At 42.0% G+C, this 55,218-nt stretch overlaps 1 protein-coding gene across 1 annotated transcript; it reads right to left on the minus strand.

Annotated features, from left to right (window-relative positions):
• Positions 1–13,498: 13,498 nt before the first annotated feature.
• On the minus strand, positions 13,499–48,858 carry ABTB1 (ankyrin repeat and BTB domain containing 1). The gene is made up of 12 exons (XM_054977680.1): positions 48,227–48,858; positions 46,477–46,539; positions 44,310–44,365; positions 41,467–41,611; positions 40,160–40,319; positions 39,219–39,264; positions 37,515–37,631; positions 30,270–30,385; positions 24,353–24,451; positions 23,492–23,659; positions 19,552–19,752; positions 13,499–17,153 (listed from the first exon to the last, which is right to left on the minus strand). Exons 1-12 carry the CDS (start codon positions 48,280–48,282, stop codon positions 16,947–16,949), a joined length of 1,434 nt encoding a protein of 477 aa, XP_054833655.1. The 5' UTR covers positions 48,283–48,858; the 3' UTR covers positions 13,499–16,946.
• Between the last annotated feature and the right edge of the window lie 6,360 nt (positions 48,859–55,218).

Raw genomic sequence — 55,218 nt, forward strand, 5'->3', positions numbered from 1 at the left:
TTGCTGTCAAATGGCCATCCAGGCTCTGCTTAAAAACCTCCAAAGAAGGAGAGCCCACCACCTCCCGAGGAAGCCTGTTCCACTGAAGGACTGCTCTAACAGTTAGGAAGTTCTTCCTAATGTTTAGCCAAAAACTCTTTTAATTTCAAGCCGTTGGTTCTGGTCCAACCTTCTGTGGCAGTGGAAAACAACTCTGCCCCATATTCTATATGACAGCCCTTCAAGTACTTGAAGATGGTTACTATATCACCTTCCTGTTGTCTCCTCTCCAGGCTAAACAGTCCGAGCTCCTCCAACCTTTCCTCATAGGGCTTGGTCTCCAGACCCCTCACCATCTTCGTTGCCCTCCTCTGGACATGTTCCAGCTTGTCTATATCCTTCTGAAATTGCAGTGTCCAAAACTGAACACAATACACTAGGTGAGGTCTAACCAGAGCAGAGCAATACCATCACTTCTCGTGATCTGGACACTATGCTACTGTTGATACAGCCCAAAATCACAGTTGCCTTTTTAGCTACTACATCACACTGCTGATTCATGTTCAGGGTACGGTCTACTAAGACCCCTAGATCCTTTTCACACATGCTACTGCCAAGCCAAGTCTCCCCCAGCCTATAATTATGCCTTTGATTTTTCTTACCTAAACACAGAACTTTGCATTTATCTCTCGTGAAATTCACTTCATTTGTTTTAGCCCAGTTTTCCAGCCTGTCAAGATCATCCTGTACCCTGACTCTGTCTTCTACCATATTTGCTACCCCTCCTAATTTAGTATCATCTGCAAATTTAATAAACATTCCCTCTATTCCTTCATCCACATAATTTGCAAAAATTTTGAACAGAACAGGTCCCAGGACCGATCCCCTGAGGTATTCCACTTGTTACTCTTCTCCAAGAGGATGAGAAACCATTAACTAGCACTCTTTGGGTGCAATCTGTCAAACAATTACAGATCCACCTAACAGTAATAGGATCCAAACCAACTTGTCAACAAGGATATTATGTGGAACCTTAGCAAAAGCCTTACTGAAGTCAAGAGCACTCTACAGCATTCCCCCGATCCAGCAAGCCTGAATTCTCCCTGGAAGCTAAAATGACTGAGGCTATTGTACTTTGGTCACATCATGAGAAGATAAGATTCTCTGGAAAAGTCAATAATGCTAGGAAAAGTGGAAGGTGGTAGGAAAAGAGGAAGACCTAAAACAAGATGGCTTGACTCAATAAAAGAAGCCACATCCTCCAGTTTGCAGGATCTGAGCAAGTCTGTTAATGATAGGACATTCTGAAGGTCTTTCATTCATAGGGTCGCCATAGGTCAGAGGTGACTTGATGGCACATAACACACATACTATCCAGTTTTGCAACTTTAAAAAAATGCAAGATCAGCAGTTGAAAAGCATGGAACCCAAAATTTACATTAGCCTCTGGCAGATGCAAACTGAAATGGGTAAAGAAGCATTTTTTTTATTGCACTCAACTAGAACTCTGAGTGTAGTGGCTTACAACCTGACCGATCTGTTTCAGTATATATGGTATACAAAGGAGGATGGCATGATCAGATCTTGTCAGATCACAAAGGCTTTTTGACTCACTTTAAGGTCTGCTCACCAGTGCCACATGCTTGCTAAAGTAGAACTAAGCCCAGCTTCTCACTTCCCTGAGTGTCCACTTAATTTTTGCGTCCACTTTTCATCTCTGCTTAATTTTCAACTCTAGTTCAGTGACCACCACAGAAGTAAAATTGTTCTATGTATCACTGGTAGGAAATAAATTATGGATAAGTCATCATGTGATCCTCCTTGTGACATCAGTGAACTCTGTGGACAAGAAGCAGAGAAATACTAAGCTTGGCTGTGTAAAAATTCCACCTACTCTTGGTTAGATACCCAGGATTTTTATGAATTCCAACAACATTATACTTTTGTTCATATGAATAACTACTGCCTCACTAAGACAGGCCAGAGGTCTATGTAGTCCAAAACTGTTCCCCCAACAGTAGCTGGCCAGCTGGCAGAGAAGCTAAAGTTCAGGCTATGAAAAATCATAATAGCAGCTACCTCCTGCTGTTTTTCCCTCCAACATCTGGTACTTGCATCTGAACATAAAAGTTTGATTTTTAGCTGTCATAACTAATAGCCATTGAATGTCCTCCCCTCCATGAATTTGCCTAATCCTTTTTTAAAAAGGCATCTAAACTCATAGCCATCATTATCATTGTATGGAGATGAATTCTGTATGGCATTTTGAGAGGACTATTGTCCTTTTTGTTATACGGCAGCCACCACTGATCAATTTAATTGGATGACCAGGTGATGGGATATTACAAGAGAGAAAGAGTCATATTTAAAAATTTATTCTACACTCACCATTCATAGTCGTATAACCATTTTATTAAAATAAAATGTAAAGCCTCAAACTTAATTGCCCCAATCTTGAACTTTTCTTATGTTGGGCTTAGGTCCAGCAGAGTGCCACTTGCTCACTTCCCTTCTTCTGCTGCAGCCCAACCCCACCCCACCCCATGCTGTTCCTGTCTCCCAGAAGCAGCATACCAGGATAATGCTCCTCTGAATCCAAATCAGTACATGGATCATAAAATTTTGTCCCAGGATACTTCCTTGCTGATTTGGGCAGCAGAGTCAAGGAAAAGTTCCTTCCCAGAACTTCCTGCTGTTCTGAGCAGCAGGTTGGTGAGAATTATAAGACACAGGTAAGCAACCCCAGAGAACAATTGTTTCATGGTCATGGGATAGGAAAGTCAGTGACCACAGGAGGCGCTCGCTATTCCCCTGTTGAATGGAGAGTGTAGGATGACCAGTCTCAATTTTAGCAGAAGAAAACCACAATAAGAATAACTAGGAAGAGTACACTAGAGTGAAAAACTCTGCTGTGGGGAAATGGAGGCCCTTATGAATATTCCTCCTAAGATGATAGTGTTTGAGCCAAGCCCTACCATCTTGACCTTTGTGTACTGATTTTATATACAACGCCACTGGAGAACCAGTGTAGTGTAGTGCTCAGAGCCACTGGAGAATCAGTGTAGTGTAGTGCTCAGAGTGCTGGATCTGGGAAACCCTGGTTCAAATCCCCACTCTGCCATGGAAGCTCACTGGGTGACCTTGGGCCAGTCATGCGCTCTCAGCTAACCTATCTCACAGGGTTGATGTGAGGATAAAATAGAGGCAAGAAGAATGATGTCAACCGCTTTAGAAAAGGCAGAGTATAAATTAAATAAATAAAAATCCTCACATTTGATCTACTGGTCAATACTAAAAAACACAGACTGCCCATTTAGATAACCAGAAAGGAATCATTGTGAAAATATTATAGAAAATAGCAGCAAATCTTTAGGTACCAGCACAAGGCAGAATACATTTTTCAAATTCGTAGCTTCTGGCAGCACAGCTGTAGGTATCTAAACGGCAAGAATGGTAGAATTTTAGAGTGAACCTTTGAACCCATCCGCTCTGATGTTGCTTTGCTGCTGCTTTGGCCCTGGATATATTTGTAGAATTTTAAAAATGTTTTCCATAGTTATTTAAAATTCAGAAAAAAATATAATAAAAATAGTGAAAGCACAGAATACTATTTTTGCTTTGCTGTCCTTCAAGCAGCCAAACTATAACCCACACCACCTGGGTGTCTGCAATCTGTCCTAGAATCTCTATAATGCCTCTCACCCTAGCCAACTAGTTTCTCCTGGTTTAAGGAGACTGTTTTTAGCATTCACAACGAAATATCATAGGGTGCATTCCATTACACTCTTCCTGCACACCCTCTATTTTCCTGCCTCTGTTATTTAGCTAATTATAATATGAGTTACATAGAAATACCCTAAGAAAGAATACATGAATCCAACATTGTATCTTCACAACACATTCCCCCAAGGTCAAGGGAAAGACCATGGAGACTGGAAGGATCAGTGCATTTAAACACTTCAACCTAATTGCCTGGAGGATTGGAAACTGGAATGTTACATAATTTTTAAAAAAGAAATTGGTCACACACAGCTTATACCTTAAAGATACAAGAAAACACACCAAAAAAGATGCAAAGATGCAGTAGTGAAAAAATACTGTAATATATTTTTTTAAATATACAAAATGGAAAAGGGAGGCCTATATACAGCACCCTGAGCTCCTTGAAAGAGGGGAAGGATAAAAAAAATTCAATGACATGCAATGGTGAAGAGGGAGGCACAGTAGCAAAGGTTTTGTATGGTCTTCTATTACTCCTATATTTACAACAAAGAGAACTCCAGAGAGTTCATTGTCTGTGGTGCTAAATATGCCAGTTGTAACCCCAAGCCCTGTTTCAGTGGCAATGAAGAGTAATTGCTCATGGTCAACTTTGGCAACACAGCAGTCAAATGCAACTGATGCAATTGAAAGCATTATGTTTCTGTTGTCCCCAGAGAAAACGAGGCTTCTGGACACACATTCACCATCTTGCTCCCTTCTGCTCACTCTAGCCATGACATCTCTCCCTGCATACTCAGTAGGAGTTGCAAGAATTGCTGGAAGGCTTCAGGGTACAACTCCACATTAAAGAACTGCCCCTATGGGCAGGGCTTCGAAGGGAATCCCAATAGTTCTCCCTCAATTTAAGCAGTATTGTATCAAAGTAACACAAAAAGGTGCCAAGACTCCATTGATCAAAGAAAGACCAGCAATACCTGATGTATTCATTTCATTTCATAACCCTCCCTGCAAGCGGCCTCAGGGCAGGTTACAACAGTTTCAATACATTTTAAAATTACAGTAAAACAACAGCTAGATCACTTTCCATAAAAACATAGTTCCAATAGCCCACCACTGACAACAGTGCATGGGGGGAGAGAGGGAGCTATCCTTCTGCCCCCAGTACAATTTGTGTGAGGGGCCAAGATAACCATACCACCACCACCACCACCACCAGTAGGGAGGCTCCAAGATGGATACAGGTCTGGCCTCAACCATATGCCTGGTGAAACAACTCAGTCTTGCAGTCCAGCTGAAAGGATAAAAGATCTTAGCGGGCCCATGCATCTACCAACAGAGAATTCCACCAGGTTGCAGCCACAACTGACAAGGCCTTGGCTCTGGTCGAGGCCAGTCTAGCCTCCCTGGGCCAGGGACCACCAATAAGCATTTATCAGTTGATCTAAGTGTTCTCTGGGGTACATACGGTGAGAGGCAGTTCCACAGGTATGCTGGTCCCTGTCTAGTTCAGTCCCAAGGGAAGCCCTTCATAAAGTGAGTTACAGTAGTCCAACCTGGAGGAGACCATTGCATGGACCACTGTCATTAGACCACGGGCTGAAAGGTAGGGGCCAGTTGCCTGACCTGCTGAAGATGAAAGAAAACAGATCAGGCCACTGTTGTGACCTGGGCTTCCATTGATAAGGAGGTATCCAACGTCACTCCCAGAGTCCTGACTGCCGGAGCAGGCACAAGCGGCGTCCCATCGAAAACCAGGAGCTGGATCCCCAAGGCCCAAGGCCCACAATCTAAGTACTGGACCTCCATCTTCATGAAATTCAACTTCAGTCAACTCAGGCAATAACATCACTAAAAGCAGAGGCCACGGAGTGCCAGCCTTTGTGTAGACACAAGCCATGTGCCTTTAGCAGCTGCTTGGCAGGAGCCATTATTCCCATGCTGCAAAAAGCATCCAATGCTTTATTTCAGTTCATTATGGATGTCTTAAAAGGTGCATAGCCTTTTAGTTAATTACAAAGATGGTCACCCAGCTGGATAAATACATTTCCTCGCCCTCGTGCTGGCACAGGTGGCTTCTTTGTCTGTCGCTTGCCACACTTTACTGAAACAGATGTATTCTGAAAGTGCAGACCAAAGGGACATTGTTAACATGCCTCTGAATGAATGCTAAATATCCACAGCACACCAACCTGTGTACTCCACAAGTTTCAAGATGAGCTCCCTGAAGTGCCTGTGGTTGCAGGTGGAGCAGAAGGGAGGACTATAGAACAACTGAAGCCATGCATTTCCAGTCCTTTATGTTCTGAGCTGAAGTGGAGATCTTTTGTTGGAAAGAATGAAAAAGACCCAAGCTGCTTAATTATTTCCACATCCATTTTAGATTCCAATTAAAACAGCAATCATGCGATAAACAAATTTGCAATTTTCTCCAGGGCCAATGGCTTCCCAAGGTGCCACTTTTATTCTAATATAATTCAGTTGGGGGGCACAGACCTTTGGCACTAGAGTCAAGCCTTGCCTTAGTAGGTGAGTGACACCTGCAAGTGCGCTAGTGTGGAGCTCAAGGCTGCCCACAGGAATCCCTGAAGCAGGAAAAAGGCAAGGCTTTTAGAGGGGTCAGGTCATTGATATGCAGAGCTTTGCCACATTCCAGAACCAGGCAGCAGTACATAATCCCCAGGAAGGCAGAGGGAATGGCTTAAGGGGGAGGAGAGACAAGCTTCTTTTTGTGGCTTTCTGATTCCACATTTTCTTTTATTTTCTTTTTAAAGAGCTACTTGAGAGAGTGGGATGGAGTGTGAAACAGGATTGCTCAAGGTTGCCAGGAGGACATACAGCCAGATGATGCTTTCTCAGAGCTGTAGCAAAACAGTCATTCCCGCCTGGCAGCTGTTTATCATGCAGCTCCCTGGGAGTTCTCTCCAGCAGACAGTCTTGTGGGACATCTGCCTGCCACACCAGGTTTTTCATAGCGGCTGGGGTCAGAGGCTGGAAAGAGAATAGCAGCTTCCTTTCATGCCCGTTCACACAACACTCCTACTCCCACTTACTACAGGTATAAGCCAAAAGTGTTAAACCTCACTCTACTGCCCAGCATTATCAATATACTATAATATTACACATAAGAGACAGAGATTCCTCTGCCAGACAGGCTCTTTCTGTTCAAAAACAGCAGTAACTGAAAACCTTTTTAAGAGGATCAACGTAGATGTACCAAAATAATAAATAGGCTTTCAAATTCCTCTGGGCACTTCTTCAGGATAGATGTTCTGAAACCAACTTTGAGAGAGAGAGAGAGAGAGAGAGAGAGAGAGAGAGAGAGAGAGAGAGAGAGAGAGAGAGAATAAATACTTCATGGAACAGTGGAAGCAATCTATAGCTTGTAACAAAAAGATGGAAAACAGGACTTAAAGTACTCTCCCTTTGCAAATATAGAAGCCAGGAGTAACAAAAATGAAGATAGGGCATAAACACAATTAAAAATAAACTAAAATGGCATAGCAACTGAAAATAAATCAGCATGTAGTAAAAGATATTGGCAGACTGCATTAACAATTTAATCAACAAATGCCTGGAGAGAATTTTTAGAAGTTTCAGCTGGTAAGGGTAAATATCTCTGGGGAAAGAATTCCATAAATATTGCACCACCTAGGCTTACTATTTTTCCATTTGGAGTGGAGGAATCTCCTGCTGCCAGCTCACATTGCCTGCTGCCATTCATTTGGGCAGCAGGAAGAAACACCCAACAAGAAGCGGGGGGGGGGGATGACTGGCATTCTCAGAGCCAAGCTACAAGTGACGGATGACACTTGCCTTGATCAAGTGGAGAGCAAGTGAACGGCAAGTGAACAGGGAGGAATACACATGAGTCTGTTCACTTGCCAGGCAAGTGTCATCCGTCACTTGTAGCTTGGCCCTCACAGTCACTTCTGGGTCACACTGGATGTGACATCATTGTGCTGAAAAGCAGATTGCGCTCCCTGGCAATCTGGAAGTCCCAGCTCCCCCATCTTTGACCAGTTGCCGGGCAACTCTAGTACCATCATAGAAAAAAAACCTAACCCACCCACCTAACCTTTGAAAACAAGGGAACCCAGAGCAGAGCATATGATGAACCCGGAGAAGAGCATCTGATGATAGTTCTAGGATTGTCAACTTTGGCTTGGGGAATACATGTGAGTTTTGAGGGTTGTGCCCAAGGAAGACAGAGTTGAGGGAGGGAACTCAGACGTGATACCATAGAGCCCACCCCCTGAAGCTGCCCTTTTCTCCAGGGAAGCTGATCTTTGGACCAAACTAGATGTTAAGGTGTACACCAATACCCTTTGAGAGAAGCATTTGGCCAATTAAAAATGCCAGCACAGGAGCTCAAGAAAATCCTTTCTGCAGCCTTTTTAAAGCAGTGATTGGAAAAATCACTACCTTTTTAAAAAAGTGAGCACGGTTGGCAGCTAAGCCCTTTGACTTCAAAAGAATCAAAAGGGTGTGACCCTGCTTTGGATAGCAGTGGAGGACATGAACTATCCCGTCACTCTTGACAGGGATTCCAGCTGAGGAAAACAGCAGCTTGCAGTAAAGAAACAGATCCCCGAGACAGAGAGAGCAGGGAAAGGGGGTGGGAGCCAAGGGAGAAAGCAGAAGGAAATCCCATCCTGCTCTCCTCCTCCACCCACCAATGTGGAACATTCCTGCCATACTGAATCTTAGAAAAGCTACTTTGCATATAAACTGCAATTATTGCATTAGTTGATCATAATTTAAGGCAACCCAACAACTAAATGAGGCTATAGAGCTAAAACTGTGCCTTTATGAAATGTTAATTATGAAGTCACTAGCTTTGTTTCAGGTCCTAGCAAAGCTAAATTGGACAGTGGATCCTCTTGAGCATTTGGAAGAACTCCAGCAATCCTAAAGGGACAAAAGCCCAAAATCTTGAGGTACTGATGCTCAATTTAAATACATTTGACAATGAGAACCACTTAATTTGAACTGAGTTAAATCTATTATTCCCTCTACCTCCAAAGGGATTAAAATGACCAAAAAAAATGTAAGTGAGGAGAAGGAAGTGGACTGTAAAATTTAAAAAGACAGAACTACTTTAAATATAATCAGGGTTATTTAATCCAGAACAAACCACTTTTGCTTAAAAAAATATTACATTCTGGAAAAAATCAGGTAACGTCATATAAGTTAGGACTTTGTACTTTGTTTTTATATCCAATCTAACTGCAAAATTTGGAATCAGGAAAAGGTTGGCAGGATGTGTTTGGGTGTGGGAGAGAAAAAGAAACAGGTGTTGGTCCTGATGAAGAAAGAATGACAATCAATAGATTCATAAGTTATAGCAGGGACACAGCATGAATATGCTCAGGAAGCCAAAAGGCTTTCACCCTTATTATTGGCCTTCTACATAAAAGTTTTCTAATAAAAACTTATAACCCCTAGGAGTTACCAGAGAGTAGGTACAGAAAAACTGGTGAAGTAGCCCTCCCAAACATTTGCTTCATGATTAGGGTGTTGTTGTTTTTTAAGAAGTCCAAAAAATTTACAAGTTCAGCCCAGGAGGCCACATGAACACAAGAAACTGCCTTTATGCAGAGTCAGAACCTTGGTCCACCTTGTTCAGCATTGCCTGTTCCCACCGATAGCCGCTCTCCAGTATTCCCTCCATCTGAGGAGTTACCCTTGTTGAGACCTGACATAGCAGTTTCTCTTGTGAAAACAAACCCAAGTGAGGTAAATAACTCAAGTTTACCAGGTATTCTGGCAACCAAAGGTTTTGAAAGGTAAAATCAAAATTGAGTATACTCCAGGCAAAATGAATTGGGTGTTTTATTTGCTGTATCTCAGCATGAGAACTGTATGTATACATTGCAGAGGTCATGTTACACCGGCTTTGTAAAATTACTTTAAACCGTTATGAGATGGTTGTGTGAAGCAGCTCACAATAAATAGGCAATTTTTCTCCACATCACAAAATGAAAAACTGTTGGCAGAAAAAAAAATCTGAACTACATGGCTGTCTGCCATCAGTGGCATTGATCGCATGTGGATCAGTTTAGAAGCTGATCAGATTTCACTCTGCTGGAGGCTCAGTAATGAAATAGAAGATGCCACTTATTATTGTCAGGATGGATCATAAGACCTCCACCCCACCCCGAGATCTCAACTGTGAATGCAGCTATGTAATCCAAGGCAAAGTAGTGGTTAATTTTGGACAGGGACCAAGGAAACTCAGTTCAAATTTACGCACTACCATTAAGCTAACTCAGAGATCTTGGACCAGTCTGAAGAAGGGAGCTTTGACTCTTAAAATCTTATACCCTGAAAATCTTCTTGGTCTCTAAGGTGCCCCTGGATACTGATCCTACATGAAAGAAAAGTATCTTCTTGACCCTTGTCACGTCACTGGCATTGTGCTGTGAAGTGTAAGTTTTTTACTTGGTCTCAGTTTCTCACCTTTGAGTGGTAAACTCTGCCTCAGATTTCTAAAAACTTCCATTCATATTGCCACAACTACAGGGGGAAACATGTTTAGCTGACACCAAAGTTTCTCCCCTTAAACTAAAACTATTACTTCAGCCTAGGCTTTTCTGTACACTCTACTTATTCCTGATTTTCTTAGTAGTTGATCCCCAAACTTTGGAATTGATTTGGGTACAGTTTTTCTGCACATCTACCCTCCTTTTGCCTTTTTACAGTAGTGGAGTCTGTTTATTTTGTTCTGCACATGCTTAAATAATCAGCATTTTTAATTGAGAATACTAGTGACATCATCGGTGACATCACAGCACCTTCCCTTTTTTATTTTCCACAGAAGCTTCTAATTTTGTATCAATAAAAGGGTTGAATTTTACAAAAATATTGAAAATGAACACATGGGGAAATATTTGCATGGGAAATGCTAAAACGGGAGCAGTTCCACCCTCCATACCTGTCACCACCACCATGGTCCGAGCCGGAGAGCCCTGTGAAATGATCCAGAGCTAGGAGGTGCAGGCCAGCACCAGTGAGGCAAACTAATATAAACCCCCCTGTTGTGACCATTTATTTCATGAGCAAGATTAAGTCCAGTAGCACAAAGACGAACAACATTTCCAAGGTATAAGCTTTCAAGTCAAGCTCCCTTCATCAGATAATTGACTCTCAAAAGCTTATACCCTGGTAAAAGGAAGTTGCCAGTTAAGACCAGGGTTCTCGTAAGGATAGTTAGACTTTGGTTCAGAATTCTGTTTTCAGTCTCTGGCCTAACTTTAAAATGTGCTGGCTAAGCTGATCAACAACACTTGCAGAGCAGGTGAGTTTTCCAGAGATTCCACCTTGGAAGACTGTTCTCAGAGAGGCTCTGTTTGTACTCCCAAGTTGTTCTCAGCTGAAATACTAGTTAACAGCTTGACCCTGATTGGCTGTTGAGTTGCCAGGTAATGCACTGAGTTCTAGAAAAGATGGCTTCTCAGCTCACCCAATAACCTTATCTGTTCTTTCCACCTCATCATGTCCCTATGCCAGACCAACTAGGCATGGAGGGGGCATGCATTCTACCAGATGAGTAAGTTGAACAACAAACAGATGCCAACCAGAGATGCTTAAGGTAGCAACCTCTTTAAGTTTTTAGACAGGCAACTTTCAGACAGCAACAGTAAAGTTTTCTTGTTTTATATTGGTTGCCTGTGTACAAGGGCTTTATGCTTTTGCAACATTCCTTAAAGCTAATAAATATAATTTTAAGACAAGTCTGGAATTCATAACTTGGGTGTTAATATACCCCAGAACAAACCCAGAGATTGGAAAGCCAAGGTGTTGGGAAGGTATAGCTTTAGCTTTCATTCTCACAGACTAAAGGCAGTGCATCCCACGTGCCTGATTGCTGGAGGGGCTGTGTTCAGCACCCAGAATCAGGAGGCTCGGGGTGACTCTGCATGCCCCTGGAAATTGTTTGTCTTTAAGGTTCTATTGGACTCAAATCTTGCTCTTCTTCTGAAGCTTCCCACCCGAAACATTTATTTCATACAACCCATGACATGAACACACAGATCTGACTTTTAAAAAAAAGACAAAACAATTGCAGCATTGCAGGCAATTTTTGAAGTCTTGCAGCTGAAGTCAGGCAGGCATCTCTGGCTTATTTAATTATTCATGTTTGTTTAATGCTGTTCCTGTAAAGCCGTTGAGTGAGAGCCATGGAAAGAGAAGGGCCCCTTCTTGCTTACCGAGTCAAGCGGAGAGAGCAGAGGCGGCAGCAGCACTTCCCTCAGCAGTTTCACAGCCTTGACTTGGGAGGTAGACTCTTTGCCTGAAACTGGAACTACTCAGGTGTTCTGATGGTTTTAGAAAAGTTAGGCAAAGAATCAAGGAGACTGATCTTTGTTTAAAAGGGCTTCCTGTGCTGAAAATATGGACGAGGGAAACATAAGATATGCCCGCTCAGTTTTTATTACCTTCCGTGGATTTTGCAGATTAACCTTGTTTCAGTGAAATCCAAGGTCAGTGTGTTCTAACTATGCTTAGAAGTATGTGTGCAGGGGCAGGGGTCACACATCTTACAAATTTTCATGTTAATAAAGAAATGCCATAAGCTTGTCTTACTCAGCTTGTACACTTGGGCTTCATTCAACAAGCTCTCTTTTTAAATTAATTATATTTTACTGTTGCTTTTTTGGGTAGAAGTTAGCTCCTGAAACAGTCTAATTAAAATACTATGGAAATGTGATACTACTAGAGGTAAGGGGTTAGCACCCTGGGTTTTTACCACTAGTGCTGTTACTTTCCACAAACACAATGTTCAGAACCAATACCCTCTGATTAACAGCAATATAGCACCCATATTAACATTACTGTTACTAGTGGGCACAGTTCTGACATTGTTGATTTATTCTTCTTGAATTATACATAAGAGCAAATTTTGATCCTGGAGCAAGGAGATCTTGCTTAAAATCTCCAATCCTAAGAGCCATGCAACCCGGTGTAGACAAATCACTTTCATAGACAAATCACTTTCAGCCTGGCCTACCTCTCTGGGCTGCTTTGAAGATAAAATGAGAGAGCTCCGTGTATTCTAGGCAAGTTATGGATAAAAAATAGATAAGTGCTGGAAAATATATATACCACCAGTACTCTTCCCTTACCATCTGTACTTGGCCATGTATTAGGCCAAAATGTTTCCTCTGGCAGGGAGAAGAAAGCATGATGTCTTGTAAACACACACACACACACACACACACACACACACACACACACACACACACACACACACACACACACACACACACACACACACACACACACACACACACACACACACACACACACACACACACACACACACACACACACACACACACACACACACACACACACACACACACACACACACACACACACACACACAGACCTCTCTCTCTCTCAGTATGTTCCCTGGTTACTACCAAGAAGCAGCTGGAGTTGTATTTGCATTTCATGAGGTAAAAGATCTGTGAAATGATATAAACACTGTACAGATATACTGCATGTTTTACCTCAAGATCATTGCCAGAAACATGGAATTAAGTGGTAGCAAAACTGGCACCGCAAAACACTCAGCTCTTTACCCATATGACTGTTGAAAGACAAAAACTTGGAAGTGTCAGAGGGAATAAGCAGAGAAAAAGCATTTGTACAGCATTTGGCAGTAAACACATTATTGCAACCACAGCTATTGGTTGGGGGAGTGGCAGGCAGGAATGAAGCACAGGTATCCTGTAACTCTCACTGCACTCCTATGATCATAAGTGAACAAAAAAGACACGGGAAAAACAGATATAGTGAAATAGATTCTTTATTGCTGTACACATGCTTATATATTAAGCTTTTCAATATATTATATTGCTCTTCTGAGAGACTTTACATTCTCTTTATTTCCAAATTATGATCAAAGAGAGGGCTGAGTTAATGTAAACAAAATCAGCCCATAAGCAGTAAGATAATTTTACATTGCCTTGCAATACAATTAAACTGATAGCCAAGGAGGACATTCAATATCATTAGAAAATGCATTAATTTCTTCTCTTTTGTATTTTGTTGGTGGTTTTTCACTGTACGTTGTATGGCTGATTTTTCCTCTACTCCAAATCTGTAAACGGCAAGAAACTAAATGCAACCAGACTGTTGTAGGAGCTGGACAATTCACCTAAGGTCTGAGCCCAGGGACATATAGCTACTAAACACATTCACAAAGATAACCTGTTCCAGATCCACCCAACATATCTAACAGTCTGAGCAGACCCGTGTTAATGGGGAAGAAATGAAAGACTGCCCCGACTTCTTATTCCAAAAGTTAAAAACATTCTTAGTGATTCAACAATTAAAAAGAAGTAGTTTCAAAGGTAAACCTCCAACTACAACATCTCACATTTCTCTAATTGACTACACCCACTTCATTTTTATACTGTTAGAAACTTGGAAGGGGAGACCTTTCGGGTGCTTCTTTTCTTGTGCTTCTCCGGGAGGGGGGGGGGGGTTTGCCCCAATGTGTAAACTCTGAAGATTACATACCTAGTTGTTTGCTATGTAGAAATTCACAACAGATACCACTAAAAGATTCAATGGCTATCAGAAATGAAGGTCAAACGACAAAATGAACGAGCAGTAGAAGGAGGAAGATCCAGGTTCCTTCTAATATTATGTACTTTTGTTCACAGAGGTGCATTTGTAAGTTGCTACCATGATAAAAGTCATTAAATGAAGAAAACGGTATGCCTGGCCAGTCTAGATTTCAAGCATCCGAGCACCACGCTCTTCCAACCACTTTTAAGGTTGCCTTTAACAAAATGAAGAAAAAATAGCACCTTTACCAGGCTGAAAGTTTTCTTTTATTTCAGCATGAATAATTTTTCTACGTCTCTTTGAATAAATACTATCCCCTTAAGATGTAAGATACAAATACTAACATTCCAAGTCACTCTTAAGGTGAAGGCTTTACTTGTCAAAAGCTGCTTGGACCCTTAAGCCTCCTGGCTTTCTGTTCCAAATTAGGTTATGTTTTCTGAAAGCAAAGTGAATTGCACAGATTTGTGAGGGCTCAAAAGAAACTTAAAGTGACCTATGTTTACTATGGGACATTCTGTGCTTTCTAAGGCACAGAGAATTTAATTATCCCAACGCCTTTACAAGATCCTAATTAGAAAAGACATCACATATATGGTCAGTATACTTGCCTCTGGAGAAAGCCGAAATAAGCTAAAACTTGAGTTCTACCGACACATCTCAGTGGTGGCATGAATTGTTGCATCATCAAACACAGGAAAAAATCTAGCATAAACTTTTCATTTCATCACAGCCTTGACTACAGAGGTGAAACAGCTAATTATTAACCTTAATTACGCTATCAGTGCATGGAAAGCTGAAGTAATCAGGGTCCAGTTATCAGTCTGCAAGAGCCACACCTCCACTGTCAGTACCAACCATCATTCAAGATAATCCTAAATGGTTCTCAACCTGCATCTTTAGTAGCACATAATGTTAGGATAACGAGGTACAGAATTCATCCATGATCTTGGCCACCACGGGTAAAGTTTCTGTATCAGACTTTGTTTTGTATTTCTCATAGTCCCCCCACCTCCAAATTTCTTATCCCTCACCAAAGAGAGAATTGTCAAAGTTTAAGTAGTATTTACTAAGAAAATTTAAAGAGATACTTTCTACAAAAAAAACCCATTAAACTTACAATAGCCATCACAGAAACACCTTAATCATTCTTTGTAATAAGCAGACATTTTCCTGAATTCAGCCAAGGGAAGGAAAGACACAGAGGAGAAATGTTCGGAGTCTGGCCAGAATGGGCACTATGCAGTCCAGTGCAACAGCATACTCTACGTGTTGGCTCCCCTATATTCCTGGCTCCCCTATATTCTGGGTACCCAGAGCTTAGCCCACAGAGCAGACCCTCCCCCTAGTATCAGTATCATCATGACAGGCTAATGTGTATTAACACAGGGGAAACAAAGAGAATTTGTAACTAATATTAGCTGAGGGCCCTTATATTGCTGCCCTGTTTAGGTATGCTGTGTTCACTAGTCTCTAGATATCATTCATGTAGAAAGGGACCTCAACATGCACAGATCCAAACACAGGCTCCTGTGGAAATGTGCAATTCAATCCCTTGGCTAAGGCAACAGGGTGGAGCCAGCTGATCTCAGTCCCCACCACATCCCCAAAACAGACACAATATCAGTATCTATAGAGCGTTAGTTTCCATTTCCATTGTAATTGCGGGGTGTGTGTGTTAAATGCTCTGTCCAAAGTATTCTGCAAGCACACCACACACAGCCAGCCTATACCAGGATTTTTAGCATAATCTTAAGTATTTTCTAACGTCTCAAGTCCAATGAAATCTAACAAATGGCATCTCTACGCTTGCAATGGAATGGCTACACAACTAAAGTTCCAGATATAACACCGTATTGGATTTCCTCTTGTAAAAGCAGTAATACTAAAAGTTGCCAAGTGTGTCCATGCCCAATAACAAAACCCAAACCATGCAATTTGGGTGGAACATGGTACAACAGGTGGAACATAATGGGGTGGGGGTGGGGGGGAAGGCTGCTGAAAAATAAGGCAACTGGGTTAGGAAGCCAAGGTCCTTCCTAGTCCGTTTTGCAAATCTAGAAAGTAAAGATGCAGAGCAGAGAGGCAGACAGTCATTTGTGTGTGACAAGAGGCAGCAAGCATAGCTACCACCACTCAATAGCAACCTCCCTATGGCCCTGTAAAAGCATCCATTTCCCTGCTTAGCCTGTAAAATATGGACCATGAAATACAGGCTGATTTATTCCTGACTGCCTTGAATGTCATCTGCTTTAATTTCCACACAGGAAGCAATTGTGTCAAAGCTCTGCAGGCAGCACCAATTTTCAACAGGTATTGCCAGCCTGTAACACTTGGCAGAATCAACGTTTGCCAAACACTACGTTCATTAAGTTGGGCTTGCTAATCACCAATCAGCGCTGTCATGTCTAAGCAGCAGTATATGTAACGCCGGCTGCTCCTTGAGACTTGGTTCGTGGGAAAAGGAAAAAAATGAGCCAACATGCAATTTTAGGATACTGATAAATTTGAAATGGACGCCATGCATAGAAGACAGCAGAGCTAGAAATCTGGGTGGGGTGGATGTGCACGCATGCACACGAGGGAGGGGGGGAATATGAACAATCTGGAGAGTGAAACTGCGCGTTGATCCACCATGAAGTCCCACAAAGAGGTGGCCCAGATTAACATTCAAGCCCTATGGTGGCCAGAAGATCATCCAGGGCTTCCAGTTTCTGGTTGGCTTCTTCAATGGCACTGTAGGTTTGCACATTGCTGGTTATGTGGAAACGGATATCATCAATAAGGGGAATGGAGTCAGTCTCTTGCCGTTCCTCCACTGCCTCGGCATTCTCCTTCACCGCCACCGCAAACTCCTCAAGCTCCACTAGCTGAGGTAAAGAGACATGAGATGCCGTAAGGAAAAAAGCAGACTTGCACACAGAAGCACCTCTTACCAGCATCCTGTTTTCATTTACACTGTAAACTACCACAGCAGTGGAAAGAATTCTGATTCACACTGCACAGTTCTGAACCAGGTGGGCACAAAATACCAAACACTGCACACTGAAAGTATACTATTACATTCCAGAACAGAGGAAAGAATTATCGGTGAGTACAATATGCTACATAAAAGGCCATCTTTACCACAAGAGCCTAGTTTGACTCTGGCTCACAAGGAACAGGAAGGCAAAAGGAATGATTAGGTTGTTTGTATGCTGCCTCTCCAGAAAAACTGCTTGAGGCGACAGATGTGTCTTTGGAAGACAGCCTCTGGTCTGGGCTGCAACTTTGCTGTAAAAACTGAGGACACATTAGCCACAGAAGATTATTCCATTCAGGAACTGTTATCCCTTCTCCTCCCCTTTTTTAAACTGTGCAGATAGAAGCTGCCCCCTCCATCTTCAAGCTTCCATAATTTGCAGATCCATTTTATGTGCACGGCAGGCAAGCCAAACCACCACACCCACTTGGTAAGAACATGATTAAGGCTTGTGGCCTTTACCACTTCACTTGCCATGCACCTTTGATACAACTCAAGCATAAGACCTGCCTCAGCATCCCTGTGAAGTGGGGATATTTTAACACAAATATTTGCAGACAGAAAAAGGGCTTGTGGGGATGGGGAGGGATGAGCTCCTTATCAGACCGACCAAAAGCCACAACAAACGTTCTTTTGTGCAAGTTAAACCATGTTTCTAAATTCCACCCCCAACCCCTGCAACCAAAGCTGAAGTTCTCTTCTACTAGTGTGATCGACAGGCAACAGGACAGCCTCCCAGAAGTTGCAAGAGTGGTGAGCTTAAGAGGCCAGTCCTCATTTTTTTTTAGAGATCGAAGTGACTGAGAACCAATTTCGAGTCCATGAAAAGCCAATACATTTAAGCTTGTTTCAGTGTGCGGGTGGGAGACAGGAGAAAGTATATGTAAAAGAGGAAATGTTGAGAAATTATTTTCTTTAGTATGCTTTCACAAGTAGGGAAGAATTTCACACCTTCCTCAAAGCCTGTGAAGTAAAGAAGGCTGCAGCTCATGTGGGAGTTCTAATTAGAGCCATTTATAAAAATCAGTGAATTGACTGGGCTCCAAAACACTTAGCAGAAGCAAGAGCGTACCTGCCACGTGGTTCTGTCCATACTGCAGCTGGCCGACTGCGGAATGGAATGGAGAGGAACAGACTATTCTCCAATGGTATGAGTCTATTTTAATATCGCCAGCCCTTTTAAAGCATCACAATTTGGGATTAATTTCTCTATCAATTTAGTTAGTGCCATTAAGTACACCTATAAATCCTTATGCAACATAGAGAATAGCATAAAATAATTCTGGGGTTAAAATCACTGGGTATGTGTACTCCAGAGGTGACTTAAGTCTGCGTGTAATTCACACACTACACTACAAGATTTTAAGCTGGTTCTCACTGCCAGGGTTTTTAATCAAGTAAGATACAGCAATAACAACAACAACAACAATGTACAGCAACAACAACAACAACAACAACAACCGTTTGCCCTTTATTGAAGAAACTAGGCTAGAAAGTTTCTTCACAGAGGTTTACTGTATTATCATTTACTATATGGTAAAAATGGACTGAATTTGTTGCTGTGGTATGAAGATTAGTAGTACATATGAAGAATCCTCCCAAAATGCCAGTCTGGGAGTGGGGGATCCCCTGTTCCCATCCTCCACCCCCACCCCCGCTTACCTGGCAAGCAGGGGAAAAGGCGGGGGGACGAGCCTCCTGGGGCCTCTGAGCTAGACCCGCTCTGCTTTCTCATTTAGAGAGAACATTGTAAGTGTTCGATATGCATACGTTCTTTCAGTAGTAAAACCGTGTCAGGTAGGGTGAAAAGTATTGACATGTTACAATGGAAGGTTGGGAGAGGCTGGGAGAACTGTGACTTGCCTGAAGTCAGCTATCAAGTCTGTGGCCAAGACAAACTGCTGCCCCCTGCCCCGCTTAATCACTAAGCTACACCTGCTCTTGAGGAAATGGGAGGACATGCCCCTCTACTCAACTACAACAGCCCTAATGACCCCCACAGATGATTTTTAAACATTAGGAGACACAATGATGGGTTTCCTATACAACACAAAGTTTAACCCTCAGAGTGTATGAAACCTCTGCTGAAACTGCACATTTAGTCCACTTCTTTCACTGTGATCAAGGTGCCAAGTTCTGGGAAATATGGATTATTGCCTTCTTATCAGATCTAAAGGCCTTAGAAGAAACAAACATCTATTTGCTGGCTGATGCACAACCCACCCCAGGAAACTTGCCCAAATTACCTTCTCAATTATCTTTGCCATGTACTCTGTGCACTGGTCTTCCAGCCGGGTCAGTTGGAACAGCTTTGCAACCTTCCAGATGCTGACAACATTGTCTTCATCAAGAACCTGGGCCAAAGTCCTCCCACAGAGTCGTTTGAGCCCAGGTAACAGGTACATGTCTGCGACACAAAGCACATCGTAGGCATTCTCGGGAGACAGCTGCCAAGTGAAAAGGAACGGGCTGAGCATCAATCAAACCCCAAATCCTACCTAGACACCAGGCCACTTCTCATTGTCATTTATTCATATCTGCCTCCAAGACTTGCGACCCACAATTAACTTAAAATCCCAAGTATATAGAATTCTACACAGACCTAAAGCATAATAAATGTGCCACCTCAATCATCTGAGTCCATGCACGCACATCCTTGTTTAATTTTTGCCACCAAAAATCAGGCCGTATGCACCATAAAACCTTTTTAGTGGAAGATGCTCAGGTGCAGAGGACCTCCAGTTGCAGGTCAGTCACCAAATACTGTGTATATTATTTGAGTCTCACTAAGACTCAAGGGCGACTGCATAATGTAGATCAATGCAATCAATAGGCTCATATATCTAATAAGCAATGCAATAGGACTAGGAATTGTGTTTTGAAATACAGCTGTTGCCTGAACAAAGCATAAGTATCAAACGTGTGTATTTAATGAGCTGTCAGAGAATAGAAGCTGTCACTCAAAGGATGTTCTCAGATGCCTTTAGGGATGACTGGGGAAACAAGGAAGAAGGCCTGTTAGATACACTGTACCCAGGCCACAGGTCAACGAAAGGAATATTTTAGAAAAGGATGGAAGATACCTAGACACCTATGATCAGCTCTTGATATTACTGTAGAAGTTGAATCTTGATCTGAGTGGTAGTTTTAAGTTGCTCACCTCATTGTTGATCAATTTCTCTAACAAATGAAGCATGAAATTGAATACACCACTGTAAACCCATCACCCACTTCCAACTAATTCAGCTCCTGGAAGCCTGGCTTAACCTTTGCTGCAAGCGCCTTGCTGAGTTCATCTCTTCCCCTCCTCCCTCCTTAAGCCGCCCATCAATGTAGAAGGAAATTCCAGAACATAACACCAAGACTAATCTGACCTTCTTTTCCTCTTTGCCTTGGCTGCACAAATCCTTGATGTTTAACTGGGACCATGTGCCATTAAGCTGAGTCCCTTGCAAGCAGTTTTGCTGTTGTCCACATGGGAGGGAAACTGAAAACAGCAGTGTTCTTCTGTATTTCCCACAAATGTTTTCTATAATTTGGTTATATATAATGGTAGAAACTAAACGTTTTAGTGTTTTTATTGCTTCTTTGGTAATGATGAGCAGTAAACAATATGCATACTGGTTTCTTGCATTTTTGCATTTTTTAAAACAAATCTTGATTCTGCTTTGTAACTTTTTAATTTTTTTCCACATTAAAGTTCTATATTTATACCTTTTGGGATGAGCCACCCTGGGTATTCTCCAGAATAGAATAGTGCAGCATCAGCCGTGAAAATAAAATATTTCTATTTGCTGAAAACAGAGGTTCTGTTTGAGCTGTTTCTAATAAACTACTACAAGGTGCAACGTCTTAGTACAAGCTCCACTAGCCATTTACTGGAAGGCCTGCAATGTTACACAAAGTGGCTGCAATTTAAGGATGTACTTGTGCTAAATGTTTACTGGAGAACAGTACTCATCTTAGTAGTATAGATGTCAGTTTGATCCATATCTGTCCATTATCCTCCACAGTAACAATCTATGAAAACTGATGTAGACATGAAGCAGGCTGGACTTAAGTTGCCAAACACTGCACCCGGCGGAAGATTCAAAGATTTACCCATTACCACCTCTTTAAAACAAAAACAAGAAAGGTGTCGGGGGGAAATCCTGCAATTTGAATAGCAGGTCTATTACTTTAGCCACCCCTCTCCACTACCCCCATTCTAACAAGTAGAAGTTTGCAATATTTGATCCCTATTAACTTATGTGTAGTCATCACCAAGCTGAAAAGTTCAAAAATATGAAACAATGAAATCTACTAGAAATTAGTTTTAAAGAAGGAGGAACTCAGAGAATGCCAAATATATTGATGCCCCAGCTAGTTGTTGTATTTAAGGACAGTACAGATGCCCCCCCAAACCCACATATAAAAATGCAGAGATCTCTCTTCTGGATACAGCACAGGCAGATAAACTGCTCACAGCACTGAATCTAATACGCTGAGCACCTGAAGTTCAAGCAAGCCCACATTCAAAGTGTTGTACTACCCTAGAAAAGAGGGACTCAAGCTATGCTACAGAGAGCCCCCCTAAGTGTTTCTTTTACAGGAAGGGGGAGCAAGGAGGGCTGTTTCAAGGCTCCCTAATCTAACAGATGGAAGAAACAAGGACAGGCAGCTGTTTGGCAGTTCCACTCATACCCTGCAGGAAGGCCGACTGAAGGGAAAGAAAAGATGTCTGGGCTTACAAAGTATTTCACACAGCAACAGTGCTCATGCCACATCCCATTCCTTACAGGATAGAATCACAAATAATTCTGGTTGAGCAGAATCACTTCCAAATGCACTTAGATTTAAGGATATAGCAAACTGGTCTGCTCTCGGACAAATTATATTGTCAGCCTCCTGTAACATGAGAATAAATTATCTATTTAATAAAAGGTTGTCATCAAGATGAACTGCAAATATTAAAAAGGCAGCTCTCAAGGAGAGCTAAAATCCATCTAACGTGAAGAAAGCCATAGCTTTTTCTTAGCTCTGGAAACATTCCTGCTTTCCAGTGAGTGAGTTTGGAGAAGTGCTGTGGGATGCAGCTTGCTCACTGCATGACAGAGATGAGATTTCCACCTCCCACTCCACCTGTCATTCCTGTGGCTGATAGGAGAGACTGCAGCCAAAATTCTTAATGGGTAGTTGGCTTGTCAAACCTCTTGTTAATATCCTGAGAAGTCATTCTTTTAGTGGTGACTTCATTTCAAAGTCTTTCTTCCCTGAAGGGCCTTTGTTGAGGTATTCCTTTCTCCACAAGACTCGTTTGTCACAGCCATTCAGGAACTCAGGTGTAGCACAATGGACTGTTGATGCAGACTGTTATGTACAAATTTTCACAGTGGAAAATTTTTGTATCACAGGTGAAGATGCCAACAGGTAACTTCATGGTTTCATATCCACTACATGAATGCAGATTTCTCATTAAGCATGTGCTGGACAGCTTTGTAGGTATCATATACTGACATAGATTACAACTGCTGCAGGGGTCAGTCCTATGAGGACTTTGCCCCTCTAACAGTGCTAGAAATGTGACAACAGAATGCAGCACAAAGTATTTCATCTCTACCTAGTTTGCTATTTGTGCATTAGTGCTGCCATCTAGTGGCACACTGACCATCCTTTACCTATAATTTGGCACAAACTCATGTGGAGTATGAATTCAGCCAGCAGGAGGCATGCTGATTTAGAGAAGTGGGTTTTGACCTCGAAGGGTCAATGCCACCATTAACATTTAGGAATTGCTGCACTGCAGAACTTTAAACAAAGCTTTCTTTGAGCTTCAAGTAAAATGTAAAGGATGGGTAGATGGGTCTCATGCTGGTAAACAAGAAAGCAGGGAAATGGCTTTTAATGAACAGATGAGGTGGTTCATTTCAGTAACTGATCACAAGAATAACTTTATTGGACAAAAAATGCCTTCCCTCTTACTTGTATCCATGAGATACACTCTTTAGCTCACAGGTGGGACACCTACAAGAGTCCACATGCACTGAACTTAATCCTATCTGTTGCTCCTCATACAGTTTTACTAAGTCAAGATGATAAGCGTCAAAAAGACAGGGCCAGTTTTGCCACTTTTCACTTCTCCTATAAACACAGGAAATTGTTACCAAAATGAGTATTCTGAAAAAGGAGCAACAAGCCTACCCTCACCTCTGTGTCATCACTGTAGATATAATAGAGGACCTGAATAAAGATCTCTTCTGAAATGTTATGAAGTGTCACCACGGGGATGCTGGGCTGAGTCTGCAGCTCTTCACTCTCAGAGAAGTGATCCTCCAGGAGGGCTTTGAAATAGTCACTGCGGCCACAGAAAAATGCCTACAAAGCAAAGGGAAAACAGGCCTGATGAAACAGAAATAAGCATATGGCAGGACCCAGTGGAATGGGAGATCAATGGGAGTCCTAAAATCAGTACGTATTAATCTGTGAAGGGCTGGCCTACACACAAATAGCCAAATGCACGTAACAGGGCCAATCATGACCCTCGTGTTGGGTTCTTCAAAACCAGCAAGTTTGCAAAAAGTTTGGGGGAAGGGAGAACTGAGGGAAAGATAAGAAACTCACAAAACCTTACCTGCAGCATCTGTGTATGTGCAGAAGCCACCAGAGTTTGGATGCCATTTTGGATTGGCAGTCCAAAATGTTATGTGAAAATTAGCAAGGTGGCATTGGTTCTCAGAAAAGGAAGAGGAGATGATGACTGGGGAGACCTGAAGCTGAAGCAGGGGGAGAAAGGGAAGCTGACCACAAGTACTGTGAAATTCTTTGTCTCGTGAGGGGAAAAATACTGCAAACACTATGAACAGAAACATGTTCTGGGGAACTCAGTCCACAAGAGGACTGACAGCCTTGACTTCTTGATTAACACTCAGTACAGCTGGAGACTTTGTTTCCTCAGTGAGAAAAGTAGACTATAATAATAATGTAAATAAACTTAACAAAAACATGAAATATCTCATGGATACAAGTAAGAGGGAAGGCCTAGTAGAATAAATTAATGGAAGCATGTACCTTGTGGCACAAGAAATTGTAGTCTGCCACTCGGAAACACACATCTGGACAGCTGTTGAAGTTGTCAGTGTTGTCAAAAGGCAACTCACCAAAGCCCACCTACGTAAAAAGCAAAAGAAAAAAAAAGAAAAGATCTTAAATAGTTCTATGAGGAGTTCCTCTCCAATAACATCATGTACCAAATACACCATTCCAAATTACCAGCCCTCTTACAAGGAAGCCAAACATAGTATTTTATATCCAAGCAATAAATTCTGAAACATTTCCCAGTATTCTGGTGCTGAAGGCCTGCCCAACCTTCCCAAAACCTCAATAACTGACATGACTGTTTCATGGTCGGGGACAGAGGGTGGCACCTGGGGAACAGATGTCCGCTCACCATTCTTTGGTGTGCGGTGTCCCTCAGGGGGCGATTCTTTCCCCGATGTTATTTAACATCTATTTGTGCCCCCTTGCCCAGGTGGTCTGTAGCTTTGGGATGGGTTGTCACCAGTATGCTGACGACACCCAGCTCTGTCTGTTGATGGACAGCCAGTTAGATGTTGCCCCAAACTCTTTGGCCCAGTGTCTGGATGCCGTGGTGGAATGTATGTGCCAGAGTCACCTGAAGTGGAACCCCCAGAAGACGGAAGTTCTGTATCTGGGTCGTGGGATAATTGGGAATCCAGCTCCCAGCCCTCAACAGAGTGCAGCTACAGCCTTCGTTGACAGTGAGGAGCCTGGGTGTGCTCCTGGATGCCAATGGAGATCTGGGCCTTGCAGGACCTTTTACAGTTCCGCTGGGCCTGCAAGACGGAGATGTTTTGCCGGGCCTTTGACTAGGGGCCAGCTTTTTGTTTCCCTTCTGACCTCCATACCCTCTATTTGCAGCCACCCTTGAGTTACATCCTGGTGGTGCTGGGGTTTATGATGATCTTGCAGTAGCCAATCTGTTTGATGGCGCCTGAATTTTAATGTGTTAATCTGTTAATAAGGATTTTATTGTATTTTAGCAGTATATTTGTTGGAAGCCGCCCTGAACCCACTTGTGGGAAGGGCGGGGTATAAGTTGAAACAAACAAACAAATAAATAAAACTTGACTGCTAACAGAGATACCAGAGGAAGGACCTATTTCTTTAACTATGCGCAATAACGTCCATGGCCATATAATGAGAGAGGAAGAAAAACAATCACTTTTAGAGCCACAGAGATGGTCTGTAAGAATGACAACTGATGAAGGCTTATTGTGGCAGACACCTCTCTTTAAAATCATGTCTGCCTTCCATTAAGCAAAGCAATGCATGCTACAGGAGGGCCCCAACCCACTGCTGTAATAGCCAACACTGAATCCATCTTTTCTCATAACCCAAGCAATCTCGTTATCACATGACTGAAAGACAGGGACCGTGTTCTAAGTTGCAAGAGCATTTAAGCGTTGACTCTAGAAGAGTTCAGTTTTAGAACCAAGGGGAAAATGCTACTTCTGTAAGCTGGTCTATGCGCTACCAGATGAAATTTAGTGTGACAGAATAAGGATTCGTAACCTTGAATACCATAATAAATCAGCAAGTTATTTTCCTTACACATTGTGGATATTAGTCACATTTTATAAATAAAATAATTAACTGCAGAAATTTGTAGTTATTTTATAACATGTGCGCTTTGATCTGGGGCTTTTTTATATTACAGAAGAAAATAGGGGCAGAAAGTCAAAGTTGGATAGTTTAAGAGAGTACAGCAGACTCTTTAAAATGCCAAACTGCATTTTAAAATTAGTTTCTATGTCTGCAACTAATCTTTGTCAGCTGCAGGACATAAGCTATTTCTCTGTCCCACCCAAAGCAGACATGGTCTCAAAACATAGAATTGTCAGCACAAATGGCAACATTAAAAATAAAGGCATGGATTCAAAGGAGTGTATGTATGTCTGAATGAGCACATACCCAGGGTTTTTTTAAAAAATGATGCCTCCAAAACATTAAACATGAGGAAACAAGTTCATTTTACTTACTTCATTTATACCCTACCTTTCTCCCCCCTCCCAGTATTACAGAGGAAAGTGGATGTCAATTTCTATTTTTTTAAAAAACAATTTATTATAAATGTACAAAATTTCATTCAACAATAAACCACGAGTTACAAGATAGAAATGTAACTGCATAAATTCATTTCTTATTGTCCTTTCCTCAAAGAGCACAACTCAACAATCCTGAATTCCAAAAATTCAAATTCAGATGGCAATTTCTATTGATGGCTCAGAATCTCAAAAGTAATCTGTATTTTTCACTGGATAGAAACATATCGAAGAATGCTGTGTGTCACACCAGCATTCCTACGGCACCCAACGTCTTATGCAGGAGCCATCTTAGAAGCCACGGGATCTGGTACAATACAGCTCCTTCCCTCTCCCTCTCCCTCAGTGGCTCTTTGAGCCCTGGGCTCTGAAGGCATGAAGAGAAAGCTAGAAATCCAGGCAGGAAGATGCTAACTGTGTCAAAGGTTTGCCCACAAACATTTTCAGGGTAAATACTGTACTGTTCAGAGGGCCAAAGCCTGTTACCACCTTTGGACATCGCTGCAGAATCCCACCCACCCCCAATCTCCCCTTTTCAGTACCTCCACTGCTGATTATGTTGTATGAGCAGCCTTTTCTGGAGGAGAAAGGCAACCTATTTATACTATCAATACACAAAATAAATTATGTTCCCCGTTTGCTGGGAAGTACATGGGGCAACAGATCGTGCAGCACATATCTGTTTTCATATCTGTCTGAAGTGTTTGCAGCACAGGAGGCAATGGATGTACCTTGCTTGGGGGCAACAAAACACCTTGAAATGGCCCTGCCTGTATTCTTGTAACCTAAGACTACTTTCCAATCCATTCACAAAAACTAATTCATACTATAAAGGGGGGAAAGGACCTGCCAAATAAGTAGCAAATTAAATACATTTATACTCATTTCTCTAATTTTGCAAAGCAGCAGGGGGAAGGAGAGGAGGAGAGAAACAGATAACTAGTTTAATGGGTTTTAATGTAGAATTCTGCAGCGCTTTTACTGCTGTATTACAAAAAAGCCAACATAAAAATAGTGAGTGCCCTGTGGGACATTTAGCCCCAGGGGATTACAGCCAGAACCCAAATGTTATTTGTCACACACAGCTGCCACCCATAATTTACCTTTGTAATCTGTTTAATTACTTGCCCAAGTGTTGGGGGAAAAACAGCATCTTCCCACCTTCTTGTACATGTTCACCATCGTTTTTCAAAGCCCAAAACACTATGTTTGTTGATTAAACATAAAGGAAAAACGATAACCTGGATGTGTCCCAGAACTTCCAGCGTGTGTATGTGTGAGAACACCCTGAAGGTATGACCTGCCAAATGAGCCCACTAATACTTTGGCAAAGATGGGGAAAATATAAAATAACGACGAAAGGATAAAATGGCGGAAACAACTATAATCCTATTATGGAGAATACGATACTTAGCCTCAAGAAGAAAGAAAAGTTGACAAAAGTAGGTGCAAATACATTGCCACAGTTAGGCAACAGAATCTGCTTTGGGGACTGCATGCCCCTGCCCCCACTTCTTCACTCATCTAATGTTAACCATGGTTGATAAGTCAAAAGTAACATTAACTACAGCTTGAGCTGCCCAGGGTTCTCATTTAACCTAGGCGCTGGACTCTGGCTCAAAGAGAGTTTTGAAATGGAATGTGTTACACTATGGTGTTTTCCTGACTTGCTTTACCAAGGTCAAACAAAGTGGTAGAGCTTCATCTGCACTAGGACTGAAACCAAAGAGATCAAAGCTACAAGTTTATCAAAATAAGTAAAATGGGAACGATGGTTGTTGTGGGTTTTCCGGGCTGCGGGAACGTTTGTTTCACCATATTTATTTATTTCTCACAATATAAGCAAACAGCAGTAAAACAAAGCAACGAGACTATGATTACAAAAGTTAGGGAAACAATGCAAAAAGAAAAAATACATTCATGAATATTTTTCTGGTGGCGTATGTGGAGACAAAATTGAGAGAATTTACTTCTGTGTTTGATGTCTAGGTTGGGAGGGGGAAGAAGGGGCATAGAAGAAAACAACTGACCTTTGCAAGAAGATTGACCTGCTTGCAAAAATCACCTAAGAGGAAAATTCTCTCCATTCTTGTAAGGGCCACTACAGACACAACCTGACACATCACAAATAAAAGAGATCTACTATAGCAAAGTTATTTCCTCACGGCAGATTTGCTGCGGGGAATTCATTTTAAGCATAATAAAGGAATACACTTTATTAATCTGTCCAGATCTATATAGCCCATAGGAGCTCCTTAAAATGAGGAATATGTTTTCATTAGTTTGTTTTTGCCATGGGTCCGGGAAAAAGTGGAAAATTCAATTAAAGTATGGGGGGGGGGGCGTAGATTTTATACTGAATTCAAATAAGAAAAAGACAAGGATAGTGATCAATACCATTCAAATTCAGCAACAAGATGTATGTACCTGGAGGGGGGGGGTGGACTGATGACCCTTTGCAGTATTAAAATGCTGTCATGCTACGCAAGGGAACAAGAGACTTAATCTGTACATCAGCGCTGACAAAGACCAAGCATCCAAAACCACAAATCATAGCCATGAGACCAGGGCAAACTGGATCAGTACATCTAAATGTACAGAACACACAGCACAGTTTTATCTTTTTCCCCTAGTTTTGCCTTCCTATTATAAAGTGGCTAGAAACGGTGTTTTCCCTTGAAACTGAAGATAAGTTTTATTGCAAACGGCCCCAACCTTATCTGAACCACTACATAATACATAGGATTCCCCTGCTGAACTGCTGGGCAAAATGACTGCTCTTGCACACTAGGCACATCTTTTTGCTCATGTGCTCTTGGAAAACCACATGACATTAGAGTTGATTTGGGACAAAGAGGCAGGATAGCATCAAAATACAGAAGCAAGAAGAGAGATGAAGATCAGAACAGCACCAATAAATGCAAGGTAGGTTTCTCAGAAAGGAACTTTCCTGGAGAGAAAACTAGATCTAGCTTTTGCTGCTGAAGATTACCTTTGAAACGTGCTGTACTAGAGGACTGATTTCACCTGCAAAACAACAGTTCCTCTGGCACCGTGTTCAGGTTCACCTCATTTTGCTACTGCTTGCACCCAATGTGAAAGAGCAAACAACAAGGAAAGTGGCCGGGCCACTGACAGAGGGGAGGAAGTCGCTTCCCTCATGACACAGTAATTTCATTTTGGGAGGGAACCCCTCTTTCACAATTCCATTTGTGCACTGATAGTTCAGAAACATGGTGCAAGCAATACCCCCTTAAAAGACTTCTTTCCCACAGCAGCATGTATACATGATTTTTAAAAATAGAACAGCTGTAAGGGGATAGGGAGAAGCAAGCAGATGACTATGCTTCCAAACAGGACTACTGCACAGATGCCAGGGAAGGAGAAGCTGTCTGAGCTCAATTATAAGTGAACGGCATTTGGCAAGACATCTACCGCAAATGAGCAATCAAGATACTGTGGCGAGATAGCCAAAGAAAAATACAGGCCAAGGTAAGACTAGGATCTCATCTGCTTCAAAACCTACAATACAGCCATTTACTTCCTTGCTTATTCCTCACCTGGGAGAATGCAAACCTTCATCACTCTTAAAAAGAGACATCCAGGAATATATAAATCTGTGAAGAAGGGAGTATCTGGAAAGTAAAGCTGCATTCTTCACTATTAGAGATCACTATTATCCAACACAATCTGCTCAGCAAGCTCTTTGATCAGCAGGCACTGTTAGTAAGAAACATGCAACTCTACAAGCCCCCCCCCAAAAAGCAAAGAAACAAACAGTGGCATCCCAGATCTCCTAGAGGCTCAAACACAAAGACCTTGGCAGCAGAGGAAAAACAACACAGAAATTAAATATTTCCTACCCTGAGTTCAGCTGGCAGGGCGCAGTCTGCTAGTAAGGCTAGGTCTTCCTGCAGCCGTGAGTTACCTGGGGGCTCAATCGTCAGCACCTTCACACAGGTCCCTGGCTTAGAAGAAACTGGAAAAGGCAAAACAAAAAAACCAAAAAAGTATAGAATCCTGAACATGCTATGGGCACGATCTTGAACAGGAAAAATAATCTGGGCACACTTTTGAGTCTTCATACAATATAAAGAATGGCCTAAATCCTTTCTCTTACACATAAATCTTAGGAGAATGTGTATATTTCTTTAATTGGGATGGTGGTAGATAGCTTAGCACGCTAGAGCTTTCCTCCCTAAACCAACTCTTTTGAAAAACTCCTGTTATAGAAAGAGCATTCAGTAGCATTTCATTCAAAATTCACCATGGGGCCCACTTCCAATACTGCTTTTCATTCATGCATCTTTGGCCCAGCACTTTAAGGTTCATTTAAAGGGAGATGTAGGACTACACTTCTGGGGGAGGGGGTCAGAGAGAAGCCAGGAAAATAGTCTTGCAACTAGTTAGCTGATCGTGCAACTTGACAGACAAGGAATGCACATCTACTGCACATAATCTTGTTTTTTACTAGACTGATGCACATGCTCCACTGAACGGACCACTATTTTGTCAGACACCAGCATAGTCTCAGCACCACAGATCAATGTATTTGGGGGGAGATTATTGGCAACCAACAGCACTGACCAAGAGAACTGAGCTTGCACATCAACATGTGACAATGACCACTGACCACTGAAGTCACACCCATGCTTATAAAAGAATAAACCAGCAGATTACATGTGGCAGCCGTAGGTAAGAGTCTCCCACAGATAGCTGTTCTTAAGTTACATCTGCAGCAATCTTAAGAGGTCCATGTACTGGGAACAGACTTCATTCACTACCAGATTTACCTCTGGAGGCAGCTTTGGCACACTGTTACTGACTACAAAAAGATACAAAACTGCTTCCAGAATGTTCTCTGTTGGGCTGATCTGGATCACGTCTTTGATACATGAAAATTATGTGGAGGAAGGGAGAGAAGTGAGCAGGTGAGCATCAATTCTGCAAGGCATCTTCCTTGATAAAAGGCAATCTATACCTATTTTATCATTTCCAACAAGAGAAACCTCTATAACTGGAAAGTGTCCTATGGTAGGTTCTGGATGGGAGAAGGCAGGCAGAAATGGTCAATTTTTAACATAAGCTGTGATACTGATCTTCAGGTAAAACATTCTTCTCTTATGCCCTGTCTTGTATTTTAACAGTCTAGAAATTCTAAAAGTAACTAAATGCCTGCAGAAAAAAGTTCCCAGAGCATTGTTCACCTCAGTCATGACCTCACTGAGTGGCCTAAGGCAAGCTAGCCTCTCTCGAACACTTCCCTCACCTCTATCTGCAATCTGGAAGCAATATTACTGACCTGCCTTATATTATTATTACTGCAAGAAATCCAGAGAAGTGCTCCCAAAAAAAGTGCTCCCCAAAAAAGTAGTGTGATGAGAGACAGTATGGGGCAGTTGCTGTAGGACTAAGGCCTGGGAGAACCAGATTCAAATCTCTACTTAATCACAAACTTCACTGGGTGATCGTGGAACAGTCACTTGGTTTAACATACCTCACATGGTTATTTTCAGGAGAACCAGAGGAAAGCCATGTGTGTCACCCTCAGCTCCTTGAAAGGGGGGGGGGGTAGAATAAAAATGCTATAGAGAAATGACTACAATAAGCCTCTTTTAAAAATGACTTCCAACTCTAAATGCTACAGACAAAACAAGGCATCTCAACTTCTGCAACTCTGCAGAACAAATGGAAGCAAAGTGGACAGCTCACGGCTGAATAAGCCCATGTCTAAGTTCCAAAGGGAGCAAAACGCTACATCGCTCAAGAAAGCCCACGGTAAATAAAGGACTGCTATGCTGTGCGACCACCAAGTAAGCAAGCTGGCATCCCACAGGAGAAACAGCAAAGGAGCCTGCATCTGTCCCAGCAACTATTTGAATTTTCCAAACATGACCTTCTGCACTGTTCAGTAACAAGGCTTCTTTCAGACGATTCATGAAGAATTAAATCTTTTATACAGCCCTCGGAGGTAGAAGAGATTTAGCATGTGCTTAGGCCCTAGCCAGCCAAACTGACCTGACAAATGTCTTTACATACAACTGCTGTATAGATTTGCAAAGTTCTAACGCAGAAACTGACAATACAGTTTCTTTTTATATATGAGTCTGTGTGTTATGAAGGACATATGAGGTGCAATTCCATCATGTAAACAATGCAGTTCATGCATATTCTCAAGTCATTTTCACAACTGTAAGGATTAAGGAAAATTAGTAAAATTCTGAGATTGTAAATTGTAAAGTTGTAAAAAAGAAAACAGCCTGATTTTCAATTCAGTGTGAGAAAGGACATGCATGTAGAGAACTACAACAAAATTCTGAAATATTATGGATTAAATTTAAAGAGAAGGGCTCCGTTGAAAGCTTGCTGAAAAATAAGGAGCATCCTGAATAACTCGGCAGAGCAGAGCAAGTTGTGATCAATACCAAATCATTCACAAGCAGTTTGCATTTATGATGAAATATTGATCCTAGCTTGTGATTATTATATCAAGTGAATCATGTGACTGTCCTTGTCTGCTGTGGTGGCGTATTTCAGGCAGCAGTCTTTTCAATTAATGCAAATTTAATGGGGGTGGGGGGAGAAAACAGTTACCGACACACCTTAGAAACTAAGAGATTTATTATGAAATGAGCTCCCGCTACAATACACTCATTAATAATAACAACATTCAATGTATATACCGCCCTTCCGGACAACTTTATGCCCACTCAGAGCGGTTTACAAAGTATGTTATTATTATCCCCACAACAATAATCCCCCTGTGAGGTGCGTGGGGCTGAGAACTCTGGAAGAGCTGTGACTGACCCGAGGTCACCCAGCTGGCTTCAAGTGGAGGAGTGGGGAATCAAACACAGTTCTCCAGATTAGAGTCCCGCTGCTCTTAACCACTACACCAAACTGGCTCTCTTGGCACTGTGGTGATTTAGATTCTCTGCTACTTTGCATTTAAAAAGCCAACAGGAAGGAGTGGTCTCTTCTACGCCAGTTTATAAGTTAGGTCTGTAGCAGAACCAAAGTTTGTTAGACAAATGACACACAGCTGACATGGAATGTGTCCCCCCCCCCACCCCCAATGCTCATATGACTCACACAACCAGGAAACATCACTATTCTTCACATTTTACGGATTACTAGGCAGTGTCATTTTACTGGATGCATCTCATTCTTATTGGACTGAGAAACCTGGATGATGTGTAACCATCACAGTACAATCCCTTCTCCAGAAAGGGATGCAGCCATCAGGCATATCACCGAAGTTGATCTACTGGAGAGTTCCCAGAAGTAATAGTGGGCATAGGACATTACATCCACCTCCGTTTTGTTTTAGCCAGCAGGTGACAAAAGCCCTCTCCCCCATTCCACTGCTGTTCTACCATTTTCTAACTGAAAATAGGTTACAACAAATGCAACTGAAAAAGATGCATCATTACTATAAGCAAATACTAAATTATAAATTTCACTACTTAAATTTTTGCTCCAACACGAGAAAAGGGGGTGGAAAATATCTTGCTCAAACTCCTCGTCCTTCCTCTTCCAGGGAGGATACTCACTTGTCCACATGCTTGCCAGAATGGGTGGAGGGATGGCTTCTTAACAGAAGGGTCATGCTAAGGTTAAAGGAGAGCAGCTGGTACTCAACAGGAAGGAAAACGGACTAGATTTCGAATCACATTAGATCATGCTGCAAGCAACTGTGTCTGTATTTCCATTCAGATCTTACAGAACACCTTTTTTTGTCAACAACGTATGTTGCCGACATCTTTTCTGTGAGTAAGAGAGAGAGCACTAACTGTGGTAAAGTGGTTAGAGTGTCAGACCAGGATCAGGAAAACTCAGGTCCCATTTCCCACTCTGCCATGGAAGCCTGCTGGGCCATGGAAGCTTTCCCCCGCTGGGGGAAAAGGTAAGATATAACTGAGGTAAACAGTAAATGAAATAAACCAATTGTTTTTGAAAAATGTGAAGCATGAATGAATTCTCCTAGGAATGAAGCTAGTATCTGCATCATCAAAACATAGCTTCATTCCTAGAAGAATTCATTAATTTGCATGGTTCTTGATATGGTATGGTGTGGTGTGGGCTGGGTAAAAAAAGTCTGGAGAGCCACTGAGAATCTTTGGAATGCCCTCCCCTTGATGCTCACCTTGTGCCTATCGTGTGGTCACTTAGGTACTAAGTCAAAACATTTTTTTTAATTCAGGCTTTTAACTGAAGTTTCATACCACTCCTCCTTTTTTTTAGTTTGTTTTATGGTCTGCATCCCACCAAAAGGCTATTCTTTTTTTCCCTTCTCATTTATAATCACAGTTGTTATGGCTTGTTGCTGCTTGTATGCTATTCATGCTATTTTTATGCTTCTTCACGATGGTTTTTATCAACAATATTGCTGGTTTTAATTAGTGGAATTTTATTATTTTAGGCTTTATGCTTAATGTCGAACTCCTTTTATCTTATTAGCCACTTTATGTAGGTTCAGGGCTTGTTTTCTGGGAAAAGAGGTGGTGGAACTCAGTGGCGTAGTGTGTATTACTAGCACTCAGGGCAACTCCTAGCAGTAGGTGGGGCCCCTGGCACCATACATGTGTGCACTTTGCGCATGGTCCTGGGACCACGTAATGACATGACTTCTGGGAAGTGATGTCATCGCATAGGGTGTGGCCGCCCCCCAGGAGCCTAGTTTCGCCTCCAGGGACAGGAAATCTCCTGTGCCGACTGGCCATGCCTACTGCTTGGTCGCGCAGTGCGCCCTCATGGGTGGGGAGGCTCCCTTCTGCCTCCAGCCAGGGAGAAGCACTAAAGGAAGCGGTGGTAGAGGCAGACCCTCCCCAGCAAGCTGGGGTGTAGAGCTACTCCTGTTTTGCCACTGCTGAGGCTCAGCATGCCGCAAAAGAGCCAGGTGCCTTGGGCTGTGCGCAGGGAGGAAACGGGATTAGGGGGCGGGGCCACCAGGCACGTGATTACTTTCAAGAGGTGCTGGACCTGTTCCACTGCATTCCTACTGAAAAGAAGCCCTGAGTAGGTCTCTGGAGAGTTGGCCTATGAATGTTCTGAATAAATATATAAAAACAACATGTTTAACGGGGGATAACATAAAGAGGTGCACTCACAAATACACAATGACACAGCATTGTCCACCACCACCACCAATACTGCTGAGTATTGCCATTCTTAGCTAAACAAAGAGAAATTAACGTCTGCAGTTCTTGAGGAAAACCGTTCCTCAGTTCTGGTAATTTGCTTGTACTCGAAGTGTCTATTGTCCCTTTCTTACTACCACAGTGCTTTGCTCATATGATGCTCAGAGTAAAGTCACTGAACAAGATCCCTGTGTGCCTAAAGGCAGTTAGAGCATCCCCTCACCAAGAAGAGTCAACATTCCTTCTTTATGTCTTACAATTGAGAAAAGATTGATGAGAAGCAGGGAAGAGTCTATCCTCTTTGTTTCAAAAACCTTGGAGAAACTGTTGGCAGGCATTTAAGGGGGGAAACCCCCCCTCTGCAACCTTGTTTTACCAACATAAGCAAAAAAATCCCTATCCACATTCAACAGCAGCGAACCTCTAAATAGGAGTGCCAGAAGGCAACTTTAGGGGAAGGCCTCTATGTCCTGTTGTTGGCCCTGCAGAATAACTGGCTGACCACTGTGTGAGGCTGGATGCTGGACTAGATGAACTGCTGGTCTGATCAAGCAGCGCTCTTCTTATCGAACTCTTCTCCTTCCACCTCATGTCCACCCAGGTATTCAGGCACGTGCATGAGGAAAACAGGTTCCGTTGAAATAAGCCTATCACTTTATTTAGTGATTAATGCAGGGTTTTAAACCCATCTATGTGTTACTTGGCTAATATTAAAGTCACATAATTATGAATTTCCTGGTTGAAACATTTTAAAAAGCTCCACAACATAAAGGACAAACCTTTCATGGAACAAATGTAGCAAACCATGATTTACACTACATATATAGTACACGTCAATATACACACGACAGAGAGTTCTGTGTATAAAGCTGTCCATTTAAAAACACAAACACCAAATTTTTAGGAGCTCTATACATAGAACTCCCAACAAAATGTCTGTTTTGGCAATCAGAATCAGCACGCTTCCAAGCTCAGATCTGAGCAAAACACTTTTGAGGTATTTCAGCATTACTGAAGAGACAACAGGAGGCAAAGGGCCACAGTTCATTGACCAAACACAGGCTTTCCATGATGAAGCTTCCAGGTTTAATCCTTAACATCTTCAGTTAAAAGAATTTCAAATCACAGGGCTAGGAAAGACCAGGCCAGTCGCCATATCCATTACTCTGTAAAATGGAACAAGTGGGGAACACACAAGAACTTATGGAGGTCCCTTCATTGTATCCTGGATCTCTTTCTCCACACTATTTCCTCTCCCCAATGGGGACCCAAAGCAGCTCACATCCTCCTCCTCGCCTCCACATTATCTTCACAAGAACAACCCTGTAAGGTACATGAGGCTGAGAGACCCAATTCTTAGCAAAAGTGGACAATCTGCTGAAAATGAATAAATACTTCAGAATTCTCATATTTGTCATTAATGCTATGAAAACATGTTCTCTCTCTCCTGTTACTGTATTTTTTCCATTTTTAATGGGTCTTCCTAGGAAAAAAAATGACAAAATCAAACTACATGGCAGATTCAGCACACACACAAAAAAGCAAAGTAACTTTCAAGCTCAGCTTGTTTTCTGTCTGACAAATTCATCATTTTGTGTTGCTGGTAATAAAAGGCCACTGACCCCAATCAGCTGAACCTCCAGTAAAGGAAGAACTGAAAAAAGACCCCCATGATTACAGATGCTGTAATATAATTGAACTACTACATAAATCTTCCAAAATTAGAAACATTATCTTTTTAAGGGAGGCAGCAGTACAATCCCACGTGCTGAACTGGGAGCAAAGCATATTAAATTCATATGTTCTAAAAACATATTTTGCAAAACAAGAAAACCCCAGTGTTTTTCTGTAAAATTTCTACAAATACCTGGATCCAGAATGTATCAACATAATCCATAAAACAGAGCTGAACATTTTACAACAAAATCTTCACAAAGATTGACAAAAATATGTAATAGGGAGGCTTACCAAATTCATACACCTTTTTACACTTGGTTTCCAAATCTTCAATGAGATCCTGTAGACGACATTGTTTAGCCAGTCTTTTGCAATCATTCACATATTCTACATCAATATCTAGACGGCCTGACAAAAAAAGACCAATAACTCTTTAAGTTAGCTCTTCACCAGTGTAAAATTTATCCTTGCAAGCCAAATATCATATATATATAATCTCTAGCACCACCTTGTGGCTTAATGAGATATTGCATTCTATAGAACAACAACATTCAATTTATATACCGCCCTTCAGGATGACTTAACACCCACTCAGAGCTGTTTACAAAGTATGTCATTATTATCCCCACAACAAAACACCCTGTGAGGTGGGTGGGGCTGAGAGAGCTAAAAGCTGTGAGGAGTGGGGATTCTGGGAATCAAACCAGGTTCTCCCGATTGGAGTCCCTTTAACCACTACACCAAACTGGCTCTCAATCACTGGCTTTTGCAATCCTTCACGTATTCTACATCAATATCTAGACAGACTGAAAAAAAAAGACCAATAACCCTTTAAGTTAGCTTTTCACCAGTGTAAAATTTATCCTTGCAAGCCAAACATCATACATATAATCTCTAGCACCACTTTATGGCTTAATGCGATATTGCATTCTATAGAACAATATACAACCAGCACTTTGCGTATCATGCTACTACTTTGCAATGACATGGCTTGGATAAATTCTGCTGTTTTAGTCTTTTTGCATTTGTATCTCTTATTTTTTAAGCTGTATTTATTTATTTATTTATTTGATTTCTATTCTGCTCTTTACGCAAGCGGACTCAGAGCAGATCACAACATCCTGAACTCAGGATGTTGGCATCCTGAGTTCATTGGCAGAATGATAATTTATAAATGGAATAAATAAAATTAGACTTGGGGTGCACTTACTTGTTCACTTTATTAAAATGCCTCCCCCCCCAGAGCTAACACAGTAAGGGCATGTGCATCTTTTTGTACTGAGACCTGAGTCATCCACTGCACAAATTACACATTCCACAGTACATTTTCAGACATTAAGACAAATGTCAGATGTTAGAATTTTATGGCACCTTGAAGACTAACAAATTTGTTGAAGCAGAAGTTTTTGTGAGCTCCAGGCCACTGATGAAGTAAACTCAAGCCCACAAAAACTTGTGTAGTAATAAATTTGTTAGTCTTGAGGTTGCCACAAAAGTGGTTTGGTTTTTAAGACAAATTTGAGAACCACATCATAAAGAATAAAAGGACTATGGCTCCAGTAGCTAGGCTCCTATATATTATACATATATAGGAAACCCAGAAAGATTCAGTCAGTGCCTATCAAGATTAGAAGAGCTTCCAGATAATTAAAAAAAAGACAATGGGAGTTTCTTTTTTAGCTGTTAGACCCAATAAATTACTGGTAATTTCTCCCATCTCCTAAGTATTAATGGATTTGGGGAGAAGGGAAGATTTTGCTCCTTGGGAACCAAACAGCACAAGTATAAATATTTTTTATATAAAAATATGACTACAGGCGTTTAGCAATATCACTTGTGCAGCTTTCTTGCCTCTCTTTTCAACAAATATGGATGGATGAACAAGAGAATATTGCTCTAAAAAACTCAGAACTATGAAAAATATGCAAGACGCATGAGAAGTTGCATTTGGATTGTATCAACAATTCGAAGATCCTAGTACATGATCAAATTTACCTGTATAGAGGTACTGCAGAAGGGAGCCGAAAGCAGCTGGATTAATCTGTATAAGAAATGAAATTGGTCATTTATAGAGAAGACGCACAAAATTGTTTGAAACTAATACTTATACAATTGATACCAAAACAAAGGCTATGAGATTTCACAGTAGCACTGGTCATGGAGGAGCAAGCAGAAGAATACAATACTTTAAACCATTTCATAGACTGCCAGGTCTGTGACACACACAGCAGAATGAAGTTGTACAAAGGAGCATTATCACTTCGGACAATAGGTGGGGAAAGCGTATTTTGTGAGGGGGTTTGAACCTAGTTCACAAACACTCATTTTGCAGCTCAACACAGTATACCTATATTATTCCATTTGTTTCTGGTTTAAAATGAAATGGATTCATATGCCATCAGAGAAGGAATTTTCCCTAGTAAATCTCTTCTAATTTTTTTTTGGTTAAGAATATGAATATATAAACAGAAACAAGGACATGTTTGCAAGTGCTGTTTTCAAGATTAACTTTTGCACCAGGTGTGCACTAGCACTCTCTACCTCATACCTTTTCATCCCATGATAACATTGGTCTACACTTGTATTGCTGACAGAAGTGAGTACCTGTATTTAATTGTAAGTATTTCGTAAATGTGTTTATAATAATTAGGTTGCATTGTTCATAAAAAATTAGCCTGTTGTCACAGAGGTTGTTTATATTGCTGTTACTAGACTGTGTATCCTTCTTCTTATTGACAGAAACAAGGAGGCAAATGTGAGCCAAGTGCAGCAGGACAACATGCACACAAAAGTGGCTTCAGCATGTTCTTCTCCAGTACAATATTATTTCTTATCTTCAACTTCTTACTCATCTGATCCTGGCAAATAGAAGCTACAAAAGGACCAAATACAACTGGAGAGAGACTCCAAGAAAAACAAAGATTGGCCATTCTTACCAGTGGGTGCTTCAGTGCTATGACATTCTTCCCCTTCCATTTGGTCTCAAACATTTCTGCGAAGTATGCACTCCGGGCACCAAGTATACAGCGATGAGCACAGAAAGACTTCCCATGGACAATAAATACAATGTCACTTTGGTAACCTTGCTCTAGAAGTCTGTAAGGAAAATTAAGGGCGGGGGGGAGAGCTGGTTTTATAGCCATTCATGAAAGGATTGTTTTGGGTGGGTAGCTGTGTTTGTCTGCAGTAGTAGAGCGAAATTCTAGTCTTCCTTACCACCTTAAAGACTAATAAGATTTCCAAAGTATAAGCTTTTGAGAGTCAAAGCTCCCTCAGAAGCTTCTAAAGTTTATACTCTGAAAATCTTTCTAGTCTTTAAGGTGCTACTGGACTCAAACCTTGTTCATAAGAGGAATGCAAGCAGCTATTAATTTTTATACTAGTTTAAACTGTAAACACTTCCAAAGCAATTCCTGCCAAAAAATTACAATACAGGAACACAGAAATACCTACACCCAAGGCATGGCTGGAGGTGGCATGAAGCAGAAGCTAAGCAGGTCCCGGTTTGGTTACTCATATGGTTCTGATGCACTGCCTTGTGTGCCATGATGGAAGAAAAGTGGGATATAAATGTAACAGAACAAACACACACAGGATCAAATGGCAGACAGGAAAACTTCCAAGTCTTAAACAATCTCCTCAAATGCCCAAGGGCGAAAAAAAGCCTTCCCCATCTCTGAAATGAGGCAAGTGAGAAAACATGCAAACCTCTCAGGGGTGAGTGCCAATCTTACATGCACTTGAGATGGTATCATGAGCAGGGCCTCAATGGCAGAGCTTAAGGAGTAGGAGAGTTTATATGGATGTAGAATTGAAAAGCTGGACCTGAGACTTCTACATGCTGAGATAAGTGAACACTTGCGATAAAAGTTGGGTTTCCAAAGAAATCTGACAATATTGCATATATAACAGAACTTCTGTCACTAATGCTATGACCGACTGTAGCTAGTCAGTTTTGATGCCATATTGGCTGCTGCCTTTTTGTACAGAAGGAAGAGTCAAATCACAAACTTTCAGACTTTTATACACCAAAAGGGGCTTTAAACATTTCTTATTGCAAGACTACCTGAGATAAGGCCTCCATAAATCTTCTGACTCTTCCCTAGATAAAATTAAACCAGGAGAGGTCACTCATCCCAGACGCAGGGATAATGAAATTGGTAAAATGGAGAGGAAGCATACCATTCTCAAAATGCTTTAAGGAAGAAGCCTCCTTTCCTGAAGTCTGAACACATCTCCTTACCGTTGAAGAAAGGCATCATAATAATCTCTCTTCATGCACTTTGCTGTGATTTGCTTGTACTCCTTCAGAACCCGCCGGATAGCATCGCTCAAGGCCCCATACAAACAGCGCTCACCATCAAAGGTGTTTGCTTCACATTTCGCACCTGTAAATCAAGACTATTTTGTACTCCGATATAACATTTGACGTTAAAAGTGTCATAGGCACATTCTATACAACTGACAATACAACATAATCCCAATCAGTTACACTCTTCCAAACCCTTGACTTTGATGGACTTAGAAGAGTAACTCTGTTCAGGACTGCACTGCAACTTATTAGAGGAGATTCTATTAAAAATACACTGCATTTTTGTTGAAATATGGGCTGGGAAATAAGCTTACAAGAATTCCCAATAAAAGTAAACAAGTATCTGAAAGACAGCGGATGGCAAAAGTTGTATCTCATAAATCTTCAAAAGTACTACATGAAGTCACCCCACTTTCTTGGCTAGAACAAATTTGATAGCCAGACAACTGACTGTACTGTCATGAAGAGTTATGAAAATACTAAGTTGTATTAAGTTGTTCATGCTCTGTTAAATCTGTGCCTGTATATCTTCATTTATAACAGGGCAAGTATATGTTTGCCAGCTTTCCCAGAATATCAAAATACCCCACTCCTCAGATACAGGCATATATCCAAACATCCACTAACTTTGTGGTATGGAATTTTGCTTCTTCTTCTTCTTCCTGCTGCTGCTGCTGCTCAATGAATCCCCCTCCCCCAATTTATTTTTTCTGGAGATCAGCAGACCAACAAGAACAGCAGAGAGGGAAAATGGAGGCCTACACTGGGAGGGGGGAATTTGTCTGAAATTACTGCTCCCTCTTCTGCAAACAGAAATGTTGCTCCCTCCCTCACAGGATGCATGCCACTGTCAGACCATACTGGAGACATATATACCCCTGCTAGGACGATCAGGACCAGCTTTATATTCTATGTAAGAAATCCCTCTCTGTCACCTCAGGTTTTTTTTTCATACCATACTGGATCAGTTTGTACCCTTGGATTACTTTTCTAGTTTTCCTAAAAAATACAGCCACAGTTGATTTCAGAAAGATCTGACGAAAATTTCACTTAGCAGAGAGGTATGGGATGGAATTTGGTAAGGAGCCAAAGAGGGATTTGGGTTTCTAATCCCATGAATGACTTTATTGCTTTCCATCTCATATAACAAACCATGAACCATGAACTACCTGTAGTTACTCTGCCACCTATAGCAAGTATTTGTGATGTTTCTACAATGTTACCAGCGAAGGGCCCACAAAGAATCACACAAGAGAGGAACAACTTGAAAATCATACCGTGCCCCTCAAAATTTTCCTAGACGGATTTTCTACATTTTCAGGGGCTGAATCCCCTTACCTTGGCCCTTTACCCCTTTAACTGACCCTCAACAGCTGTCAACTCTGTGCTTCTGGAGCATTTTCTGCTCTCATCAGGACAATTTTTAGGGTTTTCTTTTGGTTAATTTACAGAGTCATAGTTCTGCAGACCCAGAAAGTCTACTGAATGGATAGATATCTTTTTATTTATAGGTGGCCCAGTTGTGTGTGGCTTTTGTTATCCACACAGGGGACACCAAGTTTACTATCAGATAGTTGATTATGCTAAATAACAAACCTAATGTTTTTGCTAAATAAATAAGTGCATCCTAAGCCGGAAAGATTCAACTTGTATTAACTCCAGTCGCCTCACATTAACGCCTCTGTCCTTTCAACCGGATTACTGAGGGCCAAACTGGACATGATGGCATCCTCAGGGCTGCCAGAAGGATGCTGCCATTTTAAAGTAATTTAAGAAGGCTGTGAGAAACTGATCCTGATCAAGAGTGTGGCAAGCTGAGGTGCTTGTTTCCCTCCCTTGCCTTATCAACTGCCAAAACAGCAGTAACCCCTTCCACAGCTGTTTTAACACTTCAAAAGACATGAAGGGGAGGGGGAACACAACATACTGCAGGCCCAATCAGTCCCTCATAACATTTAAAAATTACTTTTAAACGGCAGTGGCATCATAAGGATGCTGTTATGTCAAGTCTGACCCTAAGAATTCTGCTTGCTTTCAAATTTCAGCAATCCAGACCCTATTGTACTGTTTATTGAATGCCCCAGTCATTGATCATATTGATTTACACTGTATAATCCACTTTGACTCTCAGTGAGAAAGACAGTATAAATAATGTAAATAAATCATTTTTTAAAAGTATATTATAGCATTGAATGGTTAGAGACTGGAGGCTGGCAGAATCGTATTGTTACCTCACCAGAAGACAGCAGCTATAATTTTTAATGTGTCTTAGGATGGATTTAGTCCCAGTGATAAAGGTTGGTTACTCAGATCACAATCTACTCTAGTGACCACTGGAATAAGAAGAGGGGTAAACAGTTGAGTGGAATCCATGAACATAACATGTACTGTCCAAGGAACCCTGAATAAAATATACCATTTTTTAAAAAATTATACCAATTGACTTTTACTTTTAGGTCCACATACAAAATCTATTAAACAAATTGGATGCCAAACATGCTGCTTTAAGATCACTCTAGAGCTAGTGCCATAACATTCAAAATACCTAGTCCTGTAAGGAGGAAAGTCTTCCTCCTAAGAAATGTGAAGACATTTGACCGAAACAGTGAGCAGATTCAAAGCAACGATATGGTTTCCCATCACAGGCTTCTAAACTGATGGTATAATGACATGGATTCACAGCAGCCATTCTACAATGGCTTCAGGGAACTGACAGCTAGCCACAAACAATGCACAGTCTCCAGCAACAGAAATAGTATCAAGCCCTCTCTTACCACTGGCTAGAAGGTACTGTACAAGCTCCTCGTGTCCACAGAGACAAGCGTAATACCTGTTAAAAGGAGCAAGAAGGTCAGCTATACATCCTTAGTCATGAAAACATCATTGGTTCATCGAATGCACCATGGTCCCAATGCTCCACATATTGCAATCTAATGAAACCCTAGCATCACCAAGGAGTCACAATGAATTAACCTAGTGCTCCCATAATGTTCCTATGTCTTTCTGTTCTGACAAGGGGCCTGAGGGCCTCTTTCCCTAAGAACCAGAAAACTGCCTAAGGAATCCACTTTGGTAATGTGTAAATAGGCAAGACTGGACAGCAATATCATTAAAGCTACTTGATGCTGGCCTGCCACACCCCCAGAACTCATCTATGACTATTACTTCCAGATACCACCCTACAGCTTTAGAATGGCATTAGTAGAAAAAAATATCAAGCATTCCCAGTCTTTATCCCAAAAGGTATTCAAGCTGTCAAAAACAAATTATGCTTCAATGCAGGTTCCCAAATCTTCCACCATTCCATAATGAACACTTACCTCCCTAAGCTACATTGCTGGATAGTTTAGTGACTTTTGTATATAAAGTCATTTCATGTCTTCTGAAGAGAAATCAGACCAGAGCTACAAAGGAGGACCACCAGGCTAATAGGGCTTTCTCAGTGGCTCCCACTGAGTTCAATGGGGTAAGATAAACAGATTGTATTTTAAGGGGAATTCTGCACAGAGGCATGAAACAGCACATCCCCTGTGGAAGCAGCAGTGAGCAGGGTGGAGGTGCTCGGGGTTCGCCTCCACACAGCCCCAGCCCCATGCCGCTTACTGCTGTCCCCACCCTGCCCCTTGCCATTTGTCTCACTGAAGCAGAAACTCCAAGGCAACGACAACTGCACACTCCCCATGCCGCATTCAGGATAACATCCCCTTCCTCCTTCCCAGCTGAGTTACAGTTAAAGGAACACCTCAGCTCAGCTGTCAACCAAAAAAGCCTGTTAAAGGCCGAAGTGGAGGAGAAAAACAGTTCTACTATTTTGAAGGAAGAGTTTAACTCCTCCCCAGACTAGCTGCAAGCAGTTTTCACGCAGAGGCTCTGACTGTAGCCACCCTGCAGTTTCATAAGAACATAAGAGGAGCCTTTCTGAATTAGACTAGTGGTTCATCTAGTTCAACATCCTCTCTCACACACTGCCCTGGAGGGCCAATAAACAAAGTGCAGAGGCCAAGGCCTCCCCTGATGTTGCCTCCTAGCACTGGGCTGCAGACATTTACTGCCTCTAAATGTGGAGGTTCCCTTTAGTAACCATGGCTGATAGCCACGGATGGACATATTTTCCATGAGCCTGTCTAACCTCCTTTTAAAGCCATCTACTCTCAGGCCATCACTATGGCCACTGGCACTGAATCCCACAATTACTTATTTCCCCTTCAAGTTGGATCAAAGCCCCAGGAATTCTATACATCACGCTTGAAATGAGCATAATGTCTTGTGGAAGCGCCCTCAAAACTGAGAGCATCCCTCTGGCCACACAAAACAAAAATTCTGCATGGAATTCACCTGCGTGGAATTTACTTAAGACACAGCTGTGTAGGAAAGGGCAAGATCTGCCCACCCTCCCGGTGCAGTGCTTGCGATGGAGGTTGAACACAACAATTCTGTGCAATGCACAAAACATATTTCAGAGATCCTTGACTATCCTACTGTCCTTGTCTATCCTACAGTAGTCCAGGTCCTTGTCTATCCTACAGTAGATACTATTCCTCAGAACAGCATACACCATGGATGAACCACCGGGGGGTGGGGATATCTTGTCTTCGTGCCCTAATTGTAAGCTCTCCCGAAGCATCTGACTTCTCTTGTAGGACATGGAGTCCTGGACTGGATGAACATTCCGCGTACCTTCAATGGCTCTTCTCAAGTTCATTTTATGCTATTAAAACAGATGCTATATACCAGCCTAAAAGTGGTGACAAAGATTCTATTGTCACCCAGGAGATTCTTACAAGTGAGGAAAATAAGTTTTCATTAGCAGAGGGTCTAATCAACAAACAGAAAATTTGGCTCAAAACAAGGACATACTGCTTATCTTGAAGGATGGTAATATGTTTAAAACCCCCATAAAACTTATCAAGCAATATATGTCTCAAGAACAAAACCACTTACAAAGGGGTACTGTCCCATTTATCCCGGACATTGATTTCAACATCTCTCTGTTCAAGAAGGTATCTAAAAGACAGAGAAGAAACAGCTTAACATTTTAGAGTTTATCCAGTCAACTTAGCCTCCCCAACCCTGAAGACTGCAGCTAGGTTTTCATGTAGCAACACCATGAAGAAGTACAATGGCAAATACATTATTTCACACAAGAAGAACCAGAAAAAAGCAACAAATAGTTCAGTTTAAACACCCAGGGCCAACCTTCAAATGAAAAGTTCTCCACTGTTGATGCCATGACTATTTTTTCTCATTTAAAAACAAATGGTGTTTCCACCCATACTACATTCCTGAAGACTAAGAGTGCCCATGAACCTTAAAAAAACCACTAAAACTACACCACCATACCAGGCAACACTGTTCTTTCCACACTGCCATAATCCCTTACCAGTAAATAAACCCATTTCTTGAGGTGTTTAAGACCATAAGTTAGCCTGCTAAATTCTTGCAGCACACTTCTCAGTTTTTTAAAGAGGTAATGACTTAACATAACTTCTTCACAATTAGTCTACCCTCCCTATGTCAAGGTTATCCCCATCAATTAGGTAGGGAGAGAATATTGTACTTGTAAGCTATCATGCGCATAATACTGCAGGGAAAGTACAGTTTGTATATTCATAATTGTCTGGAAAGGCTCTAAAGAATATGAGTAAAGATAACTACAGTTAAAAGAAACCTAGGAGAACAATTTCATTTTAAGGGAAAGATAGAGTCATCTGAGTGGGGAAAAAACAGATGCTTGTAAGTTTTTAAAAGGCAATTTGCCCTTTTATATTTGTCTGTTTCTTGCTCTGGTGTCTGGGCATATCTAGCATCATCAGCTGTTCTGGACAGGAGACTAGGGCGTTAATCAGAATAAGCCACCAGAGGTTTTTTTTTTCCCTCCAACGTAAAAACTGGGAACTGTGACTGTAGACAAGAAGCAGTCTGCAGTTTCCCCCACACTTGCTTTGTCTCATACACGACCCCATGACCACCCCATATCACTGAAGACCCTTTCTGAGTTGTTGTTTTTTTAATTTGGGAAAATCGTAGATTGCTACAGCATTAACATTACAGTGATTTTGCCACAATGTATGAGTTCCTCTGAATTTCCAGATTTCATTTAAACAAAGAAGTCTCTAGAGACCTTTCCGTTGAAATGAAAAGGGATAGAAACTATTTTTGAGAGAACAGATCTGTATAGCATTATAACATGCAATGATCAGCAAGGGGTAATGGAGGCAACAAAGGGGAAATGGTGACAATATGAGTGAGACCCACGATAATGTGCACATTTTCATACAGACTACCTGACAGCACACTTGAATTGCACTCTTTTTATAAAGATCAGAGGGAAGCAGGTTTGGGAAACAGCATACCAAGGAGTTGGTAGCCAACATAGAGCTAAAGCTTGCCTATCTCATCATTGCATGTATGTTCTTCCAGGACTGAGCGCAGTTCTCGGGGTGAAGATCTGTTAGCCCAATAGAAGGCGCGCACGCACACACACATATATATACAACACACAGAAAGTATATGCATGCACACAATTTGGAGGGTACCAGGAGGAAAAGCAGTGTGTGTGCAGTGCACCGCTCTGCCAGCGCAGTCGCCAAGCCTGAAGGCGGACCTCGGTCTGCCCAAAGCCCCTCTCCCCTTGCAGACGGCCGTCGCCTGAGCTCCCCTCTCCCACTGCACCCTCCGGGCCTGGCCTCACCGCACTCGGCAAACGTCGCCCTTCTTGCAGCTGGTAAAGAGGTCGCTGGTGTCCATGGCCCGGCCGGCGGAAGGCGCCGCATTGACCCTGCCTGGCGGGAAGCGTCGAAGAAGCGGGCAGCGGCCGAGGCCGAGAAGGCTACAGCCCGAGAGGCGACGGCGGATGTAAACACGGCGGAGGAGCGGGACCGAGAAGCGCGGCCCGGCCCTGCTCTCCTTCCTTCCTTCCTTCGCTCTCCTCCTCTCCGCCCTTCCTAGGAGGCCAGCGGCGTACACACGGACCCGCCCCCCTCACCCTCTCTAGAGCGCCGGCAGCGGCTCCGGGAGCGCGGGCTCGCTAGGCAGCCTAGGAGAAGAGGAAGCGCGCCAGAGCCCCGAGGCGCCCCGAGCATGCCCAAGGGCTGCTTTCGCTAGACTGGATCCCACGGCGCTTAGTGGCGTGCGTTAGTTCACCCGCAACAACTACCGGAATCACGAGCGAGGATTCCAATCTGCGTTCCAACCATCCGCACAGATTGGCGGGGAAAGGGAGTTTGAGTTCTGGAATGACAGGTGCGGGAAGCCTGCGGGAAGTCATGCCCATTGACCCGGAAGAGGGTTTGTGTCGACGGGATTTCCTGGTGGCTACTTCTATCGCCGTGTCCTCCTCACCTTCGTGAGAAGGGTGGAATTTATCATAGGACGTAAGGGGGAAAGCCAGGCTGTTTATCTTTATATTGAATTGACAGGGGCCTGCCTCCTTACCCCTTCTCAGAGAGGAGCAGATAGAAGTTCATGATCTTTCAAATATTATGTGTGGAAAATGAATATGTAATTAAATAACCTCTGCAGTCTAAATGCAAATATAGCTAGTAGTTTCTGTCCCCATGTTGTAGTGAACAGAATCAAAAAGTGTGTGGCTTACAGCAATCCTGCAGTATTGATATCCCCAGAGTGTGAGCGGGGATGGGTGAGCTGAAGCTGAGGAGAGTCACTTGTTGTTGTTAAAACATTTACATGGCACTTTTGCACCCAAAATAGGGTCCCAAGATGGCAAACAACAAATAATTAAACCATTAAAATAACATTTAAAATCCATATCTAGATACAATAAATCACCTGAAATCATAATGCAGGCATGCTGAAAACATTAGACTACAACAAAATATACTTCATGTTAGAGCAAAGATAAGTCTGGTTATATTGTCATCTCCTAAGACTTCCCCAAATCTTGCGCTCCACTCTGTGCTTTTATCCCTCTTAACAGTGCAAAATGGAGATCCTAAGCAGAGGTGTGTGTTACGCTAGCCTTTTTCTAATTTTATAGTGATTAGTGAAGGTCATTCTGCACATATTCATAGGATTGCCAATTTGTGACATTCTAACTCCTTAATCTGTGGGCAGAGCCAAGAGGTTTGGATTGCTGAGGCGACAGAGCTTGTGAACTCCTGCTGATTCAGAGGGTGGAGTCTGCCTGACATGTTTTGGTGGATCTGGGAGATGGGGGCTAGAGATCTGTACTGGGGCTAGTAGAAAAAATGCCTAACAAAAATACCTGGTTTGTTCAACAAACACACAATACCAAACCAAAAGTTAAAATACTCAGTTGGCAGGAAAGATACCTGAAGGTTTGCATCCTACATACTCAAAGGTACTGTAGGTAGGCATATGTGTTAGGACTGTGCCCTAGTACTGAAAAAAATTGTGGGCTTAGAAGGGTGTAACTCTACTTAGGATGACACTGTAAGAGGGTAGACTGTAGAATATCTTATTGCTGTGTAACAATTTATGATTTGTCTTTATGATTTCTTTTCACAGCTGGTGTCTTATTTGTCTTTATATATTATTTTTGTTTGTTTCTTTTATGTTGCCACTCTCCTCAAATCCCACTAAAGAATACCAGACAGAATTAAATAATGACCTATGTAGAGGAACAAATCTCACAGACACACTCCAGAAGTACCTTTTATCTTATCCAAAATACACAAACCTAGTAACTTGAGACGCTTCATTGTTTCAAGTATTGTTGCAATCATGGTAGGAGTAGCTGGCTATATGGGCCAGCCTATGTACATATGTGCTGACAAATCACAACCAACTTAAGGCCACCCCAGCAAGGGTCTTTCAAAGCAGGTGTGAAGCGGAGGTGGTTTGCCATTGCCTTTCTCTGCAGTCTTTCTTTGTGCCCCCCAATCCAAGTACTACTGACTCTGCTTAGCTTCTGAGATCTGACAAGTTTAGGATATACCAAGCCGCCTCCCTCCCTGGGACAGCCTAGGTTAAAGTAACCCATGGCAAACCAGGCTGTCTCTTGCAGTGCTGCAAGCCAGAACTGCAGGGACCACTGAGCTAGCTTACCCATTGCTGCCTGCTGCACCGGCACCAACAGTGACAGAGCTACTGGGGCTTGGCTCTGCTTGCTCCTGGCTGCCACTGGCCCTCCAGGATAGTGACCTACCAGGAACTTTACCTGTAAGTTAAATGGACAATCTGCCCCTGTTCTGTTCTCAGGCTCTATGCTATCCTTAGTACTGACTTCCTGAAGAAACCATAATCCATTAACAATCTTCCCAGAGAATGATCCTGGCCAGTATCACTGATGAGGCTCTATATATTCACATCCTTCACAAAAACAGACTAGAAGGGATCAAGAATATGATTCTTGCTAAACACAGCACACCTTGCCACCGAACTGTTATTTTGTCCTTACCCCTAATTACTTCAGATTTGGCCAATTTCTATCTTCAGTTCAATGATGCAGTCATGGTTGCCTGTATGGCCCTGCAGTATGCACACATTCCTGGCTGATTTAGAATGGTAGCTACTGTCTCTAGACACCTTTCCGCTACTTATGATTTATTGATATATCATCATCTGAATCCAAGGAAAAGTTGTTCTGAAGAAAGTCTACCAGGATCGACAATGTCCACCCCTCAGTCAATGTCAACCAGGATTAGTCCATACAATCAGTCCATTTTCTGAACACGAGGTAATGCTTATGGATGCATAAACATTACCTTATAGTAGAAATCTACTGACTTGTATATGTGTGCACACACTTCCAGATGCCATCCTAAATGTACACATTATTAATTCTCTACAGCAAAACACTACATTGCAACTACAGTTGTATTATACCATGGAAAATGTGTTACAGTACACATGAAAACTGCTCTGTCAGGCTTGGTTGGGAAGAAATGACCGGTCTTCCCTCTTGCCTTCTGTGTCATTCCACACTGTGCATCATCACTGGCTCCTGCCATCAGTTTTTTTTTTCTGAGGGTCATTAAGCTTCAGTCCCACCAGTACATATCATTTCCAGTTAAGAAATACCCGTGAGGGTGAAGTAGTAGCACACTAGCCCACACTCACTTTACACATTTGAACTCCAGTAAGTATCACTTGCATTTTGCTTTATGCTGGGGTTATTTATTTAAAAATACTTTCATATCCAGGGCTTTTTTTCAGCAGGAACGCAGTGGGACGGAGTTCCGGAACCTCTTGAAAATGGTCACATGGCTGGTGGCCCCGCCCCCTGATCTCCAGACAGAGGGGAGTTTAGATTGCCCTCTGCGCCACTGGAGCAGCGTGGAGGGCAATCTAAACTCCCCTCTGTCTGGAGATCAGGGGGTGGGGCCACCAGCCATGTGACCATTTTCTCCGAGGGCAACCCACTGAGTTCCACCACCTCTTTTCCCAGAAAAAAAGCCCTGTTCATATCACTTTCCTTTGCCCAGGCAAAACTCAAGGCATTTTACATAAATAATTCATCCAGTGTTAACACCAAAGTCACACACATAGCCACACATGAAGTTGCCTCATACTGAATCAGATCATTGCTCCATGGAGGTCAGAATTGTCTGGTTGGGATGGCAGCAGCTCTCCAGGGTCGGCACCAAAGTTCAGCTTTCTGTTTTGTGGTACACTTCAAGTTTCCCATTTCAAGGAAGAAACAAAAATGTCCCAGATTCAGACTTTTCTAATACTCTTTTGTGTGTTGGACTATCTGTGTGCAACCTCTTAGACTATGCATTTGTAGATCTCTTTCTGGATGGTATGGAAGCACCCTAAGTTTTTTCGTTTTTTTTTTTTCATTTTTTTCCCTACACTACAAGACTATCACAAGGAAAGGAAAAGGATAAAGAGAAAGGGAAGGGGCGGGGAAAAGGGGACATAAAGGGAAGGATAAACTACATTCAACACTACACTTCAATGTTTTCCCTTCATACTGCCATAATAGAAAAAAATAGCTCAATAAAATGATGATGGGGTGGTTAATCATACAGATTACACATTTCAAATTCTAATTAAACTTTCCTCCCCCTTCTGGGTCCCGGACGCAATTCTCTCTGGGAAGCACCCTAAGTTTTGATGCTCAGATAAATGAATAGATCATTCAGTTTCAAGCATTTTCATATAATATACATATGAATTATAATGTGGCACCTTCACTATCATTAGGGGGAAAACAATGAGTCGGCTCTGTAACTAGTATGGCTTCATTTTTGGTTGCAGTTATCTGTATAGTTATCTCGGCCTCTCACAAGTCATAGTGTAGATTAATGACTGCTCCCTCTCCCATCCCCCAACCTTGTGCACTATTGGTAGCTGGGGGTGGGGGGTTGGATTAGTCACTGTCTTAGAAACTGTATTTTATGGTCATTATGATTTAGTTGTGATTTTGGCCAATAATCTGGTGTTTTGGACATGGAAATTCCAGATTCAAATCTCTGGTCAGCTGTACATCTTAGTGGCATTGAACAAGTTGCTTTCTCATAATCAAACTGCAGTTCTAAACCATAGCTCTGTTTTCCTTGGACGAAGGACAGGATATAAATATATCATGTTATCATGTTCCAGTGGTTATTTCCAGTCATGTCCAGTTTATCCTATCTAGCTCTAACAGCAAAGCTCATTAATAGCTATTCACAAGTTGTGCATCATACATACACATGTATTGCTTTCATAGAATACAGTGGCCCATTTGTTCAGAGCCTTAATGAAGAATGTACTTAACAAAAAATGCAGACAGAAAAATTCTGTGTTTTGACCAGAAACTTTATTTCAAAAAGTGCCACTCATGACTAGGAAACATATGCTGGCAAGTGAAACAACAGGTGATAAAATCATTACATTTTGTAGCATGTAAGCCTTTTGCTGAGAAAAGAATCCGTGCTTTATGCATATCAAGGAAGCTCTCCAAATGAAGGCCAACAGAGATTGTTTAGAAAAATAATTGGCAGTGGGAACAGAGGAAAAAGTCATATGGCGTTTCCCAAACTTTTTAGCAACATCTTTACATGGGACTGTGCTGATTGCTTCTCAGTTGCATACATTCTTTAACAGATTGACCTCTGCAGGTGATCTAAAGAAAAACCTCCCCTGAAATCTACTCAGATAATACTGATGTATCACAGACCTCCCCTCTGGGAATCACTATTGAAGGAGATCTGCTCTTCCCAACCTTTATCATCAATCCAATGCACAAGTTCAAGAGTTTCTGAAGCATACTACAAAAGAGTAGAACAAGACTCCACATCAGTAATTAGGAAACCTGGGCATGGGTTTTCAGATTTGTGCTTTGGTAGTCCGGAATTCTTCAGAGATCCACGGGACAGGCAGATTGTCTTGAGAGGCATCTGAATAGGAATCTATTAATTCTAGCCCTCTGACTAGACAATCAGGAAAGAGGCTTCTGGCCCAGAAACTTTCTAAACTAACGGCTTTCAAAATCTGAAGTGGTCCCAATACAGCAGCAGCTTCTTTACAGCACTTTGTTAACCACCACCCAAATAAAGGCACCAGTCCACAAAGCTAAATATGACCTGTTTTTGCAAGCATTTTGCTTCCCACTTCAAGACATTCAGTATACAGTCTTGGATCCCAAGCCTTGTTTCCACTTGTGCAGCATGCTTTCCCACTGCAGAAGCAGACCCCCGCTACAGAGCAGATTCCTCTAGTGCTAGGAGCTTCTGCTCATACACGACCAAAGTCTTTCAATGAGTTGGAAAGCACCAAACGCAAGAGTAATGTGCTCTACAATGACGAAAAAGCAAATGGAAACAAGGCTTAGGATTTGACCCACTTTAGACCCACATGGCTTTCTCCCATTATTTTCTGGTAAGAAGCTGCTTATTCCTAAACTGAGATTTGGCTGATAACACAGTTTCCTTTTTTGAGTAGAAGTTTAAGACCACTTCATTTGATGTTCCTAGGATGTAAGAAAAAGCATCTACACCTGTACACTATTGGCAAAGTATGTGTGTGTGATCTTTCCGTACGGCAAGGTATACACACTGTGCATCTTTTGTTCTACCTATAAGTGCAAACGTTTTTAAAAATTGATGTATTGTCGAAGGCTTTCACGGCCGGAGAACGATGGTTGTTGGGGGTTTTCCGGGCTGTATTGCCGTGGTCTTGGCATTGTAGTTCCTGACGTTTCGCCAGCAGCTGTGGCTGGCATCTTCAGAGGTGTAGCACCAAAAGTCAGAGATCTCTCAGATCTCTGAGAGATCTCTGTCTTTTGGTGCTACACCTCTGAAGATGCCAGCCACAGCTGCTGGCGAAACGTCAGGAACTACAATGCCAAGACCACGGCAATACAGCCCGGAAAACCCCCAACAACCATCGTTTTTAAAAATTCCTATATAGATAAAACTTTGTGCAATAAATTCTATGCAGAATCATGTGTGATTATCTAACATGGAGGCCTAATTCTCACAAACAGTATGTGTGTCTGGACTTGAGGCTGCAGATAGCGGCTCACTTGCCATATATTCCCCCTATGCAAAACAAACAAGCAAGAAACAAACAAAAAACACCAGCGCATGAGAAATCCAGTAGCAGGGAGAAGGATTCTAGTGTAGGCTGCTCCCTGACAGACGAGTTTTCTATTTGTAGGAAAGTCTGTTCGAGTGACAACCTGCATTCTGAAGTGGTATAGTCTAATTTAGACTTATCACCTCAGCTTCTATTAATAAAAACTACTTCTCTATTAATTCGAATTTCCTACAG

The sequence above is a fragment of the Eublepharis macularius genome, chromosome 4 (assembly GCF_028583425.1).
Source record: "Eublepharis macularius isolate TG4126 chromosome 4, MPM_Emac_v1.0, whole genome shotgun sequence".
In the NCBI taxonomy this organism is placed as follows: domain Eukaryota; kingdom Metazoa; phylum Chordata; class Lepidosauria; order Squamata; family Eublepharidae; genus Eublepharis; species Eublepharis macularius.

What these genes read in the sequence shown, in the direction of transcription:
- ABTB1 (XM_054977680.1), bottom strand. Translation starts at nt 48,282, where the DNA reads ATGGACACCAGCGACCTCTTTACCAGCTGCAAGAAGGGCGACGTTTGC. An exon ending in TCTGCAGTACCTCTATACAG is followed by an intron (nt 37,632 to 39,218) that starts GTAAATTTGATC and finishes TTTTTTTGTCAG; the next exon opens with GCCGTCTAGATATTGATGTA. An exon ending in TAAAAAGGTGTATGAATTTG is followed by an intron (nt 30,386 to 37,514) that starts GTAAGCCTCCCT and finishes TGCCTTTTCCAG; the next exon opens with TTTCTTCTAAGCCAGGGACC.